The following is a 72089-nucleotide window of genomic DNA, read 5'->3' as shown; positions in this document are numbered from 1 at the left end:
GGTGAAGGAACCTCAAACCCTAGCCATCAACTTGAGGAGGAAACTCTTGTTGATCCGACAAAATAGTCTGTACCTCTGAGGCGTTCCACGAGAGTTAGGAATGCACCTGAGCATTACTATGGATTCCATATTACTGCGGAAGGTGATACACTTATTAGTGATAGCACACTGGTAAGTCTGGATGAACCTAACAGCTACACGGAAGCCATGGCAGGCCCTTAGGCTGCTAAATGGAAAGTGGCTATGGGCAGCGAGATACAATCCATGTATGAAAGCAAGTTTGGAACTTGGTTGAGAATTTACCAGGTCGTAAGATAGATGGGTACAAATGGATCTTCAAGAAGAAGAGAGACATGGATGGTAATGTACACACTTATAAGGCGCGACTGGTTGCAAAGGGCTTTTCTCAAACTCCAGGAGTTGATTATGATGAGACCTTTTCACCAGTAGTGAAGATTAAGTCTATTAGGTTTATGTCATTGTTGCGTTTCATGATTATGAAATATGGAAAATGGATGTCAAAACCGTTTTCCTTAATAAAAAATTTGCTGAGGATGTTTACATGAGTCAGCCAGAGGGTTTTGTTAGTACAGAGTAACCTAATAAAGTGTATAAGCTTGAGAAATCCATCTATGGATTAAAGCAAGCACCTCGCAGATGGAATCTTTGTTTCGATGAGAAAGTCAAAGAGTTTGGCTTTTCGAGAAGTGAAGTTGAATCTTGTGTATATGTTAAGGCTAGTGGGAATATATTTAGCTTTTTGGTATTGTATGTGGATGACATACTGTTAAAACAAAGTTCTATTTGGATCGATAGATTCTATGTAGGCAAACAATTAAGAACGTAATTATGAACACAAGAACGGATTTAAAGATTTCGTATGATTAAAACTTCAACACCTCAGAAGATCTCGATTAAGATCTTCGACTGTAGAGGTGCTTAGGGTTATAAAACAATAATTAATGATAATCACGACTATATCTAATGCATACATGCATGCATGATTTATAATAAAACCCTACTAGATAATGATGGATGGACAGGCCCAATCCGGATACAAAACACAAGCCTATGACGCAACATAACAAGACTCAACAATCTCCCCCTTTGCATCAATAGAGCCGAAAGCTCACTTCGGTTGAGCTGCAGAAGACTTATTGATTGTCTTGAACACCTTTGGTATGATGGCCAATAGATGATGAAGAAACGTAATGTACCACCGAAGCATGTCCGTGAAGTTCTAGTTATCTGCATCTGAATTCTGCTTGCACCGATGGATAATATTGATAATGTACTCCAAGCAGTCAGTTGAGAATAAATGTTTATCAGCAAGAGCGAACAGAAAACGATTGGCTTCGCCTATTGTGAACATCACAGTAAGATGTGTAGAATCGATTTGGTCCATCTTCATTTTGTTCACATCTCCTGTGTTTGGTGTTGGCTTGACATTCGATTTCTTTTTCGTCACTTTCGCTATCTCCTGATCCATAGCAGCAACGTCATGGATGTAAGAGGCCAACATCCTCTTCAAATGATCCAGTATCGGCTCATATTCTTTTGGATTGGTGAGCAGAATGTTAAACAATAGTATCCAATCATGAGGATTTAAATTCGGAAGATCTGCTAGGGAAATAATCGACACCAAGTTTGCTGATCCTCGTGTGATTTTGAAATTAACATTTACGAACTTTCCATCAGGCGTAGGTTTCAGTACCTTGACAGTAACTATCTTCTGTGCGCACTATGTCAAGTACTGCGATTGACCATACTCCCAATAAAAGTCGATAAGCTCACGATCAACTTTTGGATGAAGGAAAGGAACTTCAACAGTCGAATCAAGACAATGAAACGTGAATGCCTTTCGTGTTATCGGCATGTCGAACTGTGAGTCCTTAGATTTGTCACAATCAAAAGAAGCGACAGGTTCCAGCTAGTAGATGCTTGGAAACTCTATTGCCTCATTGATAAGTGTTTCTTTTGTCCAAAGGGGAAACAAGGCCTTCTTGTAGTTTAAGGCTTCTTTTTCTTCCTTATTCCTCCTTTCCCATTCCTCAGCCTCCCTTGCAATTTTCAAGGTTTCATCCAACTCTCTGTTCTTCTTTCTCTTAAGAGCCTCAGCAATAGTGTCTTCTTCTTCGTCATCACTATCATCATCAATCCCCTTCTTTTTATCTTGAGAACCAGAACTCGAAGCTTCATTACCCTTCGGTTCGGTTGTAACTTTGACTTTCGGTTGGGGTGATTCAGTTTCGGTTTTCACAATAACCTTCAGTTGAGAACCTTCTCCCCCTTGTTTTGGAGATATGAGTCTCTCCGAAACACCCTTCATCTCGTGTAACAATGCAAGGGCAGGAAGAATTTTTGAAGTGAGATGATTCCTTATAGTCAAAGTAAGGATAGGATCATGAGCACCAAGGATACTGGTTAGCATATCCTTGACATCCTCAACACAGCTACGAAAGACAGCCCTCTCCGTCTTCAATAAGGAAATTTCCTTTTCAGCTTGAGCAAGCTGCACCTTCTGTACTTCAATTATGGAGGCTTGGCTCTCCTTTGCTAAATCAGCGTGAAGAGATTCAAGCCGAGAATTTACAGAACTGATAAGTGAAGTGTTCTCTGCTTGTATGGAAGAACGAACAGCCTCAAACATTGTTTTCTCCGCTTGAAGGGATTTGGATAAGGAATCCACAGAGGCATTCACCTTGGTTGTACTGGTCTCAACATGCCCTTTGAGTGACTCAAGAAAGATCTGAGTACTGTGAACAATTTCTACAACATCAGTAGTGGCCTTCTTGCAAGAAGAAGTAGACTCGTTAGCAGCCTTTGTGGATTTCTCAATCGACTCTGTGTATTGCTCTAGAGCGGTATCCAAGAAAGCTTTGAGCACAACAACAATGTAGGACTTGTTGGCATGAAGCAGTTTGTCAGGCTTCTCATCAATGCTTTGCAATTACTGACGTGTGGCTGGAGCTTCATCATCATCATTTGTAGGAAGCCTGTAGGGACTGTAGTAGATCGAATCAAACTCATCAGTAGCACCAACGAGAGTGGCACCGGAATCAGTTGAAGGTGATGGTGAAAGTGGTTTGGAAGTAACTGGAGGTTCGGTCTCAGTAGTCGCCCCCCGTATCATATACGTTGACTCCTACTGTCGGTTCTGGAATAGTAGTGGAAGTTGATTGGGAAATAATATGAGGAGGGATTGGAGTTGTAGAAATGGGAATGGTAGTAACGGGTGGTGGTGGTGGAATAGAAGTTGTTGTTTGAGATGTGGTAGGTGGGGGAGCAGGAGCAACTAAAATAAGAACTGTCCGTTTTGGTGATGGAGGTGGTGTTGGAAGTTTGACATGAAGAGATTCGGTTGGAGTGGGGGATCGGGGAGGAATGTTACCTCTCGGTGATACATGATGAATTTCCTCTTCTTCATCCTCCTCATCATTTTCTGATCTAGAAGGAGAGGGACTCTTGGATTTCTTCGCCATCTTCTTAATCTTCTTTGGATTAGAAGAATCCCCTTTCTCATACTTTCGCTTCCTTGACTTAGACTTATCATCCTCGGTTGTCCCTTTCATGGTAGTAGCCCTTTTTCCTTGATTTCCAGGCTTCTCCATAGCATCCAAGGTAGCCTGTTGATCAGAAGATAAGACTCTCAGTTTCTTGGGAGGAATCTTGCGATATTCAGCCAAGACCTTACTCTCGGCTGAGACATAGCTATACACTGTCTCAGGTATAGATTCATTGTGAGGGAACTTTGTAGGATCATAAATAATGATCTTCTTGGTGTGAAACGTAGCCACAGAAGCGACTATGGCATCCTTCATTACCGGAATCTGCAAAGTATCAATCGCCCTTCATTTAATGAGAGTTTAGAATCGACCACACGAAATTTCCGAGTGCCTCGTTGAAGTGTTGCAACTTTGCACCACCTGTGACTAGATAATCGACCCATAGTATATATTGATACCATTGTAAAGACCGTATAGAATGGTCAGAAAACCCTTGCTGGTACCATCAGACCCACCACTTCTCTCCACCAAACTCTTGATGAGAAGAGTAAGCAATCCATTCCATTTGGGCGGTAAGCATGACTTCTTAACCTTTGTAACTGTGATGAGCACATAAGTATAGCCCATCTCGTAGAGCATCGAGAACAGTTGGGTAGTGGTGATTAAATATGGTGAGATCACACATGAATCCACAAGAAGTTGCAATAAAGAACAAAATCTCCCTTTTGAAATCGAAGCCTTGTGAGAGAAGATTTGGAAGTAGATCCTCTCGTTATTCTTATCATACGAAGCGGTAGTGTAGACTTGCGATAGGAGTGACATTGGGACGGATCCCACCTGTGTTAGGGCTAGAACCAGGGGTGCATACTTCAAACACTCAACCACTTGCGGCATATACGAATCGTACAGAAAAGGGTTGAGTTCAATGATCATGTTTTGGTTTGGCTTGATCGAGATCAATGTGGACGAAGCAGTTCGATCGTGAGCCGATGATGAAGTCGCCATTATTGAGTTAAGGAAGAATATGAAGAGTTGCAAATCGTCGTGTATATATATAGAGAGAGAGTTTGTTTTAGGTAAAAGAGACAAATAGTATTAGAAACCCTTTATATACCGTTGTCAGGAGAGAGAAAGAATCGTCATGATAATGATGAGATCACTGAAACGTTGCCTGAAAAAGCATGATGTGATAGGGTGGTATCTCCCAGGTATATGTTAGCATATGTGGGTTTAGGGACCTTTCAAATTCACGCGCCCAAAATCTTATCCTCAATCCGCCGTTTGAAATTCATCATCGCTCCTAAATTTAGGATACCTCTGTTGCTCCAAAAGATAAACAACAATTGAAACAATAGCAACCAGAATGTTAGAAAATAAAAAATTTCGTGCAATAGGGTGACAAAAGATAAAGAAATAAAGCAAAATGTGTATTGCATGTGAGTGATGTCTATTAGAAGGCATAAAGCAGATGATTCCGGGCAAGAATCGCTTCCTTCAAAGTCAAAATAGACTTGAAGTGCTTGTGTGGTTTCCCGAGAAGATTCAATCAAGTGTTTGTAGAGAAACATTGAAAGGCTTCTTTTAAATTATAGGCTAAGGGTAGCTTATCTTCAACCGAACGTCGATTCTTAACATAAGACCGAACGTTGGAAGAAGTACTTGTGAGACCATTGTGGTCTGTTGAACAAGTAGGTTGGATAGAATTTATAGTGACTTAAGAGGTGATAGAGATCTCAAAAACAAAAACAAACTGGATCTTTTTGGGAAGAAAAGCCTTAGTGTTAGATAATTTCATAAAAGACCACTCAAAAATAAAAAGAGATTTCATTATGTAACAAGTAAGATCTTGAATATAATGATTCACCATCAATTCATTGTAGGTGTTGGTTTTTGGATTTCACTCAGCACGTGGTGTACATATCTAAGATCACAAACACAGATTTTGTGCAACCATAAACCTCAGTGGTAAAGACTAAGAGTCTCGAGGTTTACAATGGTGAACCGAAAGTTGATGGAGAATGTAAGGAGGATGGTTAAAGAACTGAAAGTACCTCTGCTATAATAACATGACAAAGCAGAAAAATCTTAACTCATTTGAGAAGAGTAAGGTAGCTCTGGACATGAGTTGATTTTAACGGCCTGATTGGGAAGAAACGATAGGTATAGATCGAATCATTAAGGCCTATCTCTTAGTCGTAAAGGCTCCGGTCAACATGCAGCAGCATGCTTCTAGGGACCCTTAACTAGTTCAGATGGAAATAATTGTACCTGACTTAGCTCCAAATTTTGTTGTACTGGTATACTTGGGACCTAATTAAAAGAACAAGCAAACAAAAACACCACACAAACAAAGCAAACAAAGAAAAAAAATAATGTAGAAAGAAGAAAAATAATTTTGAGATTTTTGAAATTTTATGAAAAATAATAAAAACAGAAATACATAAATAAAGTAGCACTAAACACTTTCAAAAAATTAAAAGAATAAACAAAATGTACAACCGAAACCTTATCTTAAAAGAATGAAGCGAAATAAGTCGAGCGTTCGGTTCATTTCGGTTCCTGAAAATTCAAAAGCTGAAATAGACCGAGCGTTTGGTTCATTTCGGTTCTCGAAAATTATGGAGCCGAAATAGACAGAGCATTCGGTTCATTTCGGTTCCCGAAAAATCCGGAACCGAGATAGACCGAGTGTTTGCTCTATTTTGCTTGTCTAATTTTTAGTGAGAGATTTGAGGATTTCGTACCGACTCTGCTTCCATCATTCCCAGGCCTTGTAAAATTTTATTGAAGCTTGCTTCAGGTAAGGCTTTAGTGAATATGTCAGCCAGTTTATTAGAGGACTGAACGAAATGTACTTCCACGTTCCCATCTTCTACATCATCCTTGATGAAATGATATCTAAGTGCAATATGCTTAGTCTTTGAGTGTTGCACTGTATTGTGACATATTCTTATTGCACTTTCTGAGTCACAATAGAGAGGAATCTTCTTCATACTCAGCCCATAATCTCTTAGTTGACTTTTGAATCCATATTACTTGAGAAGTACAGGATGTTGCAGCTATATACTCAGCTTCGGCTGTTGAAAGTGACACACATGTTTGCTTCTTGGACTGCCAGCTAACAAGTTTACCGTCTAGGAATTGGCATCCACCAGTTGTGCTCTTTCGGTCCAGACCACATCCTCCAAGATCAGCATCAGAAAAAGCTTGAATGAAGAATCTAGATCTAGCAGGGTACCAGAGACCGAGAGATGAGGTTTGCTTCAGGTAATGGAAAATATTTTTCACTGTCACCATGTGAGGTTCTCTTGGATTAGCTTGAAACCTGGCACAATAACAAACAGAAAACATAATGTCCGGTCTACTCGTTGTTAGATACATAAGGGACCCTATCATTTGTCGATATAGTGTTATGTCAACACCAGGTTTTTCCAGAGAAGGTGTTAACTTAGTGCCAAATGCCATAGGAACCTTCCCTTTCGAATCTCCCGTCATACCAAATTTTGCCAGCAAGTTCTTTTTGTAGGCCTCCTGGTTGATAAGTGTACCTTCTGGTCCCTGTCTAATATTCAAACCAAGGAAAAAATTAATCGGACCCATTGCGCTCATTTCAAATTTAGTCTCCATCAACTTCTTGAATTCAGCCGTTACGCTAGGATTCGTGGAGCCGAAGATGATGTCATCGACATAAATCTGAACTATCATTAAATGTTCGCCTTCTTTATTTCGGAAGAAGGTTGGGTCAACCGAACCTTGCTTAAATTTTGACATTTTCAGAAAGCGAGTTAAAGTTTCATACCATGCCCTCGGTGCTTGCTTTAAACCGTATACAGCTTTATCCAGTACATAGCAATGATCAGGGAATTTCTCGTTCATGAACCCAGGAGGGTGCTCAGCGTATACTGTTTCTTCTAGTTCTCCATTCAAGAAAGCGCATTTTACATCCATTTCGAAAACTTCGAAGTTTTTATGAGCAACATATGCCAGAAAAATTCTAACTGGTTCCAACCTTGCTACTGGAGCGCAACCACATAATCTATCCCTTCCTCTTGGCAATATCCTATTACTATCAACCGAGCCTTGTTTCTAACAACATTCTTCTCTTTTTCCACTTTATTCCTAAAGGCCCATTTCGAGCCAACCACTGAAGCATCCTTTGGTGTTGGAATCAGCCTCCACACTCGACTGCGTTCAAACTCATGGAGCTCATCTTGCATTGTTTGTACCTAGTCGGAATGATCAAGCGCAACATTATCTGTTTTCGGTTCGACGTTGGAGACAAACGAGTTAAACATACAGAATTCAACTTTAGAGAATAATGCAGTTTGTTTCGCTTTCAATTGAGAACGAGTGAGAACTTTCTCAGATGATTCACCAATGATTTGTGTTTTGGGATGATCCTTGGTCCATTTCACTAAAGGAGGATAATTTGGGTCATAGGCTGGATCCAACTCTACATTTACTTCCTCTTCAAGTTCTGATTGATCATCTTCGTCATTTTTATTCTCTTTCTCCCCCTCGACTAGCGAAGTATAACTTGTGTCAGGATCAGAGTTTTCATCCTCTGTGGGAGTCGGAATCTCCCCCTCGATTTGACTATTATTTGGTGGGTTTGGTGTTGTATGCTCCCCCTCGCTTGGACCTTTATGAGTTGGGGATAGAATAGGATTCTCCCCCTCAAAAGACATTTCGGTTGTCTTTGGTGCTAATGAAGTCTCCCCCTTGAACATTGAGTCGTTGTTTGGAGAGTCATTGGAGGATTGACCAACTGTCGGTTTAGGAGGTTCACTTTCCATTTCTTTGGCAGCTTCATCTATGATCTTTTTGAGATTGTCGATTTTCTTGTCTACTGCTTTCGCTTCTGAGTGTTTTGCTTTCTCTGGTTCATCAAATAGCTGAATGTACTCTTCAAACAACTTGGATATTCGAACCGAGACTTTTCCTGATTCAGGAAATATTTCCCCCAAGGCACTTTCGCTCCTTTGAACTTTCTTCATGTAATTATCGTCAAAGGTTACATAATATGTTTCTTCAATTCGTTTGGAGCGTTTGTTCAAAACTCTGTATGCCTTTGAAGTGAGTGAATAACCAAGAAAAATTCCCTCATCAGCTTTGACGTCAAACTTATTGCGGTTCTCTCTTTAATTAAAGATGAAACACCTTGAACCGAACACATGGAAAAATTTAACATTGGGCTTTCGATTGTTCAAAATCTCATATGGAGTGATTGAGAATCTTTTGTTGAGTAAGGATCAGTTCTGAGTGTAGCACGCGGTTACAACAGCATCAGCCCAAAAGTATAGTGGAAGAGAAGCGAAGCTTAGCATGGTTCTGGCTGCCTCACATAGGGAACGGTTTCGTCTTTCAACAATCCCATTCTGTTGTGGGGTATAAGGTGCCGAGAAGTTGTGAGATATCCCCTTTTCAGCCAAAAAATCCTCAAAATCTTTATTCTTGAATTCCAGCCCGTTGTCGCTTATAATGTTTCTCACCAGCTTCCGCTGCTGCACTTCCACTTGCTTGACGAACGTCTTCAACTTGGGCGTCACATCTGATTTCTGTTTAAGAAAGAAAACCCAGGTGAAGTGTGAAAAATCATCTACTATGACAAGAATGAACTTACCCCCAACGAAGCTTTCGATAGTCGAAGGGCCACACAAGTCAATGTGCAGAAGTTCAAGAGCTTCAACTATCTTTGTGTTGATTCATGTAGGATGGCTCTTTCTGCTTTGTTTGCCCATCTCACATGCTGTACACATATGATCCTTATCAAACATGATATGAGTAAGGCCTCGAACGTGGTCACCAAGCACCAACTTACTAATGTCTTTGAAGTTCAGGTGCAATAGGCGTCGATGCCACAACCAGCTTTCATCAGTGTTTGCCTTTGATAGCAGGCATCTTGCTGGTTTTCCTCTAATTGGGTTGAGATTCCAAGGATACATCTCTCCCTTGCGTTCAGACTTTAACAGAACCTTTTTGGATTGCTTCTCAATTATTTCAGAGCCCTCATCATCGAATGAAACCTTCAAACCTGTTCCCACAACTAATTGTGACACACTGATGAGGTTATGCTGCAATCCATCCACATCAGCTACTTTTCGAATCAAAAAGTCTCCGTTGGTTATCATACCATATCCTTTGATTGTGTCATATGAGTTATTGCCATACTTCACACATCCACCATCCTTTAGGGACCGAAACTCCCTCAGATCGACCTTCCTTCCTGTCATGTGACGTGAGCAGCCACTGTCTATATACCATTCATCATCGAACTGCTCGTCACTTATCACCTGCAAATTCAAGCAGATTTAGGAACCCAAAGTTTCTTGGGTCGGGGTGAGTTTTTCACATAAAAAGGAATTGCATTAGAAACATCAACCATGTAGGGTCCGATATGTGTTGCGTCTTGGGCTCGTTCATTAGTTCAATTTTGTTTCCGGATTGGGCCTGTCCATCCGTAAGTTATTTTCTAGGGTTTAGTATTTATAGATGCTTGCATGCATCTTAGTAGGTAAGATTTGGAGTCGATCATTCAGAGAAATTACTTTTTATCGTTTGTAACCCTAGTAGCCTCTACAGCGGAAGTTCTTTGTCGAGCTCTGCTGAGGCTTGAATCTATTGAATCATTCGACGTATTTTGATTCACTCTTGTGTTTGATATTTCTATTTATGTTTTCGTGATTAACCTGTTTAAGATCTAAACGATTAAAGAGTTTTTCAACTCATCAATTGGTATCAGAGCAGGAGACTGTGTAATTCATACACATCTCTTCTGTGAAAGAAGTGATTAGGGTTTATTCCGCATTCATTGATATTTATTGAGCCGTCACTCCATAATTGACGTATCTCATTAATTATTCGCCTTGCCCTAATATTACGTATTACAAAGTCTGATCTTATAACAGGTTAAATGATCAAGCATGGACGATTCTCAATCCAATCCTATTAACATCTCTAACAGTATAGGATCAACAACCAAGATTCCAATTCTCTACACTCAAGAGTACGAAGTGTGGACGCACAACTTTGAAGACTACGTTATTGGATCTGAAGATAATGGGTATCTGATATGGGAAGCTATTATATCTGAACCTTTCGCTCATTTAGGCACATCTAGAATCATTAAAACTCAAAAGGAGTACAATGATTTGTTGAAAGATGTGAAAGACGTCGCTCAAGACGAAAAGGAGAAGTTTCAATGCAACATTAAGGCATTGAGACTAATTCGATTCGCTCTTCAATCCGAAACGTTTCGATTGGTGAGTTCTTGCAGTACAACAAAGGAAATCTAGGATCAGCTGCGAGAGTTGTATTCCACAGATGAAGATCTGGAGCACTCAATTCAGACCCTACTTCTCTCTGAATTTGGAGAGTTCAAGCAGAAGCCAGAAGAGGTTGTTACGCAAACATTTGATCGTTTCAATCATCTTCTCAGCAAGATGATCAAACATGATATTGAAAGGAAGCTCATCGAACAGAAGGTCACTTTCCTGAATGGCCTATGATCCGAATGGAGAGCTGTTGTGTCAACGGTTAAAGCACATGAGCAGTTCAAATCGTACTCGTTGGCAAAACTGGTGGGGATTCTGAAATCCCAGGAAAAGACAGTGCTACAAGAGAAAAGCATGGTTTCAAATTTGGGGACTTTGGCACTTCTGTCCAAAGGTAAGAGTGCAGCAGAAGACGAAGAGGATTTAAATCTGGGAGACCACGATTTGACAGCTGAAGACTATGCTATGATGGTGTCAAATCCCAGAAGGTTCATTAAGAAAAAGTTCCCTACCAACAAAAATCGAAATTGGCAGGGAAGCTACAGCTCTGAAAAGGTGAAAGAGGAGCCGAAGGTTGAAGAATCAAAGAAGGAAGCGAAGGGTGAAGCTGACTCTGGTGTCAGTTTCTTTTACTGTGGTGGGAAAAATCACTACGCAAAGATTGCATGCTAAAGAAGATGGCAGAGAAAGATGAAGAGAAGGATGAAGAAGCAAGTCTCCTAAAAAGACTGGAGGAGATTAAGAGGAAGAAAGCTGCTACTAATCCCTCTATGAATGCTCTTATTGTGCAGGGTTCGGTAGATGATGATGAGTTCGGTGGCGTGCAAGTGTGCTCAATTGACTTAGAAGATGATGAAGTGAGAAAGCCTTCTCATGGAAAGGCTTATGTAGCAAAGAGTGGTGAAGCTGATGGAAGATGTCTGATGGTGACAGATGTATCTAAGATGAGGGGATACAACACTGATGGTGGAAACGAAGAGGCTAAGGAGCGAGAGGACTTGTGCTTTACAGCGAAACCTCTCAATGTGCAGATCAGTGAGCTATATGAACTGATCAAGAAGGTACAATCTATTTTTATTTCATTTAAAATTCCACAAAAATCATATGAAAAGGAATTAAATAACTTGAATTCAAGAATTTCAAATCTAGATAGTTGTTTAACTCAAACATGGGTCACGAATTCTAATCTAACTGACCAAATAAGCAGGGTGTCATCCAAGAGTGAGGAGCGAAAGATATGGATAGAGCAGAAAGAGTTAGAGCTTGTTAAGTCTAGGGATGAGAACATTTATTTGCAAAGAGACCGTCTCAAATTATTAAAACAGAGGAATGTTTTTTGTTTACTTGCCAAAAGGCTTTATGCTAACATTACTCAGCTGCATTTAAACTGTGAAATACGGCAGAAGATACATCGCATGATTTTACCCTTCCTTGAGTTTAAGGAGGATGAAATCGATGCCGAAGCATACAACTCTAAAAGTGTTGTATCTTCTAATGGTGTCAATCCTACTTATATGTATGGTCTGGACAAAATTGAATCTTTTATAAAGTCCAAAGACCATAAGGACATGCTTAAAAATCTTTTGGATGAAAATCATAAGTTGAAACTCGGGGCCGAAAATATACAAAAATTTGACTCATTGAGTACCAAATTGAGTTCAGAAAATAAAATTGATGTTGAAAATGCATCTGAACTTAATGAGGACGATGACATGAGTGAAATTTCTGTAGAGGATGAAGTTGATTGTTCCGAGTTCATTAGGAGCGAACCTGAAAACCACAAAAACCTGATTTCTGAAAATTCTGTGGAATTCGCTCGTTTGTCCAAAACTAAGTCCCCAATCCTTAAAGAAAAGGCCGTTGTGTTTCAAAAGGTTAGAACAACCCCCAATCAGGTTTATAAGGTCACAGGAGTAACCGAACATCAGACAGCTGAACTCACTGTCATAGTGAATGAAGATAATGCAGATGGTTGTGATGAGTTTTTCTGGTCTGCACAGATAGACAACGCAGATGAAACAGTCGGTTTGTCGGAGCGAACATCATGGAAGGCCAAAGGTAGATATGTCCCAAACCTCTGAATAAACCTACCAACTTTGACGTACCAAGTTCCAGCGGCACAAAAGAGATTCCAGTGGAAGATGTCACCTCAACTAGCGAAACCTCTTCCATGAAGAGTGAACCTGTTGCTAAGAAGCTGAAACAGATGGAAAATATTCACAGACAACCGAAACAGGTGAAAAATCAAAAGCAGCAGAGAAACTTGAGATACAAGAAAAATCTCTCAGAGCGAAAGCAGTTTGGCGCTCCCAAAATCCTCACTACACTCACTTTGACAAAAATTCTAAGCCAAAAGGAGAAGAAAACAAGAGTAAAAGGAGCTTCGAACCACCGATTCAAAAGAACCATAGGAAGACTTTCGGGCCACAGGAAGAACAAAACCGAAAGGATAGGTTCGGTCCCGAAAGCCACAACAACCGAAAAGCTGGTTTCGGTCCACCAAACAACAACATGCAAAGACCAGATTTCAGCTCGTGAAGCTTTTACAATAAAAGACCCAGTTTCGGGCCACCTAACTACAACACCCGAAAATCCAGCTTCGGTTCATCATCAAACCGCAACCGAAGGTCCATGTTCGGTCCCTCAAATGACCACAACCGAAAGGGTCATTTCAAACCTCAAGTCAGGAAAGATTCTCATTCTAATTTCTTTTCCTCTAATTCTTCTCGTTCTTAATCTTCTTCTAAGCCTAATTCTGGTCCTACACCAAATTCAAGATCATCAAAGGATTTGAAACGAAAAAAGGAAGATTTCCTCAGCTAATGAAGACCGAAAGCAGGCTAAACAAACACCAGAACCTGAATCCAAAATACCTGCATCTAATTCTAATAAAATCAAAGTGTTTACTATTAAAAGGAAAGATGAAACAACCTTAATAAAACGAACATATCTCGTTGATGTTTCTCTTACTCTTCCTGTTTCTATAAAAGGATCACGTGGACCCAAGAAACTTTGGGTTCCTAAATCTGCCTAATTTTTGTAGGTTATTAGTGACGAGCAGTTTGATGACGAATGGTACATAGACAGTGGCTGCTCACATCACATGACAGGAAGGAAGGAAGAGCTAAGGGAGTTTCGGTCACTTCAAAATGGTGGCAATGTCAAGTTCGGTAACAACTCTTATGGAACAATAAAGGGTTATGGGATGATAACCAATGGAAACTTTACAATAAGGAAGGTGGCGTATGTAGAAAGGTTGCAGCATAATCTCATCAGTGTATCTCAACTGGTGGGAGGTACCGGTGTCAAAGTCTCGTTCGACGACGAAGGTTCAGAAATTATAGAGAAGAAATCCAACAAAGTCATTCTCAAGTCAGATTGAAAAGGTGAAATGTTCCCTCTGAATCTTAGACCAATCAAAGGTAATCCAGCCATATGTCTTTTGTCCAAAGCTCATTCAGACGAAAGTTGGTTGTGGCACTGAAGGCTTTCACATCTCAACTTCAAAGACATCAACAAGCTTGTCACCGGTGGTCATGTTCGGGGTCTTCCATTGCTTAAGTTCGATCGAGAACACTTATGTGCTGCATGTGAAATGGGGAAACAAAGTCGTCAAAGTCACCCAACCATCATAAACACCAAAGTTGTTGAACCACTTGAGTTGCTTCACATCGACTTATGTGGTCCATCATCAATCGAGAGCATTGGCGGTAACAAGTATATGCTTGTTATTGCTGATGACTTCTCATGTTTTAATTGGGTATTCTTTCTAAAGCACAAATCTGAGGCGACTCCCAAGCTGAAGATCTTTATCAAGCAAGTCGAAGTGCAACTGAGGAAAGTCATTCGAAACATCAGGAGCGACAATGGACTGGAATTCAAGAATAAAGAATTTGAAGATCTCTTGACAGAAAAGGCACTAGTCACAATTTCTCAGCCCCCTATACACCTCAACATAACGAAATTGTCGAAAGGCGAAACCGATCCCTGTGTGAGGCGGCCCGAACCATGCTAAGTTTTGCTTCTCTTCCCTTATATTTCTAGGCTGACGCTATTGCAGCAGCATGTGTTACTCAGAATAAGTCTTATCTCAACAAGTGTTTCTCTCTCACTCCTTATGACATTATTAACAACAGGAAGCCGAATGTCAAGTTCTTTCACGTGTTCAGTTCCAGGTGCTTCATCTTCAACTCCAAAGAACATCGCAACAAGTTTGATGTCAAAGCTGATGAAGGAATCTTTCTGGGATATTCTCTTACTTCAAAGGCATATAGGGTTTTGAATAAGCGTTCTAAAAAGAATTGAAGAAACCTATTATGTGACGTTCGATGACAATTACGTCAAGAAGCTAAAGTCTACCGAAGAAGCAATTGGAGAGATTTTCTCTCAAACAGGTCAAGTCACAGCCTCAATCGCCAATTTATTTGACCAGTTCATAGACTTATTTGATGAACCTGAGAAAGCCACTCTTTCGGAAGCCAAGGCAGTAGACAACAAAATTGATCACCTTAAGCAGATTATCGAAGATGCAGCCAAACAAATGGGAGAAGGAGAACCAGTTCGAAACGAACCTCCCCAGAGCGGTACTTCGGTCGAGGGGGAGAATCAATTCTCTTCAAATCAATAGGACTCACATATTCAGGGGGAGAATCCAATCTTTGACGGACCCGAAAGTCCAGTAGCACTCGAAAGCTCAGCTACACCGGAAGTCCGGATCAGCCCGAAAGCCCAGTTGAAGAAAGAATTTTTGGGTCAAATCCAAATAATTCGTCATCTGTCGAGGGGGAGAATTCTGATATGCTCTATGACGATGATACTCAATCAGAATTAGAAGAAATGGTGAATGCTGAATTGGATCCGTCCTATGACCCAAATTATCCTCCTCTCACCAAATGGACCAGAGATCATCCTATATGTCAAATAGTGGGTGACGCATCAGAGAAAGTTCTAACACGTTCACAACTGAAGGCGAAACAAACTGCTTTATTATCCAAAGTAGAATTCTGCATGTTTAATTTTTTCGTATCCAAAATTGAGCCAAAGACCGTTAATATTGCCCTTGATCATTCTGACTGGGTCCAAGCAATGCAAGACGAACTCAATGAGTTTGAAAGAAATAAAGTCTGGAGACTCATTCCAACACCAAAAGATGCCTCGGTTGTCGGTCTCAAATGGGTGTTCAGGAACAAAATGGACAAGCAGGGGAATGTAATCCGGAATAAGGCTCAGCTAGTGGTAAAAGGATACTTCCAAGAAGAAGGAATTGATTACAAAGAGACATTTGCTCCGGTAGCAAGGCTGGAATCTGTTTGAATATTTCTTACCTATGCTGCACACAAGAATATCGAGGTCTACCAGATGGATGTGAAGTGCGCTTTTCTGAATGGGGAACTTGAAGAAACTGTGTACGTGGAGCAACCTCCTGGTTTCGTGAATGAGAAGTATCCAAATCACTGCTACATATTAGATAAGGCGGTTTACGGTTTGAAACAAGCACCTAGGGCATAGTATGAAACACTAACTAAGTTTTTAAAGATGTCTAAATTCAAACAAGATTCGGTTGACCCAACCTTCTTTCGTAAAAAGGAAGGTAACCACCTTATGATAGTTCAGATCTATGTCGATGATATCATCTTTGGCTCAACGAATGCTAGCATAACAGCTGAATTCAGAAAGTTGATGGAGACAAAATTTGAAATGAGCTCAATAGGTCCGATTAACTTTTTCCTTGGTTTAAATACTAGACAGGGACCCGAAGGCATCTTTATCAACCAGGAAGCATATACCAAGACTCTTCTTGCCAAGTTCGGCATGATGGGAGATTCAAAGGTCAAAATCCCTATGGCGTTCGGTACCAAGCTCACACCATCTTTGGAAAAACCGGTAGTAGACATAACGCTAAATCGCCAAATGATTGGTTTCCTGATGTACCTCCCAGCTAGCAGGCCCGATATAATGTTTTCTGTGTGCTATTGTGCCAGGTTTCAAGCAAATCCTCGTGAACCACACATGCTGGCAGTGAAGAATATACTCCGGTATTTGAAGCGAACCACCTCGCTCGGTCTCTGGTATCCCTCAAACTTAGGTTTCTTTGTTCAAGCCTACTCAGATACAGACCTTGGAGGATGTGGTTTAGACAGGAAAAGCACTATAGGAGGCTGTCAATTCCTCGATGGGAAGTTGGTGAGCTGGCAATCTAAGAAACAAACATGTGTTTCTCTGTCTACAGCCGAAGCAGAGTACATTGCAGTTGCCTCCTGCACATCTCAAGTGATTTGGATCAAAAGCCAACTCCGGGACTATGGACTCAATATGAAAAAGATCCCTCTATATTGCGACTCAGAAAGTGCAATCATGATTTGTCATAACCCGGTGCAACACTCCAAGACCAAACATATTGCATTGCGGTATCACTTTATTAAGGATCATGTGGAAGACAGAAACGTAGAGATTCACTTTGTTCGAACCACTGATCAATTGGCCGACATCTTCACCAAAGCCCTTCCTGAAGCAAGTTTTAATAAAATTCTACAAGGACTAGGTATGATGGAATCGGAGTCAGTACCAAAAACACCTTCTCAAAACTAAAATTTGGAAGCGAAATGAACTGAACGTTCGGTCTATTTCGGGTTCGGTTCACATGGGAACCGAAATGAACTGAACGCTCGGTCTATTTCGGGTTCGGTCCCATTGCACTTGTTTTCGCTTATCTCAAAAAGGTGGTATCTTTGGTTGTAAACTTTTGTACAATTCTTTTCCAAAAATTTTAATTCCAATAATATTTTTTTTGGAACCAAAATGAACCGAGCGTTCGGTCCATTTCGGGTTCGGTTCCAATTTTTTTTTTGGTTTGTTTTGTTTTTGTTTTTCTCTTTACCAAATTATCAAAAACTCCAAAAATATTTTCTTTTTCTTTTTGTCTCTACTTCTGTTTGTATTCACCGTTTATGGATTATCGATGAGGCAGGTATCATTCTCACACTTTTTAATAGCTAAGTGTCCCTAGAAGCATGCTGTTACATGTTGTCCAAAGCCTCAACTGATTCTGAATAAAGTCTTACTGACTTGGTATATACAAACCTTGTCTTCCCAATTAGGCTACTACATTTATTCTAATCATGAGCTACCTTACTCTTTTCTCATATGAGATAAGAGTTTTCTGCTTAGTCATTATTTTAATAGCAGAGGTAATTTGGTTCCTTACACCATCTCAAATATTTTTCTCCATCATATTCGCTTCATACAAGTAACCTTTGAGACTCTCAGAAATTACCACTGACGTTTATGGTTACACAACCTCCGTGTTTATGATCCTAGCTTCGTGTCACTACGTGCTAAGTGAAGCCCACAATTCAATACCTACTCTGCATTGACGATGAACAATTAAATTTGCTCTAGTTTTCACTCATGAATTAACGAATCCACCCAAGTGGTTGTACCATGAAATCTCTAATTTTCTCTTTGTGTGATTCTTTTGAAATTGTTACATACTATAGCATTTCTTCCCTTAGAATCTAGTTTTTAATTTTCTTGAGATTTCACACCTAGTATTTCCAACGAGTCACTAACACATTATCCAAACCTACTTGTTCAACATACCACATTGTTCTCACAACTTCTTCATTCGATTTCTGTCTTATGTCAAGATCAGGAATTCTGAACTGAAGCAAAAGCCTCCCAAATAAGCCTTATTAAAAGATGCCTTTCAACACTTCTTAACTAGTGATTGATCGTAATTCAACGGGAAACCACACAAACACTTTAAGGTCTCTCTTGACTTTGAAGGAAGAGATTCGTGCCCGGGATCCACAGTTTTGTGTCTCTATTGACATCACAAATTCCCACATATATGTTGCTTTATTTCTTTATCTTTGACACTCTATGCACGAAAATCTTTTTGATTTTCCAAAAATCTGGTTTCATTCATTACAAGCTATTTTTTTGGCTCCAGGATTTAATGTTATATTCTCAACGGGATGTTGTTGTTAATACTACACGTGTTCGCTTTTATTTAGTGAAGACAACTAATTTTAAGGATAAATTGTTGACTCAGCTGGGAGATTATCGGTTCAGGAATTCAAAAGGGCATTTGATGGGAAAGCGTGCAAAACAGAAGAGTTTTTCTCTCTCATGTGTAATCATAGGGGTTGATAAACTGTCACGCGTCAATCAAATCAGGAAACACTTCGATTTTCAAGAAGATTTGGGGGCGGATTCTTCTCTCTCCTCTACACACGGTATAAAGGGTAAACCCTAAGGTCTTTTACCTCTTTACTGCACCAAAAATTCAGAGAGGAAGAAACGATTATTTTCTCCCACTGTTCATCTTCTTCTCCAAAACACTCTTCAATGGCGGATTCTTCTTCTGTTCACGAAACCTCCCACATTCTGCCTATCCGACCTTAGCAAACTCTGATCATTGATCTCACCCCACATGCCTACGACGCCTTCATGTTCCCAACTGTGGAGTGTCTTAAACACTCTCCACTGGTTCTAGCATTAACCAAGGTTGAAATCGTTCCAATGGAGTGTTTGTCGCAGATCTTCTCAACTGCCCATTATGACAAGTCTGTCTATCGCATTTTCTTCGACATTCTTGATACCAAAACCTCCATCTCCAAACAACGATTCTGCTCGCTTCTAGGGTTCGAACCTGATGAGTCAAGGGTTAACCCTGAGTCTAGTCCTGTGGGACAGTTGTTCTCCATGTTTTACAACATGGGATATACTGAGATTCTCAGTACAGTTACAAAGTTCAAGAAATCCTGTCTTCCTCCACAGTGGAATGGCTTCTTCACGGTGTTGTTCAAGGGTTTGTCAGAAAGAAGTGCAGGTTCTGACGGGGCTACCCGTCTGTTTATGACGATTCTCTACGGGTTATACCACGGCATTAATCTTGACTATGGCTCTGTGTTATGGCAGCAGTTGATCCAAAGTCTTGCATCTACTTCTCGCCATTCTGAGATTTCTTATGCCAGATTCTGGACACTGGTCACCAAGTGGGCAATGGAAAAGTATCATGTCCCTGTAGTTGCTAATTCTCCACTCTCCTCGATCGTCGTTTTCCACACAACGAAGATCATCGTGACTGATGCTTCCAAGTTTCAGTTCGTTGGCTCAATTCCTGAGTCAATGTATGCTTGTGTTCCAAGGGATAGTCGTATCATCAAGACATACAAGGATTTTCTTTGCTCAGGCCCTAGAGAGCTCACTCCAGAGATGATTCAATCTATCTATGAAGCGGACAAGCCTGCTCCAAGGGGCAAGAAACCAGAAAAGGGGAAAGACAAGAAGGTTGTCAAAGGAGCGAAAGGTCCTTCTCCAAAGATGTGAAAACCTTCGAAGGCAGCTCAATCACCTCCACCAAAGAAGAGGAAAACCCATCCCAGGCGCAAACTAATTCTTGCCTCTTCCTCCAGTGAATCAGAGGATGAGGGTTCAGAATCAGAGCAGTCGCTTCATGGTGACACTCCTCCCCGTTCATCTTCACCTGAGGTACCCGTTTCAACTAAACTTGTTTCTCCTCCCCCAATCTCCATCTCTATTTCCATTCCCCCCATAACCTCCATTACTCATATAGCACCCACCTCTATCCCTGTACCACCTCTTATTTTCTCAGAAGCTACGACAACAACCACACTGGAGTTCGAACCAACGTATCTGATACGGGGGCTCATACTTCAGCACATAAACACACACCCGCTACTGAACATACTTCCACACCCGAACCTACTCCCACAACCGAACCTCCACCTTCGCCTTCCTCTCCCAATCACTCGGCAGATGACAAGACCTTTCTTGGAGGAGAAGACATGACTTTTGACTCTGTCTACTATATTCCGTACCAAGTTCAAAGTGATGATGACAATGATGCTCCTGTCACTAAAAAGCATCTCAAGGAACTTCATTAGAAAATCGACAGTCTCATCGCTTCCTCCTCTTCCTCTCGGTCCACTATCTCAGAGGCTGCCATTCAGGGGCTAGTTGATACATTCACCAAGGCACATGACGCCTCAATCAACTCTGCCACTGCTGCTATCGACGCATCAACCAAGGCGTGTGCTGCAGCGACCGAAAAAGTCGAAAAACTATTTGTCAATGCTAACAATCTTTTAAAGTCTTTACAGGGAGCCACTGAATTCAATGCAGCGAAGATTGACTCTCTTGTCGAGAAGCTGGCCACTTCATTTGCATCAGAACATTAATTCTTTGCTAGTCTTCGTCAGTCTCTTGAAGCTGACAATAAAACCTTCCAGGCGACTGTTGAGGAGCGCTTGACAAAACTGCAAGAAGATCTCGCTTCAGAGAACTCCGTGATGGATACTCTTGCTCGCAAGACCACTGCTCTAAAGGTCAAGAGTCTTCAACTTTTCCAATCAGAAGAGGAGTTTGTGTCTCTCCGATCTGAGCGAGCGGTCATTTCCACGTGTGTTTCGGATGTCCACGCCACCCTCTCCAACATTATTGAAGGGCATGATCCCATCCTGAACTATTCTGTGAGGCGCACTCTAGCTGAGAAGCTTGCTCCCGCCCTTGACCTACTCAGCAAAATTGAAGGGCTTCCTGAGTTCGTGTCCCATCCAAAACAAGGGGGAGAAGATGTGTCTGAACCGCCTCCTACTTCTACATCAACTAAAGCAACCGAACCTCCTCCAACAGGTCAAGCTTCAGGTTCGGGTGCAAAAGATAAAGGGAAGAAGATTGTTGAAGACAGTGATGGTGATGATGATAAAGAGACCATCTCTGATCTCTTGAAGAAACAAGGCCGGGAAAAGGATTCAGACATGATTTCTCGTGTTGCCAGAGAGGCCGAGGCGAACGAAAGAAAAATGAAGGAGGCTCATGATCTCCTTGAGAGTTGAAAAACTCTATTTCCTCAGTGGACTCTCGAGAAGCTTATCAAAAAAGCTATTGATACTCCCAACATCCTATGGCTCGAACCGGTGATTTCCTTGGACAGGGTCAAGTCTGTCGACTCTCAGTTTGATATGCCCTTGACCCGAAAGGCCTTTATATTTTATGCATTCTCCCATGTTGCTGATGTCCCTCATCCTCACCCGAAGGTTGATAGGGAGCTCGTTGAATTCTATCTGAGGTCTGCTCAGCCTCAGTATCAAACATGGAGTGCTCAGAAGATCATAAGTGTTCGGGTCCTCAAACCCTTTCGGGAGGGAAACTTCACAAACGTCCAGTTCAAAGTGCTGAGGGGGTCTGCTAAAACAGAACATGCTATTTCACTTGCTGATCTTCCCAACCTGAATCCACATGATTGGATCATCTTGCACAACATCCTCCTTACCAACGAAGCTGAATATGGGCCAATCATAGATCACTTCAAAAGGATGTTAGTTTGCTACATCATGGGGGTCGCCAAGAAGGATCAGGAGATCGCAAGTATTTTCAAGAAAAAGCCCACCATCTCTCTAGTTGGCTCTGCAAGCGATCTGAATAAAATGCAGATGAGGAGGATCGACCCAAAGCGGAACTCAGTCATGTTCATAAGGAACGAAGGCCAAAAATGCATGTTCGCCTTCGCAGACAAGCATCTATACACCACTGCGTGCTTGGAACATGTTCTGGGGATCATCAATCGATGCAAGCAGAACTCTGATGATGATAAGAAATACTTCGATGATATGATCCAGTGGTACATTTGCTTCAGACAAACCATCCTTGCCCTCATTCCTCGTCTGGTTGAAACCACAAAGAAAGTTCCTGCAGCTGGACCCAGCAAGCCGAAGTAGAATCTCGCTCCAATTGACGCAAAGGGGGAGATTGTAGGGTCCGGTATGTGTTGCGTCTTGGGCTCGTTCATTAGTCCAATTTTGTTTCCGGATTGGTCATGTCCATCCGTGAGTTATTTTCTAGGGTTTAGTATTTATAGATGCTTGCATGCATCTTAGTAGGTAAGATTTGGAGTCGATCATTCAGAGAAATTACTTTTTATCGTTTGTAACCCTAGCAGCCTCTACAACGGATGTTCTTTGTCGAGCTCTGCTGAGGCTTGAATCTATTGAATCATTCGACGTATTTTGATTCACTCTTGTGTTTGATATTTCTGTTTATGTTTTCGTGATTAACCTGTTTAAGATCTAAACGATCAAAGAGTTTTTCAACTCATCAAACCAAATAAGTTCTTTTTATTAGAGTGGTTTGATCTTTTCTTTTGATGGTATACACCTTGATTTTGGTTTTATCTTGTTTAAATTTTGGTGTATTCGTTGATGTGTTGTTAGATGGTTTTGGTGTTTTCTAATGAATCGTAGGGTTGGCTGACTTTTTCTTATTATTGATATCAAAATCAGAATCAAGCTTTCCCTTTCCTTTGATGTCCTTCACTGAATTGAATTTTCTTTGGGAGTTGGATGGACCGAAACTAGACTTTTGACCGAAACTTGACTTTCGGTTCTGAGCACTAGTTTTGGAACCCAAAAGTAGACGTTCGGTTCTGAGCTTTGGAATAGTAGGAATTTGGACTGAAATTTTCTTTTCCCTTTAGCTTTTCCTTTCCTTTGTCAATTGATTCTTTCTTAGGAGGTACGTAGTTGGGATTTTGAGATTGCCAATAACGTTTTCGCTCATTCAGATTTTTATTGTTTCGTTGATTTTTTTGGCGTTTCTATTCATCTAACTCCTTCTGAGATTTGTGAATGTTGAAACTTGCTTTTGGCTTTTCCCTTTGAGTTTTGGTTGTTTTAGTTGGAACAACTGGTTCTCTCACTGGTTCTGCAGGGATTTCTTTTGTTCCACTTATGCTTGGTTTGTCGAAACTTGAGGGTTTGTTGATAGGTTCAGGAACGTATCTTCCTTTAACTATCCATGAAGTTTGCTCATATAAGCCAATGGTTTTGTCTGCGTTGTCAATAAGGGCTAACCAGAAGTAATCGTCGCACCCTTCAGCATTGTCTTTGTCAACTAAGAGTTTTAACACTACCGTTTGTTTTGTAGTGACTCCTGTCACAACATAGACTTGATTCGACACAGTTTGAACCTGATTATAAACCATTGCTTTCTCCTTGAGTTTCTGTGGCTTGTCCTTTGACAGGTGAGCGTATTCCACCGAATTTTCATAAATGAGGGGTTTCTCATTTCCAGTTTCGCTCTTCATGAACTCAGAGCAATCAACCACGTCTTCAACTGAGATTTCGCTCATCTCACTTTCTTCATCAAATTCATACGTATTTTCTATGTTCATTTTATTTTCTGAAATTAATTTAGCGTTGGACAAGTCAAATGATTGAATGGTTTCAGACTTAATTTTTAACGTATCATTTTCATCTAAAAGATTTTTGAGCATACATTTATGTTCCTTAGAAACAATGAAGGTCTCTATTTTATCTAGTCCAATTTTGTAAGCGTTGGATGTCTCTTCTGAGGACACTATTGATTCACACTCAACAATGACCTCATCCACCTTAAATCCAAGGAAGGGTAAGATCATCTTATGAATCTTTTTCTCTATTTCACAACTTAAATGGAATTGAGCAATATTAGTATATAAGCGCTTAGCAATTAAACAAAAAAACATTCCTTTGTTTCAAAAAAATTAAATTGTCTCGTTGCAAATAAATACCTTCATCCCTAGCCCTAGTTAACTTCGCCTCCTTCAGCTCAATCTACATCCTTCTCTCCTCACTTTTTGAAGACACCCTGCTGAGTTGGTCAGTTAGGTTAGAATTCGCTAAGCGAGTTTGTATGAGTTACCACTTAAGTTAGAAAATTTAAATTTTAATTCATTTAGTTCTTCATCATAATTTGTTACTGGAACTTTAAGTGATTCAAGGATGGAGTGTACCTTTTTGATCAGCCGATCACAGTCGTTGATCTTCTTGCTCACGGTCTTGGCTGCAAAGCATTTGTCCTCAGTTAGGTTCGGCTCCTTATTTGGACTTTCGGTTGATCCACCAGCTGTGACCATAAAACATCTTCCTGCTGAACTTGCATCCTTTGCCACATAAGCGTTTCCATGAGTGGGCTTTCTCACCTCTACATCTTCAGAATCGGTTGACCAAACTTCAACGCCACCGAACTCATCTTCTCCTGCATTTTCCTACACAATCAAGGCATTCATAGAACTGTTAGAAGCCTTCTTCTTCTTGATATCTTCTAACTTTCACATGTAGTACGCCTCATCGTCTTCACCATCTCTTTTCTCAACCATTTTCCTCAGCATGCAAGCTTTGGCAAAGTGGTTCTTGTCGTGACAGTAATTGCAGTCGAACCCAGAGTCTCCTGTAAGCTTTCTTTCCATCTTGTCATCATCCTTTTGAGGAGTAATTTTCGATTCATCTTTCACCTTCTCATAACTGTAATTTCCCTGCCAGTTTCGGTTCTTATTGACAGGAAATTTTCTTCGTGCAAACTTCTTTGGATTGGTGATCATCATAGCATATTCTTCACTTGTAAGGTCACACTCAGATATATCCAACTCCTCTCCTTCTTCTACAATATTCTTTCCTTTTGAGACAAGGGCCAACGATCCCACTCCTGAAACAACTTTCGCGTCCTTGGTTACCACACTTTCATGGGACTTAAGTATTCCCACAAGTTTCGCTAGTGAGTAAGATTTAAATTGTTCATGAGCTTTCACTGTTGAAACCACAACCATCCATTCTGGTCTCAGACCATTCATGAAGGTTACCTTCTGCTCGATTAACTTTCTTTCTATTCCATGCATGATCATCTTACTTAGGAGATGATTGAATCGATCAAAAGCTTGTATCAGTTTTTCTTCTGTTTTCTGTTCGAAAACTCCAAATTCGGAGAGCAACAAGGTTTGAATGGAGTGTTCTAGATCTTCATCTGTTGAGTAAAGTTCTTTCAACCTATCCATATTTCTTTGGCCGTCGTGCATGAACCAACTAACCGAAAAGTGTCAGATTATAGGGCGAATATGATCATTCTCATGGCCTTCACATTACTTAGCAACTTGTCCTTCTCATCATGTGGCATCTTGTCTTCGTCTGCCACCAGCTTGTTATATTCTTTTTGGGTCTTAACAGTTGTGTTTGTTCCAGAATGAATGAACGGCCCAAGCGTGATGGCTTCCCATATTAGATAACCATTATCTTCAGATCCGACCACATAATCTTCAAAGTGGTGCGCCCATACTTCATTGTCTTGAGTGTAAAGAATAGGAATCCTGGTAGTGGATCCAATGCTGTTAGAGATGTTGATGGGATTTGTTTGAGAATCTTCGAGAGACATGGTGAGCCGCTAGAATCGGACCTGTAAACTTGAGATTAGGGTATTATCAAAAACAAAGTTACCGTCAGTAGGAAGAAGACGACTTCTTTTATATTCGATAAAACTGGAAGCCCTAAAGAATTCTTAACACAGAAGGAATGTGTGTTGATCACATAGTGTCCTACTCTGATACCAAGTGTTAAAACAAAGTTCTGTTAGGATCGATAGATTCTATGCACGCAAACAATTAAGAACATAATTATGAACATAAGAATGGCTTTAAAGATCTCGTATGATTAAAACTTCAACACCTCAGAAGATCTCGATTAAGAACTTCAACTATTGAGGTGCTTAGGGTTACAAAACAATAATTAATGATAATCACGACTATATCTAATGCATACATGCATGCATTATTTATAATAAAACCCTACTAGATAATCACGGATGGACAAGCCCAATCCGGATACAAAACACAAGCCCATGACACAACATAACAAGACTCAACACATACTACTCATAGGAAATGACATCCCAACTCTGCAGGAAGTGAAGTCCTGGCTTGGGAAGTGTTTCTCTATGAAGGACCTTGGAGAAGCGGCCGATATCCCAGGGATAAGGATTTTGAGAGACATGAGTAAAAGACTAATTGGACTTAGTCCGAGTACCTACTTGGAGAAGGTACTGAGTAGATTCAGCATGCAGAATTCCATGAAATGAGAGTTACCGATCCAGAGTAACGCCAGACTGAGTAAAACTCAGAGCCCGAGTATAGAAGATGAGATAGCAAAGATGATTCGAGTACTGTATGCTTCCGTTGTAGGCTCGATCATGTATGCTATGACTTGTACTCGTGCTGATGTGGCCTTTGCATTGAGCATGGTCAGCAGATATCAGGGGAACCCTGGCAAGACTCACTGGACTGTCGTAAAGAAAATTCTCAAGTACCCGTGGAGGACTAATGACTAGGTCCTTACCCTCGGTGGGAGTGATGACTTGAGAGTATTAGGGTATAGTGATGCTAGCTTTCAGACTGATAGGGATAATTTCTGCTCTCAGTCAGGTTGGGTCTTTACCTTAAACGGAGGAGCTATTTCTTGGAAAAGTTCCAAGCAGGAGACAGTGGTTGAATCAACTTGCGAATCAGAGTATATGGCAGCAAGCGAGGCAGCAAAGGAGGCTATATGGCTAAAGAACTTCATCAAAGACCTTGGAGTTGTACCAGCTATAAAGGAGCCTATGGAGATTTTCTGTGATATCAATAGTGCAGTTGCCTTACCCAAGGAACCAAGAGATCATGGCAGTTCCAGACACATTGACAGAAAATATAATTTCATAAGACACCGAATAGAAGGACGCCTCATGGCAAAGAGGGTATCATCGGATGAGAACCAAATAGATCCCCTCATGAAGGGACTGGGCAGGGTTAAGCATCTCCAGCATGCGAGGCGCATAGGGCTAAAGGATGATATTAGTTTTAGTAGTTAGATAGCTTTGAAATGTGTAAAGTTTAATTGACATTTGATGATGAATAAAAGTTGTGTTTATTTATGATTAAAGTGTTGCTATCTTTTGTAAATCATTTACTATCATTTCATTTTGCACGTTTTGACTTCAAGAATAATTATGTTTTGTATTTCATATTATTCAAATTCTCCAGATTCGGTCATATGTTGGAAGTAGATATGAATCAAGACTATCATGTAGTTGGTTGTAGATGTCTAAGAGGTTGGACATTGCAAAGTGTTGCTACAACACTCATGAGTGCTTATAAGTTCTTAGTATTGGATTCAACCCATGCTCATTGGAATCACTTTATGGAATTCATCTTGAGTGATCGTGAGATGGTAATATCATATAAGTCTTCAAACCTAGAGATATGACTTGTTGCCTATGAGTTGGTTATACATTGATTATACGAAACGCATTGTAACTCGTTGTTATAAAATGTGCCTTTGTGTATGATTCAACAAGTAGTAGAACAAGCATATGAGTCGAAGTTTATCTATTCATTCTTAGATTAGAAGCAATATTTGGGCCCCTCGATGATTTTTTCTTGACCCATGTATCGGGCCCGGTTAGAACAAAGTTGATGTGTTCAATCAAGTTCTTTGTCAAACAAATCAGAAATCAAGAAACAAACTTATGGATAATAAGTAAGACATTGTTCCATGTATTTGTCCGACTGATATCTAGAATAGAGGATTATATGATCACTTATCTTAAATAGCGTATCATCATCATCATCTTAGTTCCGTGAGACCATGAAAGAGATACGATTGTTTATCAGTTCCTAAAGTCATTATTGCAGTTATAGTTATTAGACTTAACCAAGTGGGAGACCATTGGATTAGGTGTCTAAGTTCATAACTATTTCTACAATGTACTTGACCTGATTAGCATGGTTCATTTGGGTTGCATGGCATTGCAACACTTGGATAGACTAAATGAGAGAAAGGACACTTAAGGATTATTAATATATTATAAGTTCTTATATATTAATAATATTATTTAATTGGTATTGATCAAAGAATTAATTTGGAATTAATTAAGTGATCAAAAAGAGACTAATTAAATATATGGGGTAGATTGTGTAAATACTCTATTCTTGTATAGTGGGTTAATGATCCATGGTTTGTATGGATTGGGTTAAAACCCATAAGGTGCTCCATGGATAATCCATGGAGGTTACGAACCCATGGATCATGGAATATGAAACGTCATGACAATTAGGGTTTATATGGTATAACCCTAATTTTGCCACAACTATATAAAGACCGCTATGCAAGCAAAATCGACTACTACTTGTACAAGAAAGAGGGAAAGACGATTTAGAGGTGTTAGTGAACTTCTCTCAAGGTCATTCCAAGTGTTGTAGTGTTGTGTGAGACATTTGAGGCATCACACTTGAGGTGCTAGGCTCACAAGGTTCTCAAGGAATCCAAACTACAAAAAGGTATGTTCTTCTTCTAGCATATATATGTTTAAAAGTTCCCCATGCTATACTAGATAGGTGAAGAACCTTGGAAAATCAATTTTGCATGTATCATAGTAAAACACAGATCCAAGGTTTCTAGGGTTGCATGTACACCATAGGAGTGTTTGAATGCTCAAAACCCTACAAAATTCTCCTTGCAACTTTCACCATTTTTTGAATCCTCACCATAATTGGACCCTATATATATATATATATATATATATATATATATATATATATATATATATATAGGGTCCAATTATGGTGAGGATTCAAACTTTTGTTCGTCACTAACAATAGAAGGAGACGTCAGTCAATGGTTTAGTGACCAAACTTTTGTTCGTCACTTTTCGTCACTATAGGTTCGTCACAAAGACTGATTAGTGACTGAAATATAAAAGTGGTCACTAAATAGTGACTAAAATATATTGGTCACTAAATCTGAGACGACCCGCTTTGTCAGTAAATGTTGTCACTAGTCAATGAAAGTCGTCATTGTTTTATCTAGCAGTGACCATAAAAATTCATCACTGTCAGTGACCATAGAAAGTTGTTATTGGCTTACCCAATTAGTGACCATAAAATATCGTTATTGATTTATAGAATGAGTAGCCATAACGTTAAGTGAGAAAATAGAACATCAAACTATGATTGGTTTTTGGTAACATAAAGTTAAAAAAATATTCATGTAAAAAGTAAAAAAAATCTTTGTTATTAAATGAATGGAATGGAATGATTATGGATTGGAATGGAATAAGCAATGTAATGGAATGCATCGTTACATTTTGTGGGCGCCCCTTATCCATCATTTCATTGTTGCGCTATAATAAACATGTAGTGAAAGTATGTAGCTATTTCTTGAATGTGTGATGTTGTAAATAGAAAGCAATGAAGGTAGGATGCTATAACAAACAAGTAATTAAAGTATGTGGCTATTTCTAGGATTTACAATGTTGTAATAGAATTGGTAAATTGAAATAGAAGATAATCAGATACCTTTATGATTAGTCCATTCTATTTAGGAAAACAACAGAATGAACCATTCCATTTCTTTTCTAATTCCATTGTACCAAATAATACATTAAATCAACTTCACATTACATGTATGCCAGAGGAACTTTAGGTTCTTTTCTAACAACTCAAAATCAGCTTTTCCATCCTGAAAAAAAAAACATTCATCTTTAAAAAAACCAAAATTGAAATAATATTTGCTACACATGATAAAAAAAAAATTGGGTAATCACCTCAATTAGGGCACCAAATTCTGAATCAAAGCTTTGATATCTCTTACAAACATGCTCCCTCAAAGAACCGTCATTCAAAAGAAAAGCATAATATTATGTTGAATAACATTAATAATGATAAAAAGAAAAAGATAATAGAGTAAAGAAAATGAATTAGCTTTAAGCCAAAAAGAATTTATAAATTTATAATAAAATATCTAAATATACTAATATACAACATAAACTTGTAAGTATATATTTTGTTGAAGACGTCAGGTGGACCCCACAACCATTTTTTTAAATACATCTCCAATAAAGACACTGCAAATTTTACCACTTTTTGCTACACAGTTGAATAACATCATTACAATTTTTTTTAAATTTTAACAGTGAAAAGTATATAACTAATATGAAAATACCTTGTCAATACCAAAGCTCATATACATTTTGATTCCCTCTTGACAGTAAATGGTGTTTATTTCAAATTTTATTCATTCATCATCAACTTCCCCAATAAGTTTTGTTTATGGCATGCCATGTATAAACTCCTGCAATATCCAATTATCCACAATGTAATAATTGTAAGAAAGGTTCGTATAATGGGTAAAAATAGTAAAATACTCAAGTTCGAAGATTAGAGACAGTAGCTTAGTTGGATCTTTGAATCCAGTAAGATAAATTGTTCTCGGATTTCATTCCAGGTAATGGGTGATGAATATATCTACAATTTGGTGCGGCATTATTTTAGAAACCTATTAAAAAAAACTTCATTCCAGTCTATAGAACTGACTGAAGAAGAAATAGTGAAACTAAGATAAGATTCAACACACAAATGGGGCATTTAATTAAGTATCCAGCAGGCAGAAGCTTGATCTACTGTAGACCTTTCAATATAGCAGTTTGTACGTGTTCAAAATTGATATAGATACAAACTCCTGATTATAAGTTGAGGTAATTTTACTTACAACTATATCAGGTGCATCACTTTGTTTCCACATCACCCAATGAATAGTTGTATTAAAACATAGAGAGCAGTTTATGTTGCCTATTTTACATATAGCTCCCTACTAATTTCATAAGTCCACACAACATTTCCATATTCATTCTTAACCTATTATATATGACAACACACTAAGAAATATACTTGAAAGGAGTTAATGATAAGCATATCTTTCGTATCCCCACAAGCACAAGAGAGATAGAACTTAAAAAGTGAACATTTGTTCATCTAGGCCTGTTAAGTCCTAAATACTTGTATAGATTTAATTGATGCCATTTACCTACTTAAAGACACTTAATATGTATAGGATGAAAAACACTATGAAACTCTAATTAGCATTGTGTGTGCTAATGGAGTACCTGGTACGGGCTATTTGTGGTCCGGAATTGGATTCCAGGAATGACGTGTAACCAAAGAGGGAATCATATGGTCGAAACTGTGGATCAAAGAAACAAAAAACCATAGAAAATCTTAACGATGTTGATATTACTCCTCTTAAAAAGATCAAACCACAGACACAAGTTTGATGCAGCGATGGTCTTGAAAATGACTGGCGCTACTTAGTTGTGACTGATTTCCTTGTGAAGTTTTCTGGTTCAAGGTAGTGTGAGATCCAACAATCAGTTATATCTTAGTTTATTTACTTTTTCTTATCGCCCAAATCTACCAATTAAAATATTTTTTTGTCTAATTGCTTGTAGGATGTCTGTATGCTTCATTGTTGTTTCTTGTTCAGATGCCACAGGAAATGTACAATAAAATTAAAGAAAAATCGACTCCTTTCATAAGTGATTGTGTATTTCTATGTGTTTTCAGTTATATGTGTTTACGTGCTTGTGTAAGTTTGTGATTGTGAACACGAATCAGAATGGAGTAGAGAACCAGAAAAGTAGGTAGATGAGGATGTCTTCCTTGAGCAATCAACAAGGAAGTAGATAAGAGAGATTGAGGAAAGGATGACATTACCTTCAACGTTTAGTAATGATGAAAACAACATCAAATGCGAGGAATTAAGCTCCAATTGGATTCTACTTGTAATAGGTACATTTAACTGAATAAAATGAACTCTATTTTTGTTTCTCCTTTCTCTCTCTAGTTTCTATCTCTAAACATTGAAACTATTGACCTTTTTTCGAGCCCTAATCACACCTTAATCGAATTTTTGGGAAGTGATAAGCTAATCGAAGATTCAATTGAGAAAATTAGGGCTTCAAACTATGGAGCATGTGTCGACGAAAGCAGCAAAAGAGAAAGTGGTGATCTTTGATGGGGTAGCTGCACCGGGAAGCAATGTCTATGGAAGACAGAAGGTGAGGCAACCATGTTGGTAGTGGTCGATGCAGATTGTGAAAAGAGGAAACTGAGGCCAAGTCTGTGTAGCATAAATACATAATGGAGATGATAACCACATTTACTTAAACTTGCATTTATTTTATTTGAATTTAATCCTCAACTTATCGTACTTCTGCTTTCACCCCTTCAATCATTTCACTAAGACCCTTACTAGGATTGTTATTACTCCAAACCCCTATATACCAAATTACGAAATTACCTAACATCAAATGAGTAGAAATCATCACTACTATGAAATAATCAGACATGTATGTAATGAAATCATGGTATCTAACATTGTATCTTTAACGTGAAATTACTTTAATGCTCTTCAATCCAATAAACTATCCTCATGGCCATTTACATAATGTGATATTGTTTTTAAATTTATAATGAAATATGTTAGGTGACCATTATTATATGGTCCTAATTTTTTTGTTATTTTTAATCATATAGTTGATTACTACTATTATGATTACTCTTTTTTTTTTCAACTCATAAATATATAAATAGCTAATGACCATTATGTTTGGTCAATAAGTCTTTAATTCATTGACCAAAATTTTTGGTCACTAAGTCTCTAATTCAATGACCATTATTTTTAGTGATTAAGTCTACATACTAGTTTTCATCATTAACCCTCCAATCTCATGACCATTATTTTTTGTCACTAAGTCTCCAATATAGTGATCACTATTTTTGGTCACTAATACTTGTTATGATATACAAAAATGATTATTTCACTTTTAGTCTACACTTTAGCGACAGGTGAGTGACGATCATCATGATAGTGGTCATTAAAATTGTAGTATTACCAAAATTTAATGACGACTAAATATATGGTAACTAAATGATATTATTAGTGACCAAATTTTAGGTCGTCACTAAAAAACTGGTCACTAAATTAGACTTTTCTTATAGTGATATATATATATATATATATATATATATATATATATATATATATATATATATATATATATATGTGTGTGTGTGTGTGTGTGTGTGTGCGTGTGTGTGTGTGTGTGGGGGGGGGGGGGGGGGGGGAGGGGGTTATCACAAAACTTGTCACTTTTCATTGTCTCATTTATAAGAAAATTATAATTTTAAGTAAGTATAAAAATATTCGGTAAACAAAAGTTGGAAAGATTATGGGTTATAAAAAAAAACAACATAAAGAGTAATTTTATATATAATTATGGTATAATATTAGTGTGATTTATGTTCAATTATTTTTGGTGGATTTCACATTGGTTGAAATATGGTTCGTAGACAAAATGCAACCGTTATGCTACCTCATATTTGTAAGAAAACTTAGATATAAATTTTGAACACTAGGTTTGGTAAATTTTGTGATGGGTTTTACAGGTCACAAAAAATATGTGTTGCAGAATTTCATTTAATACTTAAGGGTACACATACAACCTAAATGATCTATGTCATAACATTTTGAATGTAACATACAATGGACACCAAAACGAACATGAACCCTAAGTAAACCCTAGTATAATCGGAATATAAGAATTAAAGTTACATACATTTGATTTGTTGTAGTAAAGAAATCACTTCGATTCTTTTTAGTTGTTGGACTTCAAAAGGTTAGGACCAAAAGGATGATGCATTTAATGGCTCATACCCAAACCCTAAAAGTAGAAGAAAAGAAAGGAGAGAGGAGGAGAACATGAGAACTTTGGATTTTTATAGGTGAGGAAGATCATGAAAATAGTTGATCCAAGGGTCTCATTTATAGCAGCCAAGTAACCCTAGAAACCCTAAATTTGAACATATAATTGGTTCCTCAAAATCGTCCATATGATGGAGGTTTTTAGATTCTCTCATTTGTTCAACTATTGAACAATTACAACTCAGTCTTTACACTTTTAATTAATTCCAATTAATCCCAAATTAATTCTAGATTATTTCTGATTAATAATTAATCAATTATAATTGACTTACTATTAATTTATTAATAATATAATATAATAAATCAATTATTTAACAGTTGATCTTACATTAATTTGTTAATAAGATAATAAATTAACAAATCAACTATCTATTTCCAATTAATATATTAATCATATCATATATTAACAAAACATTTATTACTTGTCTTTACAAATGTGATTCTAACCAAGTTCTAGTTATAAGGGCAACTCAAAAAGGATTTTGCTTCTAATTACAAAAATATATCTTAGTCCAATAGTATCCTACATGGATTAGTCTATAACTACAATTGTAAATATATCGTTGAACCAAAAAGCAAAGTGTGGTTTCCAAACCACTGCAGAAGTCTAATTCAAAACAAACGTTGACCCTAAGAAAAATGATCAACTATTCATCCGTTCTATAAAATATTGTATGAACTGAGTCATTATTAAATGTGCAACATCATGTTCTTTTTTTGTTTCCGAATTTCCCGATTTACGGTCAAATTCAGACTACAAAATTTAAGATATCAATTCAGTATATACCCACTCTCGTTCTTATAGATCAACTTAAATCATTAAGGGTACCATATATATCGCTTTTTTTGCTGGGGAAAAAGTACAATGTTCAATAATGGTTCGAAAATCACATTGTAGAAGCCAAGCATTGAAGTCCGAAAATCAAAATAGAACACTTAAGAAGAAAAGGAATCGCCGACATCTATTGTAGCTAAAATCAAAGAAGAAGAAGAAGACGTGAAGTCGGCAGATCGCATGGACGTCCGGGAGAGGCCGTTCTTTTGTTTTGATTTAGCTTTTAATTTTAATTCAGTTTAGATTTAACGTAAATGCTAAAAAAAATTCAATTCACATTATTTTGATAAATATATTTTTAAAATACACTATTTTAGTAAAAACTCTAGAGTAAATTACATGAATAGTGCCTATGGTTTGGGGTAATTTGCGCACTTGGTCCCTAACTTATTTTTTTAACTCAGAAAGCCCATACTGTTTGTTTTTGTTACGTGCTTGGTCCCTAATGTTTGTTTTTGTTACTCGATTGGTTCTTATCTTACCTAAAAAGACTATTATTTAAATAGGAAAAAAATGTGGGATAGGTAAGGTAAGGTGATGGGGGTTGGGGTTAGGATGTGTTTATTTAAATATTTAAAAAAACAAGGGTAAAATAGTTTTTTAGGTAAGACATGGACCAAACGTGTAACAAAAACAAACAGTATGGACCTTCCGAGTTGAAGAAATAAGTTATTAATTAAACGCGCAAATTACCCTGGATCATAGGGACCATTCGTGTAATTTACTCAAAACTTTATGATAAACTACCTCTGGTTCTTTCTATATACGACTACAGTCATAATGGGTTTGTTTTTTTGACTCCTCCCGACGTGAATATTTCCATACGAGCGTTGCGTTCTTTTTAAATTTTCATTTATTCTTTTTAATCCAACAAAATTAACCACAAATAACCCTTAAGCTTTGCAACTTTTTCTTTATTCGGTCCACTTAAAAAATATATATTTCCTAATATTTTAGTTAATCTAATACCAGAATACAATAAATATATTTAAAATATTTAAATTCAGGCTATTGCTTGTAACCATTTTTTGGTGGTCACTAAGTTTCTTGCACTTTGTAAATCATTAACCACTATTTTATCGTCATAGTGTTCACATGTCACAATTTAGGTATCTATCTCTTCTAATAAAAAAAATTCAAATTTTATCAATTGGCATTTTCTAATAAATTAATTTTTTTTTTCTACCCTCTAAAAATGATACATGTAATTTTCTCTGATTTTTAGTTTAGATTTAAATACATTATGAACATAATTTTGTTTTCAAATTGATAATCTAATTCCTAAATTTTTGGAATAGATATCAATTACCCCGAATTTATTTAGACAACAATGTACATGTACATGTACATGTACATGTACATGTACATCTATATCTACATCTACATTTTCTAATAATTTTCAATTTTTTTTCTACTACTCTCTAAAAATGACACATGTAATTTTCTCTTATTTTATTTTAAATTTAAATAAATAATGTTGATAATTTCGTTTTCTAATCAATAATCTAATTCCTAAATTTTTGGGATACATATCAAGTGCCCCGAATTTATTTAGGCAACAACTTATTCAATTTGAATGTATTCTACGAGAAATCAATAAGTCTTCTCGAAATTTTAAAATGATTATTACATATTTTCCTCTGAAAACTCCATGTGTATTTTATATACACCTCAACAACGAGGTTATCGATTTGAAGACAATTGTAGTTGGTATGTTCTTTTTAATTTTTATATTCTGATCTGATTTCACATATTTTTCGTCTCAAATTTTATATATGTACATTTCTGAAACAAAATGACGATGAATGCTTCAATTTTTGGCTTTCTATCTTGCTGGATTTTCATAAGTATTACTAAAATTTTATTAATGAAGTTTTCATATATTTAAAGATGTGCCATGTGTGCACGGTACTGTATTTTTTGAAGCTATGGTTGAAGAAAAGTCTACAAGTCCTACTCCTAAAGTAATTGGAAAGGTCTTTGGTTTTTCTTCAAAAGATTTGCATATTTGTTACAACACTATTTTATATTACATATTTGTTGGGGTCTTTGACTTTTTTGAAGTCAAAGTTATATCAATAAGCTTTATTATTGATTGATCTCACCCCCAAGGACTTCCACATAGAACATCTCTTTGGCGGGTGTCAAAGTTACATCAATAAGCTTTATTATTGGTTATCTCATCCCAAGGACTTCAAACATAGAACATCTCTTTGGAAAATGATCATCTCCCCTTAACTCCTTAGTTTTGTAGTATCAATTTGGTTCATGAAGAACGAAATTGTAAAGTATTATCTAATAGTTATTTTTAAAACGTTGTATATGATTATTAATTATTCAACTAGGTTATAACCTATGGACATTACGGATAAGAAAGATAAAAATAATTTTAATTATATTTTAATGTAATTATTAAGCAATGATTATAAAAAATTTAATAATTTATAAATATATATGTTTTGTTAGTAAGTTCATAATGATATTCACTATTATGAATATCCAACTTACATTTAGTATGCTTAGAAATTTGATAAAATCATGAATTTTTATGATGCAATTTACAATTGAGTATAATGGAAAAAAACATAATAAATTATGGAAATGACATTGATATATGTCAAATTAATCGTTACAAAAGTGAAGATAATGTAATAAACATAAATAAATACAACACAATAAATTATAACTTAAAATAATGAATGAAGTGTGATTTATTATAATTAAGTAAAAGATGCTATTGAAAACTAAAATAACATAGATAATAACAAAAACATAGTTGTTAGTCATAAATTTGTAAAAACTTAATTGTATACAACATTAGATGCTCTCTTCGTACATGAACCATCGTTATCTTATAATTAATATTTTTATTTTTTTCTACAACCGACTATGAGTGAATACTTTGTCTTAGAAACAAACCAACCTTATGAATTTTATTTATTGTCGTCGCAATACGTACATCAAGTGTAAATTATTATTTAAAAAAAAAATGAAATGTGAAAAACAATTATTCTTACCAATGGAAATGTTAAATAAAAAATTTATAACATTTCAATTTGAAGTGAGGGATTGTAAGCTTGTATGTTGATATACAAAGGAATTATTTAAGTTGACATTTGTAGATGCAGTATTTTTCAACTTAATTTCAAGATTTTAAATGTTAGTGACGATTTTACACATGCAATATAATGATAATATTAGTTAATAACAAAAAACTATTAATTTTTATTAGAAAAATTATAACACTTTAGATAATTGTTTTATAAAATTATAGTGTACATAAAATATAACTGAAAATGATAATATTATTGTTCTCCCTTGTATGAAAACTTATGTGCTGAATGAACCTTGAACATTTGATGCCGATGACAATTGTTTTGAATTTTCTGTTATTCAAATATAATTTTAAATTTTATGTTTGTTCTAGCATCGGCATGATCCATGTTTTTTGAATACATAGAGAAAATTATCTAATAACAAATATGATGGAGATTAAAAGGTATTTTCTAAACTCAATGATTACAATTAGAAATCTTAATGAGCTAGAGGGAGATGCATAAAATGCCAAACTCAAATCTTATATCCAGAATTGTTATATTTTTTTATTTAGATATTATAAATATTATACATATACAAAAATTGTTACAGAAACATAAAGGTTTTAATTTTCATTTACACAAATACGAAGTTAAATTTTAATTTTCATTTACCACACCTATTAATCATCAAATTATTCTATGTTTAACTTATTATTAAATACACTTGTTAATAAAAAAAATTCACTCTTGTTCGTCAACTTCAAATGTATCTGAAAGGGAAAAAACATGATTCCTATATTTCCCTAACCCTACCCTGGTGTCTCTTTTCTTGCATCCATCGAAGAACACCGACCTTCATCCTTGGCTCTTGCCCCTGCATCTCGGACGTCACAGATGACCACCGCCTCTGTCTCACAGACGAACGTCACAGGTGTTGCACAACACACCGCTGTCACACATCACTCCTGGTATCATTTTCGCCTGCACAGAAATGATGAACTTCCCTCCTCAGCCCTCCTCAAATCGCCAATGCCTCCAAACCTCCGTCCTAGTTCCACTCTATCATTATCACCACTCCGGTTAGCTTTTTGCCCTAATGGCCACTTGTTTTTATCAATATTAAGAATCTTGAAATGGCCTTTTTCTGCTGGAATCGATATTATGAAATCGTTTTTCTGTTGAAATAGTTTTTATGTTGCTCGATCTTATGGTGTTCTGCTGAAAATTTGATATGAGACAAATATACAGGTTGAATTCTATTTGCTCACATAGATTTTTTGTGTTGAAATGTTTGTTAATGAATTGACAACTTAATCACTCAACATTACTTAATTTGCATTTATCAAGAATGATATTGCGAAAATTTTATTAAGATACATGTGAAGTACATTGAGTTCATGCTTTGATTCAAAATCTGATTCAAAAGGTAGCTGATGTGTGTGAAACTAACTAGTTTTAATCCTACTAACTTAGACATAAAATAAACACACGAAAGGCAGTGTACCTATCGATTAGTAATATAGTTCAAGCAAGTAGGGTATCTAACACAGGGAACGGTAAACAATTAAAATAAATGCTAATATTATCTAAATAAAACAAGTAATAGAAAATGGGTTTTCTCTAATTTTGTAAGACTAGAAACTTAAACAATTAACTAAAATTTAAACTAAGAAACTAAGAACTAGATAAACAAAGATTCAACTAAATTCAATAACGAAGGGAACTTCTGTTTAGTTCGACTCAATTGATCCTATGGTTGACATTATGATAATAGTGCAATGGATTAATTCTTCTATTGGCTACCGATTCAAATGATTAGATTCACGTTCGCTACACTAATCCTTAGAGAACAAATTAACTCAAACAGTGGTCAGTTGTCTAATTTAATTCAATTCACTAGGTTATTTATTCAGGTTAATTTAGACTTGTAATGGTTAACTAATTTGGTCCTTTAGTTAACCTCTTGTTGATGGTCATCACACAAGCTCACACATGAATTTACCTATTTTTCTTATTAATTCTAGTTTCATGTTCATTAATCCTAGACATATGATAAAGTGGTCACATAAACATATGAGGTTAACAACTAAGAGATGTTCATGCAGCTTAATTATCTTCCTATTAACATAAAAATAGTTATCATTCACACATAAGGTTCTTTAACAACCTAGAATCAACAAAATCACCAATATTAAATCAATCCTACCATTAATCAAACCATAGTTTCAACATTGTCTCCCCAAACAGAAGCTAAAAGGTTTTAGCTCATGATTAAGGCAGTAAAACACTCAAAAACGAAATCAATTGGTAAAAACATAGTTCAAACAAGAGATTAGGTAAAGAGTAAACTTGATTTTTCCTTAATTCTCCTCAAAATCGAATGTAGGGTTGATTCTTCACTTTCCAGAGCTTCACCAACGCTTTCAATCGTATATTAGCCTCCAAGGGTTCCTCTCTATGCTAGGGTATCGATCTGAATGTCCCTTTATATATATTTTCACAAAACAGAGGCTACTCGGCGAGTCCTATGACCTACTCGGCGAGTCCGTCACTTAAAACCCCTGTACGGCAAGTCAGCGCGTCAAGAATCGAGAAAGTTCGATACGACTCGCCGAGTAGTCTACCCTACTCGCCGAGTGCGCTTCAAATCAGCATTTTTTCAAAACACGAAAGTCGTCCGAAATTGTTTCTACTTTTCAGAACATTTTGAATCTCGTCAATCGGAGTTACGGTTCATGAGATATGGCCAAAACACTGACGAGGGGTCAAGCTGTCCAGCAACATCCTTCTTTCTTCAAAATCCAAGATCCAAGCCTCCAATCGCTAGTTCCGCTTCCTTTTCCATCCGAGAATGTAATTGTTGCTGAAAAATGAAATTATAAACTAATTAAGTACCTTTTGTTCATTAAATGAGATAAAATCAACATAAAGTATTAAGATAATGCATGAATTTTATAACTAAATATGCTCATATAAAAATACCCCACACTTGACTTTTGCTTGCCCCAAGCAAAATTGAATTTTAGTACACTAATATTACATAAGAAAATCCCAATCGAACCCAGCCATTATGACAAGACCTCAACGCATGCATTTGTGTCTAAAATTTCCTAATAACCCCACATACTCCAAATACTCACAATCCTCATAAACATTCGCTCACTTTTTCCGAACAATGCTCATTTTATGCATCCCTCCGAATCCATCCTCAGAAAACCTCTTAACCTCAAGGTATTTTTGGTTGAGCAACCCAAGCATACATAATCTAGACAATTACAATTTATGATACCACTATGGAGCTTTTTTGAATTCTTCACTTCCTTGATAATTTGATCTTTGATTTGTTTGAATTCACCACCTTTATTGTTTGACTTTTGGTATCTTCAACTTTTTGGATTTTATTGGAATTTTGATCTTTTGATCTTCACTTTGATTGCTCCAAAATTCTTACAACTTTTCTTGTAATTCTCTCTTTTTTTTACATGTACCTCTCTCTTTTCACTCAAAAGCCTACATGCTTAAGCAGGGGCGCTCAACTTCAACCTTTATTGGTTAACGATAATAATTTTCCTGGATACATTTCTGGTACACGATGCTAAACATATTGCATCCTTCAGACTAAGTGAGGTCGTGTTTTTGTCCCATGATTTCACTAGAATAAGGAAGCCACAAATGCACTAGAACGTATATAGGCTCAACTAAACATTTGGGTCTTCATAAAATCATTAAACACAATACTAGCATGAACCCTAATTGCTTTTACCAAAATTTTCTAATCTAGCCCTACAATTTTAATGCAAAATTTTCAAAAATTTACTAAAATTTTAACTAATTTAACCAACCCCTACCCTACACTTAATTTATGCAATGTCCCCATTGCATATTATGCATGATAAAGAACAATAAAATAAAGAGGGAATTGGAACAAACTCCCCTGGGATAGTAGTCGCGAGGTTAATCTTCTTCATGTAAAGCTCCATCTTCAATTAACTTTAGACATAAGAACAGCTCTTCCATGCCTTGGGTGTCAAGTATCGTGTGGTATAGCTCCAAATGTAGACGAAAAAAAACTCTCGGAAACGCTCGGAAAATGTTCTTCGAAGGTGTAGCCAATTGTCGTATCAAATCATCAGCTTGAGAGACAAAATAAGGATCAACTCGTCGAGTCTATAGGGTGGCTCGCTGAGTTGTAGCGTAATACTGGCAGAAGTCGAGTTTTTATACTGGGACTCGTCGAGTAGGTAAGTGCACTCGCCGAGTCCATCGTTGTATAAAGAAAATGTTTCTGCTCCAGGTCCAATTCTGATATGTGTGGGGAATATTAAATTGATACTTTCCCCATTTTTTCTTTAGTAAATGAGCTCTTAATAACCTCTTTCATCACCGGACTCGTAACTAGACTCAAACTTCGTTTTCTCTCTCGCCTAGACACGATTCTTTCCCTAGGTTATCCTTGACTCTAGACTCTCGCATGCATCCTTACACTCAAACTAAAAAGATCAAAAACAAATACCAAGTAATAAAAAAACATCAAAATAAAAATCCTAAATTATCCCTAAAAACTAGAAGTTTAGAAAGAAAAAGAAAAGCAAACTTGAATGACGGGTTGCCTCCCGTAAGCGCTTCTTTTTGTGCGAGTCTTTAGTTGGACTCTCAATTTAATAAAATTCTAATAAATTCGATGCCCATCCATCCATTGCATTTAATATTTTCTTTGGACCAAATTGTAAAATTTGGCTCTTTGATACTAAAATTGGCCAAACAAGTTTGAATTCATAAAACCCAAGAATTCTGACAAGGGTTGGGACCGGTTGGATACTAATCAAAAATGGATCGCGATTTAGAACTTTCTCCAAAGTTGGAATCGTCACCCCATGCTTCGAAACACAAACCGGAAGAACAGGTGACCATGTCGTGGTAATGGTCAATCCACAACTTGGTTCCTGCAATTCAGCTTGTTCTTGTTCTTCATCTGACCCTTCTTCCAGCAACCTTTCCAGTTCCTCCAAATCTCTTTCTGGATTAAATTCTTCATCTTGTAAATCTAGCTCTTGTGACTCAAATTGTTCTTGATCGTTATACAAGATGTTATCTAACCATCTATCAAATTTCTTCAAATCATCATCTGAGTCAAAAATCCTCATCTTCTTGCTCAATTTCCTGCACTACTTCCTCAAGAAAAGCATCAAAAGCATCGAGATTTTGGAAAATACATAATAAATAAAAATATAAATAAAAATAAAAATTAAACTAAATAAAAAAAATTAATTAAGTAATAAAAAAATAATAATAACAGTTAGCAAATAAAATTAACTATTTAGAACCGTTCCCCGGCAACGGTGCCAAAAACTTGATGTGTGTGAAACCAACTAATTTTAATCCTACTAACTTAGACACAAAATAAACACACGAAAGGCAGTGTACCTATCGATTAGTAATATAGTTCAAGCAAGTATGGTATCGAACATAGGGAACAGTAAACAATTAAAATAAATGCTAATATTATCTAAATAAAACAAGTAATAGAAAATGGGTTTTCTCTAGTTTTGCGAGACTAGAAACTTAAACAATTAACTAAAATTTGAACTAAGAAACTAAGAACTAGATAAACAAAGATTCAACTAAATTCAATAACGAAGGGAACTTCTGTTTAGTTCGACTCAATTGATCCTATGGTTGATATTATGGTAATAGTGCAGTGGATTAATTCTTCTATTGGCTACCGATTCAAGTGATTAGATTCACGTTCGCTGCACTAATCCTTAGAGAACAAATTAACTCAAACAGTGGTCAGTTGTCTAATTTAATTCAATTCACTAGGTTATTTATTCGGGTTAATTTAGACTTGTAATGGTTAACTAATTTGGTCCTTTAGTTAACCTCTTGTTGATGGTCATCACACAAGCTCACACATGAATTTACCTATTTTTCTTATTAATTCTAGTTTCATGTTCATTAATCCTAGACATATGATAAAGTGATCATATAAACATATGAGGTTAACAACTAAGAGATGTTCATGCAGCTTAATTATCTTCCTATTAACATAAAAATAGTTATCATTCACACATAAGGTTCTTTAACAACCTAGAATCAACAAAATCACCAATATTAAATCAATCCTACCATTAATCAAACCATAGTTTCAACATTGTCTCCCCAAACAAAAGCTAAAAGGTTTTAGCTCATGATTAAGGCAGTAAAACACTCAAAAACGAAATCAATTGGTAAAAACATAGTTCAAACAAGAGATTAGGTAAAGAGTAAACTTGATTTTTCCTTAATTCTCCTCAAAATCGAATGTAGGGTTGATTCTTCACTTTCCAGAGCTTCACCAACGCTTTCAATCGTATCTTAGCCTCCAAGGGTTCCTCTCTATGCTAGGGTATCGATCTGAATGTCCCTTTATATATATTTTCACAAAACAGAGGCTACTCGGCGAGTCTTGTGACCTACTCGGCGAGTCCGTCACTTAAAACCCCTGTACGGCAAGTCAGCGCGTCCAGAATCAAGAAAGTTCGATACGACTCGCCGAGTAGTCGACCCTACTCGCCGAGTACGTTTCGAATCACCATTTTCTCAAAACACGAAAGTCGTCCGAAATTGTGTCTAATTTTCAGAACATTTTGAATCTTGTCAATCGGAGTTACGGTTCATGAGATATGGCCAAAACACTGACGAGGGGTCAAGCTGTCCAACAACATCCTTCTTTCTTCAAAATCCAAGATCCAAGCCTCCAATCGCTAGTTCCGCTTCCTTTTCCATCCGGGCATGTAATTGTTGCTGAAAAATGAAATTATAAACTAATTAAGTACCTTTTGTTCATTCAATGAGATAAAATCAACATAAAGTATTAAAATAATGCATTAATTTTATAACTAAATATGCCCATATCAGTAGCAAATCAAATTCTGCTTGATACAAGGCTACATATGAGATACTTTGAGTTCATTGTTTGATTCATAAACTTCTTGTTAATTCAGTTTGTTTAGTTATTTAGTTTTTGAGATAAATCCTATGACATATTTTGACAATGGTTGTTAATCATAAATTTAATATTATACTAAAATAATTACACCTAAGATTGTGCTTTCAAACTAAAATAGTTTATTAAGAAAAAAAAGTAACAAATACAATGATTTTTTTTTGGAGTTGGATGTCTTTTCAGTACACAAAAGTTCAAATTTTGATACTTAAGATGCGATATTTTATGTGATTATTCATGTCAAATATTATTTTAGGTAATCCATTGTTGTAAAAAAGATTGATTTTTATTTATTTACTACAATACATGATTATCTTGTTAGACTGTTAAGTTTTTTTTTGATTATTTACTACAATACTATAATTTTGTTTGTCTTTATGTAAATACGATTTGGGGGCTCTAAATTTCCCTATGTAGGATGTTTTGTTGGCTGCAATCATTGAGTGTAATGATGCTATATTATAGTATATATTGTTAATTTATTTGGTTTTAAATACTTTGTTCTCATAGGTTAAGCCACAAACTAATAGAAGGAATAATTCATTAGAGGAACCACCGAGCATGACTGAGTTGTTTAATAGTTTATTGTATTTATATAACTGCAGAATAAATAAATAAAAGGTTTCATTTAAATTTGATGAAAAATATATGTAAAATAAAAGACATGATGAACACAACAAATATAATCCTATATGTTGTTATTATTTTCATTCAACTTCGGTTTGCATATGTTGTCCAACATTGAAAAATAATGGTAAACAATGTTGAAAACATTATTCTTATTAAATGATTCGAAATAGTTTTTTAAAATTTATATCTATAACAAGTTCGAAGTACCTTTATTCATATAAAGGGTAAAGTTGTCCAACATTAGAAATATCCACACTTTTAACAATCTAAAGCAATGTACTAAACAAAATCTGAAAAAAGGTTTATGTGCACTCCTAGGTTATGTGAAGAAACAATAGCATAAAAAACTATTCTTAATTAACAAAAATTGAAAGATATAATTTCCAAATAATATGTAAAGGGTAAAATTGTCCAACATTATAAATAAAGGGTAAATAATGTTGTAAACCTTTTTCTCATTAAAAGATTCGAAGTAGTTTTTTACAATTTATATAACAAAGAAATTTTCGTACATTACAAATATCCATACTTATTTACAATCTATAGCAATGCACTTTCATCATTTTGCCACTACAAAATTCAAAGCACAACAGATTAACACTTATAGTCTTCCGTTTCTGTTATGGTGATTAATATGACAAGTGATTCACTATGTGTGTAAGCATCAGAAAAATGATGATTTTGTCTATAAGATAAAATATACACAAAGCAACAGAAAGAGAAGAATATAGATATATAATCAAAATAAGAATAAGAATTATAATAACAAAATTGCATTGTTTATATGTGAAAGAAATGTATACAGAAAGGAACTGTAGTGTTTCTTGGGGATGCTTTACCAGAATTGTAGTGTTTTATAATTCTTTGAATTAGCAAAAGCGAATAGACAAATGTTAGAAACGAATTCAAAAGGTTTTGAAGTTAACACTTATAGTCTTCCGTTTCAAAGTTAATATTTTAATTGATTTAATTTGATTTAATTCCTATTATGATGCATATATATTTGGAAAAAGGTAAAGGTATTAAAAAGTCTTTGCTGATTTTATGTGATATGATGTATGATATACTTAAATGGATTTTAATGGAGGTTTAATAAGGAAACAGATTTGCTGATTAGTAGGAGATTGTGTGGATTGGGCGGTCAAAGATTGATAACAAACAAAAATTTTCGTTTTATAGTATCATATTTGATTTGAATGGAATTTGAAATTGAGTTTGATTGTATTTGAATTTGAATGTATTAACTTTTGACTTAGACTTCCGTTAATAATGCTTTGGGCGGGAATTAGTTTATGAGAAAAGAAGAGGAAATGACACGTGGATTGTTATGGGTTATTAGAGGGACATGTGCACCTTAGAGAGGTCTTTATTAGGAAGAGAGATTTCGGAAGGCCGAAAGTTGGTCAAAGTGATTAAATGTCCAATATGCATTTTTAATAATGTTTGCATGTTGTGCTTTATTTTACTTCCAATCCTAATATCTATTAATGAATAAATTGAAACTACATGGGTGATTTAACATAGACTAAAAGACACGGGACTTGTACGCCATTTACGAAAATTACATACTCGTCATGAGGGGTCATGCATGGAGAATGGAGACCATGTTATTTTAATAGAACTGATCCGTAAGTAAATTGACTTCTTAAAAATATTTTTTTACTTAATTTAACAGAATTGGTTTTAAACGTACACATTGAATTAAATATATATATATATATATATATATATATATATATATATATATATATATATATATATATATATATGTATATATAAATATATTATTTAATTTAGTAGAATTGATCCGTAATTAAATTGACTACTTTTATACAAATAAATTATAATTACCATGTTTATATGATATACATAATTTTAATTTATCAACTATAGTTTCGGCAAGTTATAACCTAATGTTCTAATAATAAAGAATACTAAGTGACCATTATTTTTGGTAACTAATATAACCTAATGTTCTAATAATAAAGAATACTAAGTATACTAAGTGACCATTATTTTTGGTAACTAATGTTTCAATATAATGACCATTATTTTTGTTTATTGTACCTATGATGACAATTAATTTTAGTTGCTAATGCTTGCATGACGTTTAAAAAAAAATATTTTTTAATTTCATTATACTTTTAGTGACCCGTGAGTGAACGTCCATTGTTCAATAAATTTTCAACATCACCAAAATTTGGTGACTGACAAGATTTTATGTAGTCACTAAAAGATTGGTACTTTTCTTGCGGTGGGATCGGCTGGCTTCACCACCACCTCGGGTCATCTTAAAAGCGGCGGCTAGGTTAGTTTAGGGTTGTGGAAACCTTTTTTAATCGATACCATGGCAAATTTGAGAATGATAATACTTTTCATTGATTAACTAATAGCATACATCGGGTCTATAGATAGGATAAGCAAGCAAGATAACTATGGAAACAAAGGATAGAATTGGAGGCAGATAAGGTATGTATCTCAACAGTTGGGAAGTGAGTAACAGATCTGTTTACAAACAAACAAGTCTATTTTTTAAAAATAATACAAGAATAAAAAACTAGAGTACATGATTAGACTTGGTCTTCATTTTCGAGCAAGAGCAAGTACTCATCATATAGTTTCTCTAGCATATTGCTTTCTTCTTCTTTGGACATTAGCGTATCAAAGCCATCGGCCAATCGTATATCCAGATCATCGTCACCATCCGTTCTTGCTTCACCTTCCATTTCCATCCATGGCACCCAGTCCCTCCAATCCATGTCCATCGAAAGTAAATCAGCATCTCTTGAACTCGGTGATTCACTGTTCATCACCCCGTCATAATAACTGTTGTTCTCTCTCAATGTCAATGATAACGACTCTGACGGTGAAGGTAATGGCCAAGAAGACGATGCATGCTGAGGAACAGTTTCTTCTACTTTCTCCAAGATTTTGACTTTCCTTGACTTCTGATTCGTTTTTTTCTTAGTCGTTTTCTTTTTCTTCTTTTTGGAGTCGTCGACATCATTGTTGCCGCTGTCGATAGCTAATTTCCGTTTAAGATTGGAGTTCCAGTAGTTCTTAACCTCATTGTCGGTTCGACCTGCAAGTTCGGTGGCTATGAAAGACCATCGGGTGCCGTGGATAGAATGAAGTCGGATGATGATGTCGCTCTCATCGGCGGTGAAGTTTCCTCGCTTGATACCTGGCCGGAGGTAATTCACCCATCTCAGCCTGCAACTTTTTCCGCATCGAAGTAATCCTGAATCCATCACAACGTAACAAACATTAGTCACTCGAGCAGTTTGCCAATCCATCATGCCATTTGGCAGATTAATAGTTGAAGATCCTAGATTCAAATTAATTCTTGCTTCTTGTACCATAACTTTTTCGACGTTTGCATGGATTAGTTTTCAACTGGTAAAACGAATTCAAGAAACTACTAGATCTGGATCATGTATAAAATGGATCGAGTAAGAAAGACTATATACATACCAGCTTTAGAAGGCATGGAACGCCATCGACCTTCACCATTGGTGTTAATGTAATCCGTGAGGAGTGTATCTTCTTCAATCGACCATGCTCCTCTACGTAAACCCACCTTTGAACAGCAGGGCGCCCTTCCCATTTCTTCTGACACACAAGTATGTGTTTGACAATTGACACAGTGGCTTGTGGTGTGTGTTAATTGTTATAGATAGGAAAATAACTTCGGCAAAAGGTGGCCGTTTAAATGTCTTTTACTTTTTTTTTAGCAAATAAAAAAATATATAATTCCCCACGTTTTTTTTTTTGGATATTTATTGAACCTCAATAATTATTCGAATCGATATTTGTCAACATAAAAAGCTATTGATTAACTTTTTAACTCTAATAAACAAAGGTTTTTCTTCCATTAACTTTTCAAAATAAAGTCATTGTATTTTTAAATAAATGTCTTTATTTATTTATCATTTTCTTATTTTTTATATTTTCTTAATTAACGAATCAAATCTATATATCAACTAAAATTATTTTAATTAAAAATAGTCAATAAATTGCAATATTAGTACTTATATATTGTATTTTATATGTTTCATTTGAAATTAAAATTTTAAATTTAAATAAATTTTTGTTTATAACTTTTTATATATATATATATATATATATATATATATATATATATATATATATATATATATATATATATATATATATATATATATTTTGTTTTACCCGGCCCATATAACATATAAGTTTCACAAGTAGTCTAATAAAACAAATTATAATAATTTTCAAAGAATGCATACCATATGGTTAGAAACAAATAACACTAATATAAATTATGATAGAATATAGTAGATATTAAATAATTATGATTTAGTAATAAATACAAATAAAACCAATGTGATAGAACGTTGTAGGTATTGAACATTTCTATGTAACTTTGATAAGAATAAAACTATAAAATCAAATGAAACCAGTTGATTAATATTTTATTGCTAAACAAACAATAAAGTCAAACAATAAACAATCATCAGTCGATGAAATTTACTTATTTTAGAAAAGAAAAAATAGATCAAACTGGTAGTTCAAGATATGGAAAATTCTCATTGAGTATTCAATTAAAGCCATTAAAACCAGTAATCAAAACCAAATAGAGCCTTTTTTCTGTTATCGTTTTTCAACTTTTTGGAGCTTCTGTTGAATAAAAACCTTTTAATCCTTCTATTTTGAATCGTTATCTTCATTTGTCCCCAAATCGTTCAAGAATAGAAGCAGTAACAATAAGGATGAAGAAGTGGCAGTGGGGGCAAGGAGGAAGGAGGAAGGCAGTTGATGGTGGAAAGGGAAGAAGACGAAGAATGTCGACGTCTTTTGGGGCATGAAACAATATGTAGGGTTTTAAATCATTAAACAAACTTGCCTAAATAAAAGGGATTATTTATTTAATTAATTAATTATCAAAATTAATTAATAGTTAAGTGTACAATTTTATCTATATCTATATTTTTTAAATTATTGGACCACATTGATTCATACATGCACACAATAATTATTCATTCCAATATGAACCTCTCTCTCTCTCTCTCTCTCTCTCTTTATATATATATATATATATATATATATATATATATATATATATATATATAACTGTTAGGAGTAGTAAATTTTATGGTCTTTAGAAATTGGCCACAAAAGTTTAAATTTTTTGTGTTGTAGTTCTGAGTTCTACCATAGTACTTTGTGTCTGTTGGCAGAAAAGGCCCTTAAAGATTTTGCTCTCACTTCTTGGATCCAGTATGAAACCACCGCCTTTCTCCTCCAATAATCTCCTTTCACAAAAACCTAAAGTTTGATACAACCATTAAAAATAAGATTGGTGTCATACACGCGTTAATCACTGCTTTTTTCATTGCTGCAAGTCAATCTATTCTCTGTCTTCAAATTTTCGATCTACACCTGCTCATTTAAATCTTTCTAGGTAACTTCCTCATCCCAAACTTCTTTGGCACAATGGCTTTTTGTTCGACCCTTCACTGCTTCGTTGTCCGATGATAGAACCATCGCTTCGCTTACCTTCTGCCAAGTGTCTGCTCCTCCATTTGTTGCCCTAAATCGCACTCTCGATGTTAATGCTTTGCAGTAGGAGATACTTCGGTTTTACGAATTCCAATAATCGATATAGAGGGGAGCTGGGGACGCTGTTCCCTGGTCACCGCCGTCAACCTCGATGACATTACATCGTTGTTCAGAAACTCTAAGGCATTGTTTCCACCAATAAAAATCTACATGAATGTATTACCACACCACAACCAACGCACCATCTCTTCCTCCCTCTTTTCCTCTCCTCGAAAACATGTAATCCTCACTCTCTATCTCGATTTCATGGTAAGCATTGTATCGATCTATCCATTCTTTTGATATTTTAATAAAAAAATATAGATTTCTTCACCGGTTGTCATCTACTTCCCCAATCCCTAAAATCCAACACTCCAGCCCATCTTTACTTCTTATTCTCTGCTTTGATTCTTACTGTTTTGGTAAAAAATCGATGGAACGAGGATCAACAAAGTTGTATGAAAGTATGTGGTGTTATTGATGGATTTTGGTCATAAGACATCCTATGTGCTCATACAAACCCTAATGCTTGGATCTAGGTTTCTCTATTGTACATGCTTTGAATCCAAGACTATAAACCCTAATTCTAGCATATAGAAATCGATATTAACTAAATGGGTTTATGATATTACCTTGATTGTTATGTAGTAATAACAATCCTAATTCCTCCTTGAATTGACTTTGGAAGGCTTAGAGTTGTTGGGTTTTGAGCATTCTAACACTCCTAAGTGTACATGCAACCCTAAATACCTTGGATCTATGTTTTCTCTATTATACATGCAAATAAGAACTTCCAAGGTATTATCCTAATCTAGCATATAAAACAATGGATATAGTAGGATAGAATACATACCTTTTTGGTGTAGTAAGTCTTCATGAAGCTTGAGTGCTTAGTGCCCCAAGTGTGACACCTCAAATGGAATCACAATCATCAAAACACATGGAATGACTTGAGAGAAAACCCACACTTCATGAAATCGGCTAGCCCTTCTAGTACACTCACTAGTGCCGATTTTGGTGAATAATATGATGCTTATATAGTGTTACAATTAGGGCAAACCCTAATTGTCATGACTTTCCATTTCCTTGGATCCATGGGTACAAATACACCATGGAGCATCCATGGACCATCCTATGGGTTTTAGCCCAACTTGATTATCCATGGAGCATTAGCCCACTATACAAGTATGGATGATTTACACAATCAACCCATATATTTAATTAGTCTTCTTTTGATCACTTAATTAATCCTAGATTAATTCTTGATCAATACTAATTAAATAATCTTATTATTCTTATCATTAATATACTAGCACTTATAATATATTAATAACCATAAGTGTCTTATTTCTCTCATTCAAGTGCATGATGGTATGCAACCCAAATGGACCATGCCGGGTCGGGTCAAGTCTTACCAAATATAGTTATGGACTTAGACATTAATCCAACAGTCTCCCACTTGGATAAGTCTAAAACTATTATTGCGTATGACTTCAGGAACCAACCGGCAATCGTAGCTCTCAAAAGCTTCTGTCGAACTCTGACCTTGTCGATGAACTCTGACCTTTGTCAGTGACTTGTCCATTAGATAAGGGATCATATATTCCTCCATTCTAGATATCATATGGACTGAGACATGGATTATAATCATTCTCTCTGTCCATTTGTTGTTTCCCGATTTCCGATTTATGACGACTGACTAATTGAACAAATCAAATCAGTCCTGGCCCGGCCGAGCACTTCCATTTGTCATCATCAAATCATCGAGGGGCCCACAGATATCGCTTTTATCCCGAAGGTAAAAGGAACGGATAAACTTCGACTCATATGGCTTGTTCTACTACTTGTTGAATCACACACAAAGGCACGTTTTATAGCACAGAGTTACCAAATGCGGTTTCGTGCAATCAATGTACTATCAACTCATAGTAACAACTCATATCTCTAGGTTTGAAGAATATAAGATATTATCGTCTCATGATCACTCGTGATAAAATCCATGAAGTGATTCCAATGAGCGCGGGTTGAATCCAATACTCAGAACTTATGAGCACTCATGATTGTTGTAGCCTTGTCCAACACCTTAGACCTCTACAACCCATCATGACAGTCTTAATTCATATCTACTTCCAACATATGACCGACTGTGGATGGTTTGAATAACTTAGTCATTCCGGAAGAATAACCCAGTTTATTCGGGAAGTCAAAACATGCAAAGTGAAACACAATAATAATAGAATCCAATATGGTCTCAGAACTTATGAATATAAATAAAACACCTTTTATTTATCACCATAGGATTACACATTATTCATTGTATACTGTTTCAGCTATCAACTCTATTCTTGAATTTAAAACAATAGTTGTCCCATGCTCCAAGCATGTACACTATGTTTTTTTTTTTATAAACACTAGTCATGCCATACACCAAGTATGCATACTATGTTTGTCTATGGTCTTTACTTTGTGAACTAGATCAATTGAACATTACTTCAATGATTCTCTTTTCACACTCCCAAATCCTTACTGCAAATGCAAGAATTCCAAATTCATGCCATTTACTGAAATCTGTTAGATTCTAAACTTATATGCATTGATCCTCTTGTAATGATTATGCACAAAGTCAGAAAGACTTGACAACAATCACTACAGAGTATTCCAAAAGAGATCAGCTCCTTGGAAACTTCCTTCTTGCATTAAGTTTCTTAATCTTAAACAGATTGAAAATTCTAACTTTGAAACATTTCCAGATTCCATTTTGACTATCACTTCTGAACAAGAGTTGCCTCCTTACAGATTATGTCAATATGGTCCTTCCAGAATTATCACTATACTTCCAACTGTCCTTGAGCAACCAATCTTTGGTAAACCTTAGATTGTCCTCGACAATTGTTTAATCCTTTTAGTCATATCCAGTTCTAAACCTTTTCCCTTCTTAATGCCCCAGGCATTTGGAAAATTTTAGAACGAATGATTATAGCACATGTAATCGGTCCTATATCCGAAGCATATGGGACACGATTCATGATGTCTCACATAAAGACTAAACTAGTCTTTTGCTATAATATTTCCATTTCAATTTGCCAAGTTCTCATAATTCAGATTATGAAAAGGGATGCCGTAATCATAATCGAATTTTAGAACGCAAATAATGGACCCATATACGGAATTTCCTTATGTTGAGCCATTCCAACATGAAATTCATATATATCCTTGACTAAATGATTAAAACCTCACGATCTAAGCTTATAGATTTGAGATGAAGCATAATTTCCTCTCCCTTAATTATAGCAAAACAACTTTTTCCTAATTGAAACTTTTGTTTTCTATAATTAACATTGCTAGCTTGCAATACTTATCTTAATTATCATGCTCCCACTAACATGATGATTATTAGCATAACACTTATGCTCCCACTAGCTTTGACATGTACTCAGAAATCAGCTGGACTTCTAGAAATCAATACTTCATTGACTTTCTTACCAAAGTTCAGATTTCTGATACTAGATTGTTTTGATAAAACTTTATCAAAATCATACACCTTTCCTTAGATAGCACACTTGTGTGTCTAAACAATTATGAAGAGGTATGCCGTAATCATAATGGTTAGACCTTTTTGCCACTTCTCACAAGTCCATATTAGTGTGCCGGTTAACCACACGCGCTCCACTAACGACTTTGAGAATGCAAATATCACAATTGCTATCTAGCTAAAATCTACTTAGTGAAAGTGTTTCCTCACCATCATTTTCATGAATCAGAGAGAAACCTTATGACACTTAGATTTAATGGCGTATGTGTTCTTATCCATGTGAATTGTCAAAACCATAGTCACAAGACAAGGATAATGACAAATCCAAACTCATATGGATTGAACTCAATCTTAACTTCTTGCCACCTGGCAGCTCAAGGGCCTGCCATTGCTTCCAAGTTGTTGTGCAACAAATTGAGAACTCTAAGAACTCATATGCAAAGCCAACTTTAACTGGAATGGGCACAGATATGTCAACACGATAGATTATAAACCTCAAGTCGTGTGCTAGCGAAGAACTTCAGGTTTTATTCTTGATTATTTCTTGAGACTTTCAAGACCTTTAAGACTCCCACTGTCCTCTTGACATATAAGACTCCCTTGTCAAATATCCAAGAGATAGTGTGGATTCTAATCAAGACAAACACTTCACACAATTGGCCTAAGTTGGTCTTTGTTTTATCCAAAACATCACAACTTACCAATTTCAAATGTACAAGAGTAGAAAACTTTTACTTTTACATTTGACAAGTGTTTTAAACCTTCTTTGAGACATGTCACTCAAGTTACAATCTTGGAGTATGACTCTAAGACTTGTATTGGAACGAAGTATGACTCATCTTCTTGATTTAACCACTTCAACAATTCAAGATCCCTCTTCTTAGTCATAAGAATGCACTAAGATTTCCTTAGAGAACTAATTGTGCTATGGTTTCTTAATCATTAAGATGATCACAAAAGCTGATACTAAAGTACTCTCCCATCTTTTCAGATTTGAGAAACTTTTATCCTTCTGCCTAAATTGATTCTTCTTATCGATCTTTTGTGGTCGACTTAATCAGTGCACAAGAATGTGTACTCGATCCCTAAGTCCTTTACTTGACTCACACATCCATGTGAACAAGTAATTAGTCTTAATTTTCCAAAACTTGAAAATTCTCATCCATCATGCTATACAACTTGCATGATTCCAAGTTCCGGTCCAATTGAACCTTGGATGATGAGAATCTTTCCTTATTTGGTAAATTTAGACATTACCACAAATGAAAGAATCAATTTCATATTTCCACTCTTGCTCTTAATGGAATTATATAAGCAACAATTTTTCCTCAAATGCCATTGTAAGGATATTTTAAAATAAATAAAATCAAAAATTTTCCTTTTATTTTAAAACTTTGCGGAAAAACTTATCCTTACAATCCATATGAAAAACTTGTTTTTATCTATTCCTTAAGCAATATCTCATAATTTCTAAGAAGTAGCTCAAGAATCCGATCTTCAAACTATGCGATAGAAATCCATCTACGCCATCAGATTCAGCATATTCTTTCTTTAAGTTTCTTCACTTTTTCTTTGATTCTTAAGACATCACCATGTGACCCAGTCACATCATGTATCAAGAATCTCAGAATAGAAACTTAACAGAGTTAGATAGTGGACTTTACCTGAAGTAGAGTCAAACTTATTGACTTTAACATCCTTAGGTAAATTTGGCAGCTTCGCAACCAATGCCCCTTTCTTTGGCAATACAAACATATGGGCCCTTTGATAATGGTACACAGGACTATCACAGACTTAGCTTTTCTCTTTACCATTTGGTCAACCGAGTTGACTATGGCCGATCCCTTTCCATCGGGAAGAGAATGCTTTATTAGATATCCAATGTCATCATTGTCAATGTCCATAAGGTTTTAGGAAGTTGATCTTAGCAAAGATCATTAAGGGTCTTGTCATAGTCTGTTTCATAGGTGTCCCAAAGGAACTCACTATGTGACTTAGAAAGTGATTGAACCACCAACTTTCTCAAGACTTTGACACCCAACTCTCCCGGCTTGTCAATATGTGACTACATCTCCAAGATGTGCTCACACCTAGACCTTGCCTTGCCAATAGGGCTTGAGTGACCTTAAACTTTTCAAGAACTTGTGGGTTAGGGAGAATAATTGGAGGAGGAGAAAGAAGTATGATATCCATGGGACATCATCTTCATTTAGGAAAGCTTGTTTCAAGAGATTTGGGAAGACCATAGGTGTCTATTACAGACATCTTTTGGGAGATATTCAAGATAGTTGATCTTAAGTCCTTAATATGACACCCAATATGAAATATTAAGGCTAGGACCCAACAAACTATTTTATAACTTAGAAGAGGTATGCCGTAATCCAAGCGATAAAATATTTGAAGGTAGGTGAATGACGATTCACCAATTTCCACCAAGATAAACGAAATGTATTATTAGGTTTTAATTGGTTTTGAAACTCCTAGATCTTTGAGATTCATTGAACTGTTCAATGGCATGTTTCAATCTCGAGTGTGCCCTTCAGGTTTTGTGACTGGGATGCCGAGGATCACAAAACAAGGTGTGAAGTAACCATGCAAATCACTTGGTACCCTTAATAAATTACCCCTCAATCGATGTGCCGGTTAACCACACACGCTCCATCGATGCTATGATAAATATTAAGTCACCCTTTACCTACCTTGTTAAGTCCAAGTTAGTGTGCCGGTTAACCACACACGCTCCACTAACGACTTAGACAAAGTGTAAAGTGTAATTTCATGGGTTAGCACCTTATTCACATTTTTCCTAAGTAACTAAGATTGGGTATTATTAAGAGTTTAGTTACTTAGTATTTTTCATTAATACTTTTAATGAAGGGAGAATTCTAGTCCTGTCAAACCCGTTCGGCTAACGACCCTCCACCAGTCAAGCAAGCGGTGGGTGAGAGTGGACACCCATTAAGTTGCCATTTTATAGGCAACAACCTTATACCCACCTTATAGACCAGCTTCGTGAATGAGGCGTACTAGCGGTAAGACTGACTTTACTCTTATACATATATATATTATTAACTTATAATATTATAAAGTATAAGGGTTGAATTTTAACTTTTAAAATTCTAAGGGCTAACTTGGAATTAAAGTATTCATACTTGAAAACTTTTCAAATTCCAAAACTTGAGGGCAAGTTTTGAAACTATTCAAAACTAATTAATTCCATAACTTATGTGTTTAAAGTAGTTTTAATCCAAAAACTCTTCAAGTTCCATAACTTGAGGACAAGTTATGGAAGACTTTAAACTAATAAAAGAACTAACTTTTCCTTTATTTTATAACTTATGGATTTAATTATGGTTATATATTTTTCTTTAATGAAGTGACTCTTGAACTTCCATAACTTGAGGACAAGTTATGGAGTCATAAAAAGTTATTCAATGACACAAGACTCTTCATTTTGTAACCATTGCCAACTATTATGAGTTTTATGAGTCTTTAATGTGACTCTTCATGTAACTTGAGGACAAGTTACACAAACACATTTTATACTCAACTCTTAGATTAAAATGGATTGAAAACAACTATTTCACTCAACATTTCTATTAATCTAAGCAACTCATAAGAACAAGATAATTCAAATCAAACTTTTTCATGTAATTAGTCTAAACCTTAAACTAATACAAAACATGAATCTATTGACAATTATCTTTGAAAATGGATTAGCATGAACATTACCACATCAAAAACAAGTTTATAAGTTCAAAAACAACTTAGGGTAATGTTCCTAGTCCATTTCTAGCCAAAAAACTCGAAAATATGCTGTCTGGGGGTCCAACTCGTCGAGTGCATGAACAAACTCGGCGAGTTGGATCGAATTCATCATTTTTAAGGCATGGACTCGTCGAGTCTCCTGATGGACTCGCCGAGTCTGATGGCCAGACAGCACTAGATTCGTTTTTTCAGCTTCTATTGCAGGTATAACAAGAAAACAAGCCTAGGCTCTGATACCACTGTTGGGTTTTGAGCATTCTAACACTCCTAAGTGTACATGCAACCCTAAATACCTTGGATCTATGTTTTCTCTATTATACATGCAAATAAGAACTTCCAAGGTATTATCCTAATCTAGCATATAAAACAATGGATATAGTAGGATAGAATACATACCTTTTTGGTGTAGTAAGTCTTCATGAAGCTTGAGTGCTTAGTGCCCCAAGTGTGACACCTCAAATGGAATCACAATCATCAAAACACATGGAATGACTTGAGAGAAAACCCACACTTCATGAAATCGGCTAGCCCTTCTAGTACACTCACTAGTGCCGATTTTGGTGAATAATATGATGCTTATATAGTGTTACAATTAGGGCAAACCCTAATTGTCATGACTTTCCATTTCCTTGGATCCATGGGTACAAATACACCATGGAGCATCCATGGACCATCCTATGGGTTTTAGCCCAACTTGATTATCCATGGAGCATTAGCCCACTATACAAGTATGGATGATTTACACAATCAACCCATATATTTAATTAGTCTTCTTTTGATCACTTAATTAATCCTAGATTAATTCTTGATCAATACTAATTAAATAATCTTATTATTCTTATCATTAATATACTAGAACTTATAATATATTAATAACCATAAGTGTCTTATTTCTCTCATTCAAGTGCATGATGGTATGCAACCCAAATGGACCATGCCGGGTCGGGTCAAGTCTTACCAAATATAGTTATGGACTTAGACATTAATCCAACAAGAGTCACAACTGTCACTCCTCTAATGGCTTACAAACACCAAGAGCAAATGGAGAAGGTATAAATGAGAGAGGAGAGGTATAAGAATTCGTCCTTAGGACCTCTTGGGAAGGGTTAGACGAATTCATGAGCCTTAGGAGTCTTTATATAGGGTTGGGATTAGGGTTTCAGTCCTTATCCTTATCTAGTTACTTGCCCACCAAGTAACCATAAGATAAGTCTTAGAAAACCCCTATCTCATGGACCTTGGACGATTTTAAGGATATCCTTATCCTTGAATTCGTCCATCCTTTAACAAGGATAACCATTGCCCTATTTTGCAACTATCACATAATTACAATTCAGCCCCTCTAGTTTAATTAATTACACTTGATCACAAAATTAATTCTTAATTAGTTATTGACCAATATTAATTAAACAAATATGATTTCTCCTTTAATATATTATTCTTATAACATATTAATAAATCATAATAACCTTTCTCTCTCTTTATTTATTTCTCCAATCAAGTTGCTTTGGTGAAGGCAACCCAAAAGGACCATGCGCCATCGGGTCAAGTACATACCAAAATAGTTATGGACTTAGACACTAATCCAACAGTCTCCCACTTGGATAAGTCTAATAACTATTCTGCGTATGACTTCGGATCCCGATCTGCAATCGTAGCTTTCCAAAGCCGCTGTCAACTCTGATCATATCAAATACGCGTGTCCTTAGATAAGGGATCATATATTCCTCCATTCTAGATATCATATGAGATATGATTTCAAATCATTCTCTTTGTACTACTTCTCGATTTCTGATTTATGATGACAAACTAATTGAACAAATCAAATTAGGCCTAGCCCGGCCGAGCATTTACGTTTGTCATCACTAAACCATCGAGGGGCCCAAAGATATCGCTTTTATTCTACTTTGAATAAAAGGAATGGATAAACTTTGATACAATGCTCGCTTGCAATCACTAACCAAATCACACACAACAATATGTTTTATAACACCAAGTTACTAGTGCGTTTACATATTATCAATGTGCAACCGATTCGCAAGATACAACTCACACATCTCGGTTTCAAGAATATAAGATGTTATCGTCTCACTAATCACTCGTGATACAATTTCATGGAGTGATCCAAGTGAGCGTGGGTTTGATCAAATGCTCAAATCACATTCATAAGCACTCATGAACGTTGCAGCAAACATTTGCTTATGTCTAATGCTCTTTAGACAATCCACACACCAATTCATGACAGTCTCCATTCATATCTACTTCCAACATATGAATGACTGTGGCCCGTTCGAATAATTCGATTATTCTTAATAAACTCAATTATTCTGGAAGTCAAAACATGCAAATGTGAAACACAAGAATAATACTAATCCCATATGGCCTCAAACCTTTGAGTATAAATAAAACGCCTTTTATTTATCACCATATTGATTACTCATTATTTGTCGTTTCGGGTAATCAACTTCTTACTTGAATTATTACACTTGTCCCATGCTCCTAGCATGCACACAATGTTTACCTATGGTTCTTACTTTTGTGAAATAGACAAATTGAACACATTTCCAATCATTCTCATTTTACAACTCCAAATCCTTTTTCATAAGTGTAAGAATATCAAATTCTTGCTACTTATAGAATATGCTAGATTCTAACACTTTATGCAACGATCCTTTCGTAATGTCACTGCACCAAAGTCACAAAGACTATTGCCAATGATATTACAAAGTCCTCTATCAGAGATTGTTACAAGACAATTCCTTAGATATGATGTCTCTCTCTCAAAGTACATTCCTTTGAACATCCTTTTGCATAAAAGTTTCTAATCTAGACATAGATTTTCAATATTTACTTCCTAATATGAACACGCTTCCATATTTTCCTCATGACAACTCATTCTTAATAGAATCTTTTCTATTTGTAATGATGTCGATATGATCCATCCAATATGGAAACATTTCCATAATTTCCAATACTATACTTCTAACTACTCACAAGCAACCAATTCTTGTCGAACTTTGAATTGTCCTTTGATAGTTGTTTAATTATTTTAGTCAAAACCGATTCTAGTCCTTTTTCCCTCTAAATGCGCTAGACATTTGGAAAATTTTAGAATGGTCAAACATTAAAGCATTTGCAATCGATCCTATACCCGAAGCGTATGGGACACGACGCATAATCTTTTATTTGCTATGTTCTCAAAATTCGAATTGTGAAGAGGAATGCCGTAATCATAATCGAAATTTTAAGAACACACTATGTACCTTTGACTAAATTTATTAACATTTCTCAACCTAAGCCTTTAGATTTGAAATGAAGCATAATATTCTCTCCCTTAATTATAGCAAAACAACTTTATAACTCTTACTACTTTGCAAGGTATAACCCTTGTTTTCTATAAATAATATTGCCAACTTTGCAATACATGCCTTAATAATCATACAATCATAACATTTATGCTCCCACTATCATGATGATTATTATAAAACATAACACTTATGCACCCACTAGCTTCGACATGTATTCATAAACATCTTAACTTCCAGAAAGACAATACCTATTGAATTTCTTAAGTCCATGTTTCTAATACTTAGTGCTTTGATAATCTTTTATCAAGGCTTCTTGAACTTATACACCTTCGTCTTAGATAGTTTATATGTGTGTCTAAACACTTAAGACTAATTGCCAAACCTCACAATTCAAATTATGGAAAGGGATACCGTAACCATAATTGAATTCGAGAATGCAATTTTACAATCACTATCTTCTTAAAATCTTTCTTAGTGAAAGCATTTCCTCACAATCATTTTCATGAAGGAGGAAATCTTATGACACTTAGATTTTAAACAGTGTATGTGTTCCTATCCATGTGAATTTGTTGAAACCAAAGTTTACAACAAAGTCAAACTCATATGGACCGAACTTTCTTAGTCTTGATTTCTTACCTTATGGTAGCACAGCTGCCCACCATGTCTTCCAAGTAGTTAAGCAGCTCACCCTTTCCTATCAATGTACTTTTCATTGATTATGGTGCTTTGCCTTTTATGCGTTCAAAATGAGAACTCATAGAACTCTTATGCATAATTAACTCGATTGGATTTGGCACAGAATCAAAAAAATGTTATCACGATAGGTTGTAAGCCTTAACTCGTGTGCTAGTGATGATCGATAAGGTTTATTTGATTTGTTCTTGAAACCTTTCAACACCATTAAGACTCCCACTTAATCCTTGACATATAAGATTCTTTTGTCAATAACCATTTCTTGACAAACAAATATTCAAGAGTTAGTGTAGCTTTTATCAAAACACTTCATAAATTGGTCCAAGTTGGTCTTTGTCTTATTCAAGACATCACAACTTTCCACATTTTATGAATGTTATAAACCTTTAATACTTTTCACTCATTGCCATAATCTTAACTTTAAGACTTGTTTTGGAACGAAGTATGATTGTCTTCTTGATTTAACCATTTCTTCAATTCTTGATTCCTCTTCTTAGACATACAATTGTACTAAGAGGATCAATTGAAATATGGTTCTTAATCATTAAAACCTATCATAAAGCATAAAAGGTACTCTCCCTTCTTCTTAGAATGGAGAAACTTTTATCTTTCTGCCTACTTGATTCTTCTTATTCGTTCTGCTATTGATTTGAACGTTTTCAATCAATTCAGAATTACACTTAGTCTTATAAGCATAATCATATTTACTAAACCTTTAGTAAATCATGATGAATGTCTTTGTTACTCTTATGGTGGACTTGATCAACACACAACTTTGTGTATTCGATCTCCAAGTCCTTCACTTGACACTTTGTCAATGAATTAGTCTAATTTCCAAATATGAAATTTCTCATTCATCGTGCAACCAAGATGCATGATTCCAAGTTTCTGTCCAATTGAAACTTGGGCGATGAGAAACTCTCCCTATTTGGTAAATTCTCGACTTTCCATAAATAACATAATAAGAACCAAATTCATTATTGCTAATAATATAAACATTTTAACATCAATTTTTCATACACGCCATTGTAAGGATAAATAAATAAAATTTAAAATCAAAATTTATTTTATTGCGGAAAAAATTTGTCCTTACAATGCAACTCATTGAAAAACTTATGCTAATACATCTTTCTTAGCAATCTAATTCTAACTCTAAGTAGTAGCTCAAGAATCTAATCTTCGAGAAATGCGATCGAAATCCATTCCTTCACGGTTAGATTCTGCTCACTTCTTCCCTTAAGCTTCCCTTCTTTTCTTCGATCCTACAAAACATCAATTGTAATCTTATCACATTATGTATTAAGAATCTAGAATAGAAGCTTAAAAGAGTTAGTTAATGGATTTTACCTATCTTAGAGCCATACGTTTCGACTCTCCCATCTCTTAGATCTCTTAGGTAAATAGGGCAGCTTTGTCTCCAATGCCCTTTCTCTTGGCAATAAAAGCAAATCGACTCTTTTGGAACAGGACATGGAACTACTTCAGACATCGCCTTTCTCTTATGATCAATCCTTTCAATCATAGCATGTCTTTCGTTGCCATTGTCTATATCTATAGAGGTCTCGAAGGCAGATTCACCAATCAACTTTGCTTTTCTATTGCGCCAAATCATTGCTGATTCAGCAGCAATAAGCATATAGGTGAGATCTATAAGGGTCACGTCGTAGTTCATCATATAGTACTCTCTTACGAACTCACTATATGAGTTGGGAAGTGACTGAAGAACCCAATCAACAGCCATTTCCTCACAGACAACGGATCCCAACATTTTTAACCTATCAATGTGTGACTTCATCCCTAGGACGTGTGCACACACGGACTTTCCTTCTTTATGTTTACTTGCCAAAAGGGCTTGAGTGAGCTTGAACTTTTCAAGCCTTCGAACTTGTGGGTTAGGGAGAATAATAGGAGGAGGAGGAGGAAGTGAAGCATGATTTCTTGTTTCTCGATCGAATCGTGGAATATCATCTTCATGTGGAATGCTTGTTCCACGGGATTTGGGAAGACCATAGTTATCGAACTTTGACATCTACAAAACGGGAGAAAACGAATTCAAGTTAGTTGATATATTGAGTCCTTAGTAAATCACCCAAATGAAATACTAAGGCTAGGACCCAACACAATATTCTACAACTCGGGAGAGGGATGCCGTAACCCTAATTGCAGAACATTTGAAGGTAAGTGAATGACGATTCACTAATTTCCACCACAAAAAACGAAAAAGAAATTTAAGTTTTAAATCTATGAAAACTCCTAGATCCTTTGGGATTCATTGAACTTTCAATGGCATGTTTAAATCTCGATATGCCCCTCTTGTTTGTGACTAGGATGCCGAGGATCACAAAGCGGGTGTGAATAACCATGCAAACTTACATGGTGCCCTCACATGTTACAGTCACCTATTCGATGTGCCGGTAAACCACACACGCTCCACCGAACTATGACAAACATTGAGTCACCCTTTGCTACCTTTGCTTAGAACCATTTAGTGTGCCGGTTAACCACACACGCTCCACTAACGTCTTCGCAAGGGCACAAAGTGTAATTTCATGGAATTGCATCAATTCACTTTTGCCTAAGTAACTAAGATTGAGAATTTTATGAAAACATTTAGTTACTTTCATACTTCATTATACTTATAATGGGAGGTTTTGTCCCATCCTACCCGTTCGGCTAACGACCCTCCACTAGTCAAGAGTGCGGTGGGTAAGAGTGGATACCCATTCAATCGCCATTTTATAGACAAGTTCCGTAAACACCCCTTATAGACCATCTTCGTGAATGAGGCCTACTAACGGTAAGACTGACTTTTACTCATACATATATAATGTTAGACTTTTAATGTTATATATAGTATAGGGTGTATTTTACACTTTTAAAATATTAGGTGGTCAAATTTAACAATTATACCTTTAATTCAATTAAATTGCAAACCTAAACTTTTATGGATTTATTAAACCTCTTTTAATTATACACCTTAATTAATTAACAAAACCATAAGGGTGTGATTTGAACTTTTTCAAAACTATACTAGAGTTTTAGAATTTAACATTCCTAATTAAACTTTTAATCGACTTTTAAATTCCAAAACTTGAGGGCAAGTTTTGAAACATTTCAACACATTAGGGTTTAGAATTTAAATATGCATCAAAATTAAACTATTTAATCAAAATTTAAATTCCAAAACTTGAGGGCAAGTTTGGAAACCTTTTTTCAAAACATTAGGGTTTCAACTATTTAAATTTCAAAACTACAAAAACTTTTGGGTTCAAATTTAAACTATAAAACCTAAAGGGCAAAATATGAAACTTTTCATAACAACAAGGATCAAATAACAAATAATTCAAATTAACATTTAATCACATAATTATCCATATTTGATTTATTTAATGATTTCTTGCAAAACAATTTATCAATTTACTCAAAATAATTAATCAATTATCTTATAAGGAAACAATTATCTTATTAATTGATAAATATCTTCAATTAGATCAAAAATATAGTCAAATATATCATATAATCGGATTAATATTGATCGAACATGATAAGGTAACTATCCATAAGCAAAAACAGCAAGAAATCCCGGATATACATCTGTCTGACGCTCGAACTCGCCGAGTACCACACTGTACTCGCCGAGTTGAGGCCTACTCGCCGAGTACACTGTGTTACTCGCCGAGTTCAGGAGGCAGAACCACAAGAAACAAATTTTTCAAACATACAATGCATCAATACAATAGAAACCAAGCTAGGCTCTAATACCACTGATGGGTTTTGGTCATAAGACATCCTATGTGCTCATACAAACCCTAATGCTTGGATCTAGGTTTCTCTATTGTACATGCTTTGAATCCAAGACTATAAACCCTAATTCTAGCATATGGAAATCGATATTAACATATAAATGGGTTTATGATATTACCTTGATTGTTATGTAGTAATAACAATCCCAATTCCTCCTTGAATTGACTTTGGAAGGCTTAGAGTCACAAGTGTCACTCCTCTAATGGCTTACAAACACCAAGAGCAAATGGAGAAGGTATAAAGAGAGAGGAGAGGTATAAGAATTCGTCCTTAGGACCTCTTGGGAAGGGTTAGACGAATTCATGAGCCTTAGGAGTCTTTATATAGGGTTGGGATTAGGGTTTCAGTCCTTATCCTTATCTAGTTACTTGCCCACCAAGTAACCATAAGATAAGTCTTAGAAAACCCCTATCTCATGGACCTTGGACGATTTTAAGGATATCCTTATCCTTGAATTCGTCCATCCTTTAACAAGGATAATCATTGCCCTATTTTGCAACTATCACATAATTACAATTCAGCCCCTCTAGTTTAATTAATTACACTTGATCACAAAATTAATTCTTAATTAATTATTGACCAATATTAATTAAACAAATATGATTTCTCCTTTAATATATTATTCTTATAACATATTAATAAATCATAATAACCTCTCTCTCTTTATTTATTTCTCCAATCAAGTTGCTTTGGTGAAGGCAACCCAAAAGGACCATGCGCCATCGGGTCAAGTACATACCAAAATAGTTATGGACTTAGACACTAATCCAACAGTTATGAATAACATTAGTAGTGAATTGAAAATAAAATAAAATGAATGGTTTACAAGGAAAGCCCTTGATCCTTGTTACGATCTCCAACATAAAACCTTAGGATGTGATAATGATCACCTGTCTTGTATGATCTTATTGATTAGAATGTAAATTATAGAGATGATGATAGAAATGCGATTACAAGTATTTTCCTAGCTCTAGGTATGTAAGGTGTCAAAAGATTGTGCCCGTTGTGTGTGTTTCCTCGCTTGATACTTGGCCGAATGTAATTCACCCATATGAACCTACAACTTTTTCCACATCTAAGTAATCCTTAATCCATCACAACATAACAAACATTAGTCTCTCGAGTAGTTTGCACATACCTTGAAATTTGAATCCATCGTGCCATTTGGTAGATTAATAGTTGAAGATCCTAGATTCAAATTCTTGCTTCTTTTGTATAACTTTTTCGACATTTGCATGGATTAGTTTTCAGTTGGTAAAACTAATTCAAGAAACCACTAGATCTGGATCATGTATAAAATAGATCGAGAAAAAGTGTATACAAATCAACTTTAGAAGGCATGGAACGCCATGGATCTTCACCATGGTTTTAATTTACTCCGTGAGGATTGTATCTTCTTCACTAGACCATGCTCCTCTCCGTAAACCCACCTTTAAACAGCAGGGCGCCCTTCCCATTTCTTCTTAGACACAAGTATGTGTCTGACAATTAACAAAGCGGATTGTGGTGTGTGTTAATTTTTAGGCTTAACGGTGTGGGTTCGGCAAAAAGCTTTACAGGTTTGGCGCACACAGGGTCGAGTACTCGGTATGCTGTGCTCGGCTCAGCAAGTCGGTGACCAAATGCCGATGAGAAAGAAAAGAGTTTTCAATTGCAAAGTTATATTAAAGGTCCCTTTGAATTCTCTTTTGCTTCACTTTCTACCCTAAACTCAACTTGGAAATACTATATTAACCCTTCCACTGTATAAAAATTATAATTTTGACTTATTTCCTTTCATATTTAATAATATTTATTAATTCAAGTAAACTAATTCCATATAATGTAATTGTTATTAATATTCTCTATGTCATCATTTTAAATTACATGATGTTTTTACTTGTTGTAATTTTATTTTTCTAAGTTTTATTTTTTGTATTTTTTTGGATGTGTTTTTAGTATTTTTTTTGTTGAATTTTAATGAAATTGTAGTTTTAGATTAAGTTGATTAAATTGATTATTTTTAATATAAATTAATTAAAAACAAAATATGACACCACACCCACCATTCTTATAGATTGGAAAATAGCAAAAGGTGGTGTTTAAATGTCCTTCACCTTTTTTTATTTTTTTTAGATAGCAAGTAAAAATATATATATAATTCCCCACGTTTTTTTTCTTTTGGATTTAATCGACATTTGTCAACATAAAAACAAATCGATCAACTTGGTCTCAATGCCCTCTGTCCTTTTGAATTACTCTTCTTCCAGTTTTGTCTTCTATTTTCTTCTCTTTTCAACTTTTTACTTGCTCCTTGTATGCCACTAATTGTGGCTTGTGTATTTTCTCTTTTATATATATATATATATATATATATATATATATATATATATATATATATATATATATATATATATATATATATATATATATATATATATATATATATTTGGCCGGTTAAAAAAAAATATTTGGACCCCTCATTAATGACATATTGATAACATACATATTAGTATACATTTTAAAGATATTTTGTTTTTATTAAATAATTATAGTTATTGCATAATTATTGTATCTATATATCTATAAATATTATATATATATATATATATATATATATATATATATATATATATATATATATATATATATATATATATATATATATATATATATATATATATATATATTAAAGCCGATGACATGTTTTAACCGTGACTTTTTTCATTTCTCACTTTTAACACAGGTTTTTTTATATATTCCTAACACTACACGTTTTGTTTAACTAATTCACACTTTGGCCTCAATTTTTTCTATCATCTATTATAATATTTGCCCAATTTTATCCCAAATGCTTACTTACTTATCCTTTCCACGTGCTTTTCTGTTAACTCCTTCCTGATCATCTTCCTTATAAATTCCCATTTTCCGTGTTTCTTCCTCGTCACTCTCTTTACAACAGGTAATTTTTTTGTCTCTATTTTCTCATTTTTTTTAGGGTTATATAATTGGGTTTTATAATTCTCCTGCTTCCTAGTGTCATCGACGACTTCCGTTTGTTGATTGTTATTTTGTCTCCTGTCTTTCATGGCTTGTCGACCGGAGAGACCTGCTTCGTCTCACCTGTTACTTTCTTCCTCTGTGTCGTCTTCGTCTCCTGTTCGAAAATGTCAACGACTGTCGACCTTCCTCTCTCTAACCTATGATGATTGTGGTGACTGCTCGCTCATATGTCAGTTCTGTGGTGCTCTCTTCTGGTATGCTAAAAGGGTTCTCACTACTTCTACTGTGAACCAACCATATTATAGTCACTGTTGTAAGTCGGATGTTGTTATTCTCCCTTTTCCTCTCACACCTCCTCATGTGTTGACAAGCTTATATGATGTTCCTACTTTTAGGGAAAACATTAGGGCTTACAATAGTATGTTCGCAATGACGTCATTTGGAGGTCAGGTTGACGAGAACATTAACAAAGGTCTTGGTCCGTATGTTTTCAAGGTTTCTGGTCAGGTCTGTCACTGGCTTGGTTCCCTTTGCCCTCAAGATAATAAACGTCATAGGTTTTTACAATTATACATCGTTGATACACAGAATGAAGTGTCTAACAGGCTGTCTTCCTTTGATCACCCATCAAAATCCCGGCTGGACGACAAAATTGTTACAATGTTGATGAACATGTTAACTGTTCATAATGAGTACATTCGTACTTTCAAAACTGCTCGTGACCTTGCTGCTGAAAAATAGTTGGAATGTTACACAGTTTGCCTTTTTAATGAGGTTCCTAATAGGCGTTACGGCCCGCCTATAGGTGGTACCCTTGGATGTATTATTTTAGGAGATGACTGCGTTACAAACAAGTATGAAATTGTTGTACATTCAAAGTCTGGGAAACCGCAGCGAGTTAGCAAGCTTCATCCGAGTTATATGGCGTTACCGTATCCTTTGCTATTCCCGTATGGAGTGAATGGGTGGTCACCACATTTGAAACAGTCGGATGAAACGGGTGTTGATGCAAAGAACCTAACGGTAAAAATGTACTATAGTTACCAGATTCACACCTGTTACGGTGTTTACTCCCTCCTACTTAATGCGTGTAGATTATTCCACCAGCAATACTTAGTCGATGCATACACCTGCATTGAACATGGGCGACTTGACTATTTTCAAAACAACCAAGAACAAATGAGATCAGAGTACATCACCGGGATTTATGATGTGCTTTCTAGGGGAGATATTGAGGGTCGTCATATTGGGAAACGTGTTCTTTTGCCTCCATTATTCGTAGGTGGTCCGCGTTACATGTATAGTCACTACCAAGACGCATTGTCGATTTGCAGGGAGTATGGAAATCCACAATACTTTATCACCTTTACATGTAATGTGAATTGGCCCGAGATCAGACGCTATATGATAGCTCATAACTAAACGGATGTCCATAGTAGAGCCGATATCATTTGTCGTGTCTTCTACATAAAAGTCAAAGCATTTATTAAGTTCTTAAAGGAGGATAACACCTTTGCAGATGTCATGGCCCGTAAGTCACATGCATTTGCTTTCTTATTTATTATCAATTATCTTCTTTTCCTTGTAACTTGCCTACTTCGTTATCTATTATTAGTTATCTTATTTTCCTTCTAACTTCCCTCTACACCCATCTTACACAACTTATAATATGTTGTATTTTTCTTCATATTTATATACGATGGAATTTCAAAAGAGGGGGTTATCACACTGTCACACTCTTTTGTGGGTGTCTGATTCACACAAACTACGGAAACCCCGTGATATTGACAGGTTCATCACTGCTGAAATCCCAGATCTAATTTATGAGCCCTTAGTATACAAGACTATCACAAGTTGTATGATTCACAGACCATGTGGTTTATTAAATCTGAAGTCTCCCAGCATGAAAGATGGCAAGTGTAGCAAACACTATCCAAAATCATTTTCAGATTCCACTGTGTTTGACAAACAAGGTTACGCGCATTATAAAAGAAATTGTTTGACACGTCATACGCTACAGAGTGGTATTGAAATAGACAATGGATACGTTGTCCCATATAACAAGCGCTTGTGTAGTCGTTTTAACGCACACATAAATTTTGAGTATTGCGGTTGGAACATGATGATAAAATACTTATTCAAATATGTTTCAAAAGGTATGGAGCGGGAAAAGTTCATTATTCAGAAGGATGTTTTTACCGATAACACTAGCACTTCTTCAAAACCTGTTATAGTTGATGAAATAAAAAGTTTTCTTGATGGTCGATATATCTGTCCACATGAGGCTGCCTGGCGTATTATGAATTTTCCAATTCATGAACGTAATCCACCGGTCACTATACTACCAGTTCATATGGAAAACATGCAAACAATTTATTTCAGAGAAGACAGTCAGATCCGTGATATTGTAAAAAAACCATCTTTTGGTAATAGTATGCTTTTGGGATGGTTTGAAAGTAATAAATGGGACAAAAATGGACTAGATCTGACTTATGTAACCTACCCTTCAAAATATGTGTGGGAGAAGAGAATGAAGAGGTGGAAGCGAAGACATCTTGAAACATCACATGCAATAGGTCGACTTGTGTTTGTACATCCATCTACGGGAGAGTTGTTTTACCTCCTAATGCTACTTTGCCATCAGAAGGGTTGTAAGTCATATGAAGATGTACGCACTGTTTCTAATCGACTCCACCCAAATTTTCAACGCACATGTGAGGCATTAGGTCTAATTGGGGAAGAAAAAGAGTGG

The 72089-nt window shown here is 35.8% G+C and overlaps 3 protein-coding genes across 3 annotated transcripts in view; 1 reads left to right on the top strand and 2 right to left on the bottom strand.

Moving 5' to 3' along the window:
* Nucleotides 1-1930: 1930 nt before the first annotated feature.
* On the bottom strand, nt 1931-8503 carry LOC128129207 (flocculation protein FLO11-like). Its single transcript, XM_052767853.1, has 3 exons — nt 7865-8503; nt 3138-3830; nt 1931-2929 (listed from the first exon to the last, which is right to left on the bottom strand). Exons 1-3 carry the CDS (start codon nt 8501-8503, stop codon nt 1931-1933), a joined length of 2331 nt encoding a protein of 776 aa, XP_052623813.1.
* Nucleotides 8504-48068: 39565 nt separating this feature from the next.
* On the bottom strand, nt 48069-49321 carry LOC111889751 (transcription factor MYB111). Its single transcript, XM_023885907.3, has 2 exons — nt 49145-49321; nt 48069-48911 (listed from the first exon to the last, which is right to left on the bottom strand). The coding sequence occupies exons 1-2, from the start codon at nt 49275-49277 to the stop codon at nt 48241-48243; spliced, it is 804 nt and encodes a 267-aa protein (XP_023741675.1). The 5' UTR covers nt 49278-49321; the 3' UTR covers nt 48069-48240.
* Nucleotides 49322-71036: 21715 nt separating this feature from the next.
* The window catches only part of LOC111889770 (uncharacterized), a 1386-nt gene continuing 333 nt past the window's right edge, over nt 71037-72089 (top strand). Inside the window, exon 1 of the mRNA XM_023885922.1 lies at nt 71037-72089. This exon is cut by the window's right edge and continues 333 nt beyond it. Within this exon, the coding sequence (XP_023741690.1) occupies nt 71037-72089 (1053 nt within the window).

Source organism: Lactuca sativa, chromosome 9, assembly GCF_002870075.4.
Source record: "Lactuca sativa cultivar Salinas chromosome 9, Lsat_Salinas_v11, whole genome shotgun sequence".
Lineage (NCBI taxonomy): Eukaryota > Viridiplantae > Streptophyta > Magnoliopsida > Asterales > Asteraceae > Lactuca > Lactuca sativa.
This window is presented reverse-complemented; position numbering and strand designations above follow the sequence as displayed.

Coding starts and splice junctions, on each gene's coding strand:
- LOC111889751 (XM_023885907.3), bottom strand. CDS start 49,277: ATGGGAAGGGCGCCCTGCTGTTCAAAGGTGGGTTTACGTAGAGGAGCA. Junction 48,912..49,144: donor TTCCATGCCTTCTAAAGCTG/GTATGTATATAG, acceptor TGATGGATTCAG/GATTACTTCGATGCGGAAAA.
- LOC128129207 (XM_052767853.1), bottom strand. CDS start 8,503: ATGAAGAAAGTTCAAAGGAGCGAAAGTGCCTTGGGGGAAATATTTCCT. Junction 3,831..7,864: donor TTGGTGAATCATCTGAGAAA/GTTCTCACTCGT, acceptor GATACTTTGCAG/ATTCCGGTAATGAAGGATGC. Junction 2,930..3,137: donor AACCGACAGTAGGAGTCAAC/GTATATGATACG, acceptor ATTGATGAGAAG/CCTGACAAACTGCTTCATGC.